Consider the following 60,637-nt stretch of genomic DNA (forward strand, 5'->3'; position numbering starts at 1 on the left):
TCCTGTAGGTACTTTTGAAATCCTTTTTTTGTCCTCTCATGGTAGTCCACTTGGTCAAATTTAAAGCACCTATCTACGGAAACCCAGTAATCAAGTGAATCTGCTAGTAAACAGAACTACAACTTACCTACGTGAAAAATAAAAAGGAAACAGATGAGAAGAAATGATTCGAATAGAACGTTACTAGCGACTAGCCGCAGATAGACAAAGTTTTTATTAAGATTCGACAAACCCTCCGGGGACTCCATCCTGTTGTCCAGATCCCATGCTGGCCTTTTAGTTATCAACTCGCTGGCAATGATAGCAAAGCTGTAAAGCAACATTGAATTGAACAAATAAGTAAGAACATAAACATATCCTATCTCTGAGCTCAGGTAGAGAATAGAAGCAACATCTAACAAAGAAGTTATCGACAGATTCATTCAAATAACACAGATTGTCTGATTCAAGGACAGTAAAAAAACTAAAGCTACGATTCGGACGCCCTTCACATAAAGGTTTCCTTTCGAGAAAAATCAACCTGCGTAGACATGCAGAGTTGTGGATATTTCTTCGATATATTTTTTTCCAAAACTTCTTAGTGGAATACACAAATAACTGACACTAACTTACCTGTACACATCCCCTTCTTTTGTTCCCAAATCATCAGCATCCCCGCGCAAGATTTCTGGAGCAGTCCATAACTTCTCTAGAAAAAAATCTAGAAAAATACTAAAAAACATGAACTTATTTTTGTGGACGCATTTTTCAGCAGTTCGGTTCTGAGAAGTAGTTTGCCAGATAAGTTCACATCAGACGAAGGTGAGCAGTTTGGTGACTGACTTTATGAAGAGCTAACAAATTGCACTTCAGCGATTTGTCTGGAAGCCCTTTCTGTCCACAAGGTACGAATCTCTTCATGTACACTGATAGCGTATTAAGGTAGCGGCAGTTGAGAACCAGATGACGTGAATGAAAGATCCATAAGTAGTGTCGTCAGCTCTTTCATTAGCAATCAAGGCAGTGATTGTAAGGAGACTATCCTACCTGTACACTACCAGAATCGTAACGGTGGCAGAATCCCATCGCTGACATCTTCCTGCTGCGATATGGAGGAGACGTCAAAGCTAGCAAACATGGTACACCATTTAGAGACCGACTCGACAACCCAGCATGAGCTTGTGTTACCACATGGTCGTTCTGATCTACATGTACTATTTGTATATGGTGTGCAGATATAGTCTGTATTATTATTAATGCCTTTCACAATAATCCTTTTATAACGTGCGTGTGCGTGCGCATAATGAGCTGAGATCGAAGATCTCAGCAGAATCCGGTAGAAAGGTGTCCTGCTTGCGATCCGGTGGAAGGGTGTCCTGCTTGCGTATGACTTCAGTCGTTGCGACGGGACCCTACCGCACGCGCCCTTTCTGTTGTAACTCCAACGCGGCCCACCGGTATATAAAGCCTCGCGCTCTTTACTAAGAGCTCTTGATTCCATGTTTCTGTACTACTTCCGACTTTTGCACCCTCAAATGTCTAGGTTCGAAAAGATAAAAGGTTAAAGTCGCTGGCTTATCAGTTCACGGGATGCGCCAGCGCGTTTAAAGGCAGCATACCGCGAATTTGACGTGGTGATATAATCCACGGCAAAAGCTAGAGATGGAGTTGTAGTAGATTGCGGGATCAGAGGTTGTTCCGCTCACCTCTCTCTAAAAAAGTGGCGTGAGAACAGCTTTAGTTACTACGAGGAACGAATGATCCGCTATGTATACGTTCTGATCCTCTAAGCAACCTATTCATTGGTTTCATTTGAATAAAAAATCGAGAAGAACTCACTGGCTTCCGATCGCTGCGCAGCTGGATGCGACGCGTGTAGAAGTGTGGAACGTTGCAACTGAAATCGTGAAAAACGGAGTCTTTCACGCCGTTTTTCACCACTAAGGTTAGGGAAAGATGGGGAGAACCACCCGTGGTCCTGCAATCTACGATCCCGAATAGAGTTTGTTTATCGGAAATCCATACCACGTCAGATTCCAGGGGTGATGCCTTTAAGGACACTTCACTTTCTATGTTTAGGTCCTAATTTGCTACTTTCTCGTGTGAATTTCAAAATATTTGAATCCTTCTGAAACCCTGGTAGGCCGCGCACATCCAGAACGGTACCCGGCATATCACCAACCGCTTTGAGGCGCATTCTTCAGCTGGAGACCATCAACCATTTTAGCCATACAAAATATACTCCTCCATATTTACAACATAGGATTACGCTTACACCTAGACACACAGTTTTAAAGTCGGTTAGCTACTAATCATCTAAATGCCGGTTAGGAAAGTTTGTTTGGTCGATTACCGTTATAGTCGGATCTGTGCTCTTTTCCATAATCTGCTGCTGGTTAATATAAAATCAGCGCACCTTCTGCAGTTTTCTGCTCAACCGATTTTATACACGACATGCCATAGTAGGACAGTTTCACTTGCCATCGATCATCAACGGAACAGTTCTTAAAAGACAACGATGACGATTATTGAGAACCTCTCTACATGAAATAGCAAAGTAAGTAAAACAGACAAGAGTTCACACTTTCAGGTTTGACTATTTCATCAAGAAATGATACGGGGAATTTTTGGTACCTGCGACGTAAGCCGTCCGTGTACTGCCATGGGAGATTCATGAATATACTTCAGTCCCTAGAAAAGATGGAATTTGAGGCTACCTTGGCGGCCTTTCTCTCACTTTTTTTTTCGCTTTTTTTCCGACCGAAAACATTTCAACGTTTAGATTGGTCAGTAAACGAAATCTTACCGTTACTATGTCGCTCATCAGGGACTGCATAAAAACGTTGTCTATTGGTAGAGATCCTTTAGTTATCACCTCCTAAACAAGGAATACAGCGTCACATCTACTAGCACATTCCCATTCAATGAAATATGTAGCATCCGATCCTGTGCCAACTATTATGCAGTGATAAAAAGTCTGATGACACCATTAGGGTAGCACAATAATGAGAAGCGTGATAGGAATACGTTTGAATTAAAGTATGAGATTAGCCCACAAGAAGGAAATATTTGTTAGGGAAGGTTTGCGAAGCATTTTGGATTCCCTACAGGAATCCATCCATGAATAAGAAAAATGAGTGCCTATCAAATGAGATGACTATTGACTTTATGGAGCTCGTAACACTCTGTGAGCCATAAAATTGTTCCATATGCGACCTTGACACTATTCAGGCACCAGTACTTAAGGATACTGCATAGTGTGTAGATTTCATTCGCCTTGGATAACAATCCGTAAGAACGCGGTGATTTTCCAGCTCCGTTAGTTGGTGAAAGTCGGTCTGCTTGTTATCTTGTTTGAAGTTCCTGTGTGGTGTACTTAAAACTATGTAGAGGCTTCGCAAGGAAAGAGAATTTTGGTGGGATATGCGTAGCATCAAAAACGATCCATTTCCAGCCCCTAAACACGAGGTTGTCGGATCATCAGGATGCTATTAAAGTTTCATCAAAATCTCGTTGGCACAAGAAATCATGAATTTTATTCTCCAGTTACTCTCCAGCGATGAGTGCGAGTTTAATAGTACAGGAAGCACTGTGGGGGTTCAACTGCAAGTTTTACTTTTCTAGAGGATTAGGTATGCAAAGACAGTAGTTCGGACGGTGGCTCATACTCATACAAGAATTCTCTTTCGCAAAATGCCAATAGCAAAGCTTTGCCATTGTCACAAGATATCCCTACCTGCAATGTTCCCCGTGCACAAAATCGCCAGAGCGAATAGACAAGGCCAGCATTGAGAGAGATGCCAACGAAACGATTGAGGTTGTCGTGTTCGATTCGGCGCATCTGCAGAGCCTTGCTTAATCCTATGCACCACAAAGTCTTAAGAATATCATCAGAGACAAACTTGTCTAAATTCTGCATTCGTAGCTTCATCAAATCGAATCAACACAGAGTGTTTGTAAGCGGTCAAAGCATCCAATCCATAATAGAAATAACAAATCTTATCGGTTTCCTTCTTTGTGTTGAGTACTTTCGAATTTGTCGCTGACAAGCCCGAAACGAACGAACATGTTGTGTCCTAAAGATTTCTCCGAAAAAAAACCCATTTAGAATTACAATTCTGATCAGTTTACTTTTTCCGTAGATTTTGTAAGCTCGTAATAGGGAATCTTCCAAAGGGCATCGAGTCTTTCTCGTTCCTTTTGTTTTGCTCTGAAAAGGCGGTCATTAACGGTTCTGGTCAGAACTAAATATCTAGCGAAAGCACCTTATTGCAATTACAATCAGGATGATAACAGCGGCAATAAATAACATAGCCACACAAGCAGCCAAAATCACGTAAGTCTGATATTGTTGGATGAAAGAAGGTGGACAATTTGCTCCTGAAAAACACTTTCATAAGTTCTGCAAAGGTAGCTGACATTCATTCAGACATTCAGATAGGACAGTCCTTAACTGTGATTCGAAAACTTCTCTAAAGAACTGAAATAAAAAACTGAAGAAAAAACTCGAAAACTACAAACATTCATCAGTTCACAGACCAAGCTAATTCAGGTGTGTAAACATGTTTAAATAAGGTGCTGGAGAATTTCTTGAAAATAACAGATCAGATTCTTCTTTGAAATGTTCCAAAAAAAAGCCTCCTTTGTGAAAAGGGATTTGTAAAAGGTATCAGTACAGCTTATAGCACGCATGTATTTTGAGCAAGGGCATATTTAATTTGATGACATTTTCTCAAATTCAGGAAAGGGTCAAATTCAGAGAAGAACGAAACTAATCAGACAAAACAATCTATTACTGGGCATCTTCCACAGCGTTCATCTGAATTGGGCCTGAACTCCTGAAAAAACCGTCAGCTACTACGGGATCATTTCATTGACGTGCGCAAAGTTGAGGCATTAGGCGACCTTCTAAACTTTTCTAACTCTTGATTTGTTCCTAACAAAACCTTTTAATTCAACGCTGTATCGGAAATGGACCAATCTTTTCCTATTGTTAGAGCTGACCACAGCAACATCCTGAAATATTTTATTCAGTAAATTCGAATTTTCACATTAGTTTGGCACAGGACAGCGCCTATAATCATCGTTTCAACAAAATTCAAATGCTTTGTAGTAAACGTTGTACCTGTAAATCCACAATCAGGTACAGCTTTTGGACGAGCCCGTCCCTTCCAGACCATGTTCTGTTCTTCTTCTGGACGATAAAAGAGACTCAGTGTCTGGAAGTGGTGATTAGAGGAACACTTTTATGATGCGATGAGGACTGACGCTAAACATGTGCAGTCATTTATCAAAATACAATGACTCACTGCGTCTTTTCCTCTTCTATCCATTTCAATCAGAATCAGCTTCTCCGGTTCATTGTCAGTTCCCACCCCATAGAAAACGAATCTAGGCACCCTTGAACCATCGAAAGCAATAGTAACATTACTGAGCGCACCTTGAGAGAAAAGAATCCCCTTTACTACTGATTTAAGGGGGAGTTCTAAAGACTTGCCTTTGTACACTCCAGCAGTACTGTTTAACATCCATCTTCCATCTCTCACGCTTTTGTTTAACGTGAGCGACTCGTTCAACACGTGAGCATAGACGAGAAAAGCATCGTGCAGTTGAGCAGCATACTGCGCCATCTTCGAAAATACATCAGCAAGTCAAAGGCATGACTCCAAGAATCTGAGGTGGCACGGATTTCAGGTGGAGTATTTTCACACGGGATAGTAGATTATGGAGAGGGGTGGTTCCGTCCATTTCTTCCTAATTACCGTAAAAAATGGTTCAGAAGATGCAGCGCGTACACAGGGCTGGCGCACTCCAATCGAACTCGTTGTAGAAAACAGCGCGCCGTATCGCTCGGGCCGTTTTTTACGGCAATTAGGAAGAAATGGACGGAATCACTTCTCTCCATAATCTACGATCTGGTATACGAATACTCTACCTGAAATCCGTACCACCTCAGATTCGTGAGGTGACGCCTTTAAACTGAAAACGAGTCATGAAGAAGAGAAAAATTTTCAAAAAAGGTATTTGAAGCTTTGTTCATGCAGCCAAGATTTTTATACCGAGTGAATATTTTGCGTGCATTGCGCAGCAATTCACAGTTGACCAATACCGTAAGTTGAAAGTCCTATGGAGAATCACCTCTCTATGATCAGTTTATCTCAAGACTGTTTTATTTGTGTTATTGTTAATGTTAAATATGTAAAAAGGTTCAATTGCCCGAGTTCAAGTTTGAGGTGTGGTCGGCCCCGAGTGGCAAAAAAAGGTTCTCAGACGGAAAGACCCGCGTGGCAATAGTTGTTGGTACACATTATACCACTGGACCATCTTTCGACCTAAGTCCCTAGATATCAAAGATTTTGAAGAATATTGTAGCTGGTACCGTTCAAATGAGTTCAGAGTTCGAGAGTTCAAATGTCTATAATGTGGCACCGAACATAACGTTGTGGCTAACTGCCTACTAACTAACTGCCCTGAGATGCAGATGGATTTAGGGGAGGACTTCTTGTTTCTGCTGTGGTAGGACGGACTCATCACACCCTTGTATCTCGCACGTCAGAAGAACGCCTGTTACCGCCAGCAAGGGTGAGATTACAAGAGTTCCACACGTATTCTGCGACCATTTTCTGCAGTTACTATACTGTAGTAGTGTAGAGAAGTTTTTTTTCGAAGAAATTTCGACTCATCTCTCTCTCTTGTCCTCCTGAGTTAGCTTTCCATTGTTTTTCACATCGCTTACCTCCCATCCTTTAGACATGTTGCAATTCGTACAACTTATAGGAGGTTGTGCCATTCTTTGGGAAACTTCCAAGGTAAAGTTGTATAGAGCTGATGTCTTGTCGTTATCTTGGTCCAACTGCAAAATGAGTTTGGTGAAGTTCGGTTACGACATATGAGCCAAGAAACGCTGAAATGTTAACACAAATGAAGTAACACGGTAAGGGATTAGAGCCACAATCATGGATCAACACATTCCGTAAGCAGAAGTCTTCGAAAACGTTACAAAAAACTAAGGATTCACCTTGTTTTGTTTGACCTTAGTCGTCTCTTTTAGGATCTCTCAAACACCACAGCCAAAGAAATTAAAAACACTAATATTTTCTTCGATCTAACCTCTACATGTGAAGACCTTTCCATCCTAACTGTCCAGTTCTTATGTGCGCATACGCATTTGCCCGTTTATGATTCATTACAGCACTCACACTTTGCGTACTCCCGTCGCTGATCATAAACGTCCTCTTAAATGCTTGAAGAGCTTCTTGATCGCGTCCGTCAGGCACTTCTTTCCTATCTTCCCAGACGTATGCCGTATTATTTTCCGTCCTCCCAAGTGCTGAATATTGTTGTATTTAAGATAAACTAAATCCTGTTTTAAATAATTGAAAAGAAGGTTGTTTTGCGAGCAAAGATGATAATTATTAGGTTGAGGGATAGGTCATAAGAGTTTTTTTTGGGAGAAAATGAGTTTTTTTACTCAGAATATTCCTGAAAATGAAAAAAAAAATATCTTTAATGCTTTACTCTCGTTTCTTCAAAGCTGTTCACTACCTCATAGTGGCATGGAAGTGACTCTAGGTCCCGAACTCCCGAACTCTCGAACTCCTAAGCTGAGAAAGAGTTCGACATCATTCCGACATCGGAAGCATAGGCAAGCGAAAAACGACGCTAAAATTCACCACTGCCTTGGCAAGATGTCCTACTGTCGCAATTTCATCCATATAGGTTGCTTACGACCTGTGCTAAAAGCTCGCCATAGGAAGTTTGGAGAGAGGTCTACTTGCAGCTTCGGTATATGCACTACCTCAGTACTGTGCATATTGCGCCCTGGCCTTTCTCAAAGCCACAGAGCGTGTCAAATCTCATGTGATTGATCTGCAAGAGATAGAAAGCAGAACGAGCGACGTGTGAAATGAATGACGATACACTAGTCATTCGCGGAGAAAAGGTTCCGTCGTAAAATGTAGGCTGTGCATTTTGTGAACCCATTTGTCGTCCATCTTATCGATTTGCGCAAGATCTTTCCACCTCGTCTAAGCATTCCTGTTCTCCGCCCCCTGCACCAATAATCGAATATGCATCATCAACAGCACCTCACCAGCCAGCAGCGTGAACCGGAATTGGACGCGTTCTATGAGGAACGTAGGGAGGCGAGGCGTAACAAGAAGTTCTTTTACAAGTTTGTTGTCGTAAACCTCAACGCAAAACTGGAAAAGGTCATAGAAGAGGATCGTGGGATAGGAAAATTTGGATTAGCGAACTTTAATGGAAACTGCATCCGTCTTGACGTTTTTCTTGAGACGTCTCGAAACCACATACTCTCTTGCCGGAGGTCTGAAAGGAAGCCGTATGCGGAGACTGCATATTTGAAGACAACTGGCCCTAATACTCCCGACTGCACACCAAAGGGACCCAAGCATGGACTGTAAGACGTGCTCCCCAGAGGGAGTGTGAACCTGTGCTGAGCGTGCTTCGATGCCGCCCACAATAAATTTGGATACGATTTCGGAAAAATTTCGTAAATAAGAAAGAATTTGAGGACTGGTTCGAATGCGTCACACATTGAGCGGTTGGAGACAAATACAAGCACCAAAACAGGATGCGTGCACAGTGCATAAATAGAGAGAGAAGAAAATTCTAAAGACGGACAAGTCTGAAGAAGTGTTCCAGAGACCCCAGTGATGTAATATTCCGCCAACAGTCTTCTTTAACGAAAACGGGATTTGTGCCTTCTCTTGTTCGCCGTGAATTGGAAATGATTACAAAGAGGTTCTGCTCGAGCCTTCTCCTGTCAACTCCCGTGTTAAGCCTGATCATTCCCGCTAGTAAAAGTTCACATCGAATACCTTGCTCCAAAGTCCTGGTAAAAAGAAAATAAATTAAGAAAATAAGACCAGGCGCAACCCTCTGATTTGAATTCGTATCTGCAAACATTCTTTGGGCTAGTGGTCATCTGCTTCATATAATTCTAGCAGCGCATATGACGTCCTGTTTTCAGGCAGAGAGGATCCCAGACCAGTGGAGGACATCGTAAACTGCGCTTACTCCTGAAAAAACTAGAGAACTTCCAAAAATATTGTCTACTGCAAGGACGGAGTAGAACTTGAAATCTCCCAAGTCCTGGGAATGTGGTCATACGTACACGCACGTACGTCATACGTATACCTAGGACATTCTATGAGTATGGAGAATGACTTAAAGCAGAATTGAATGGAAGGATGAGAAGCAGCGTGGGCAGTATTCACACCCATAAAGGAAGCTAACGTCGACTACCCCCTCGTCCTTTTCTTCTTGCACTCTTCATTTATTCTCCTCTTCTGAGAGCACTCACGACCCCACTCTTATCGGAATATGCTTTTGATATACCTAATAGCTGAGTCTCAGCTATTAGGTATATCGAAAGCAAAGCATAGATGATTCGATCATATTACGACAAGAATCGGCGATAGATGGACTAGAAGAACTCTTGAATGGATCAAGAGATGCTAAACACCCTCAAAGGAGGCCACTACCGATACAGGGTGATGTGTCCCCACGGGTGGAGCAGCTGAGTCTCAGCTATTAGGTTGGTGCAAAAATAATGCGCGTTTTTCGTTGCTCTATCTTCGCAACAATTTTTCCGATTGCAATCATTTTTAATATTAGAAACTGTGTATCATTTTGGTGTGCATCTTGTTAGGACTACGACGGCTGGAGCGATTTTGAACGAGAACAGATTTTGTTCAGCACTAAGACCGGGAAGATAATATGTCCAAGATCCAAGAGGCAAGATTTTCAAAAAAAAATTTAAAAGAAAGATACTCCCAAAAATTGGTCTCAAAAATTTCGTTGTGGCGATATGAGACCTCGAAGATAAAGAAGGTCGCGCCTGTCCTTCTAAAGTTGACCGCCTGCTGAAGGCAACCATCAAAGCTGACCATTCAACAGTCATCCGCCATTTGGAAAAAATTGGAAAGGTGAGAAAGTTGGACAAGTGGGTGCCGCATGAACTGAGCGAGTCCCAGAGAAGCCGTTATCGACATTTCTGTTACGCAGCACAGCGATCCACTTCTCGATCGTATTGTTATGTGCGATAAGATATGTGCAGGATATGTGGATCCTTTATGACAAAACGATGCGTCCTGGTCAATGGGTGGACGAGGTTGAAGCTCTCAAGCACTTCTCGGAGCCAGAAATACACTCGAAGAAGACCATGTTGACTATGTGATGATGTGCTACGTGTAATCAAATACATTTTCATGAAACCTGGTGAGACCATCAGCAGTACTGCAAAGAACTAGAAGAATTCCACAGAAAACTCCAACTTCTTCGTTCGGCGTCAGTAAACAGAAAGAGCCCGATTCTCCTACTCTACAATGCCCGGACATACGGTTCAAAGGTCTGAAGTTGAACGAGTTAGACTTCGAGACTCTGCCTCAACCACCATATTCGCCAAACCTTTCGCCAAACAACTATCTCTTTTTTTAAAAAAAAATTTGTACAGCTGCCTAAGAAGTAAGCTCTTCTCAAATTTAGATGACGCTGAAAACGGTTTTCGGAAGTTAGTGGACTCCAAAACCTCGGACTTTTATGCGCCAGGTATAAGTAAACTTGTGTCTTGTTGCGATGATAAGATGCGTGGACTGTAATGGTTTTTATTTCAATTGATAAAGTTGATTTTGGGGAAGTTATAGCATTCCGAAGTGAATGTTTGAAAATCTGCATTATTACTGCTCCAACCTTTGCCCGTTTCTAGTGCTACTACATAGGGCTAGAAACGTGTAAAAGTCGCTCACGGAACCTAAGAACATTTTGGATGACGGTGGAGAGGGAAAGATGTTGGGGCATACAATGGATTCATGTAAGTAAGTATACACTGTTCAAAAGGGAATTTCTCACTTTAATATAATTTTTTTCTTACTATTCTATTGGTTTTTCTTTTAGACTGTTGAGGTGGTGTGCCAGTGGACAATGCCGGTTGAGCATTTTCAACGCCCGATCTGATCGAGACGATAAGACCGCCGAAGCTGGAACTGGTGATGTGTACGAAGAAGAAACAATCCCTTAGGATTTCTCTTGTGCAATTTCTCTTCTGCAAACCGGAGAAAATTGGAAATTTTGACCCCGAAAACAAATTGCACCCGATTAATCTAGATGTTTCGAAATGAAGAAAAAAAGTCGTTTGAACACTCTGCATGTTGGAAAACAAGGAGTTAACTGATTCTAGAGTAGCCTCTAGAATCAACGGTATTTCCATTGGGTAACTTGAATGGGGGAAAGTCGTATTACATTTAACAGCTTATTTATGCGACGTGTTGTAAGGTGCTGCGTAAGTTTTTCTGATTGACATAAACCTACTTAAGAAATTGGAGCTCCTGCGCGGAAACTATTTCACTTTTCAACTATTTTTCTCAGAGTTTCGGGATATAAGATGGATATAATCTTCAAGACAAAATTCGAATCTGAGCAGGTGGTAAGAGTACCAGCGATATTTTTTGATCCCATATTGATTGATAGGTCCCAAAGAACGGGAGATGGGACACGATCATGAAAGTCAATGAAAACCAATGAAAGTCTTCGAAAGTTAAAAAAAAAAAACACTCACTGTATCCTGGGTCAAGTAGGTCAGCGAAAATATAGACGTATTCGTCGTTGATCATGTTTTGATCTTTCGCGGTAAGCATAAATAGCCGCTTATTTCCCGAGCTGTTGAGACAAACAATGATTACTGAAAATGGGTGAAAATGGGAATAAATCGTTTACGATCCACTAGGGATCCACTCATTAAGAAATTAGTGCAGTTACAAAGCCACACTATGGATTTAATACTAACTTCTTGCTTGAGCACTGGTGCCACGTAATGCCGACGTGATGTCTGTGGTAGTGACGTTTCTCATTTCGACCACAGTTGAAATAGTGAAAGAAGGATTTTGGAAAACTGCTTTCTAGAGCAATATCATTACATTTGGAAAACTTGAAAGCGCAGAATTTCGACTTACTTGGATGTCCGTTAGAAAAATGGGACATTTCTGGTTATCTTCACTACCGGAGTAAACAAATGCGAACTGATCCCATTCGAAATGTTTCATTATAGATAGTAAGGCAAGACTTAGGCTGAAACGAAGAAGTTGTTTTTCCTACAAATCGGAGTTCCTAAAAGCAGCAGGATTGAAGCAAAAGCACACGTTCAACTTACGTGAAATAGTTCGGTGTCATGATGGTAACCGTTGGAAAACGAGATGCTTCAGCGAGTTCGTTTGCTGTTGTGAACCCCCACACATATTGTGGCAGATTGTAATAGGCTGTCATCACCCCAACGGCTATTGCCGCTGAATAAAATCTCCTAATTTCCTTCCATAGTGTAGCAAAGAATTGCTTAACGCTATTCATTAAGAACACCCACGAATGGAGCACGTTGGTCCAATGATTACATCAACGTCCAGGTCACGAATCAGTTCCACAGCGTGTCCCACTGCTTCTCTTTCAATGCAATCATCGTATCGGACAATGATGCTGAATCGGAACAAGGAAATTACATAGTCAAGTTTCCCGTTTTGGAGCATTTCTTTTTTGTTAAAAAAAAAGGTGATGAAGGAGAACGCATCCGAACTTGAAATCGATGTTGTCGAGTAGGTGTTGCTCGCGAACTTGATCAATGGCGAGGTAAAGAGCTCCTATAGCTCTACTGTAGCCAACGTACCGAGTATACCTGTAATCGGTGAGCCTTTTACATCAAATACTTAGCGCTTATGGTAGAGAACATCTACAGACAATATGTGTGCATTGAAGAAACGTATTTTTTCGGAACATACGTATTATTCTCATTCACAAATAAGCCACCGATTTTGATTGTTCTCCTTGTTGAAGTGACTGTGGAAGGCGCCGACTGAGCTCTTACTTCCTAAAATCCGAGTGTTATTTCATCGACTTTAAGTATCTCGATAACAGGCTGTATGGGTAGTCTTGTACCAAAAATTCTGAAAATTTGTTGTCTTCAGAGGAAAAGAGTGGCGGTATCTACTGGGAACTTCTAGAAGCTTCTCTACTTTATTTGTCTTGAAGGCATAAAAGAGCGGTTACATCATCAATTGACAATCAAGTGGCTTCTGTCGCCAACTACGAGCTACCATCCATTAGAAGTGGCGATGGGCGCGACATGGGCGCGACAGCCTACATCATCTGCGACCGACTTGAGAACGCCATCGTATACCAGTAGGTTTTTAATTGATATCGGAACGACGAGCTTTAGCGACAAAGAGCGAAACAACAAATTTCAGAAGTTGTCCGATTCTTTTTGATCTCAGAAGTTGCTCTGTCTCACTTACAGTGATGAACAACTTCTGAAGTTGGCCAACACAATATGGGAAAAAATGCCTGTCGTTCATCCGTTCACCGCCCCCACGATGCCACCAGAGTTCACATGATTTAAATAAGGATTAATAAATTTATTAGAAGTAGTGTAACTCTGCTGGCAATGGCCTACCATGCCGGCAAATCATCCGATCTCGCGCCGTGTGGTTATTAGATTTTCCTTTCCCTAAAGCATATCGCGCAAGAGAATCCCATGTAAGCGATAAATTACTACCCTAATTTTTTCTTCCGAACGAAGAGCATTGGAAATCCGTCTGTGAGGCGATGGTGATAATGACTACATAAGCGATAAGTGATGATCATTAATAAAATTACCAATAAAATAAAATGCGAGAACACCTGCTCATTCTGATATTTCAGGTAAATATGTAGTCTTAGGAGCGTTGTAGCGCAGTCGATAAGAGGTTCCTCCGCGATTACATGGTCGGTGGATAGTTTAAGTCCGTCCTTATCCAACGAATAATCCAACGAAGCTCCTTCGCCGTCTTTAAATTGGTACCAGACTTGCCTGGGAGGGTAAGAAAAACATAGACTTGACATGTCGACTAGCCCTGCCAATAATTGTGAGGCATGCGTTCATAAACCTCTAACGAATTCTAAGTTGAAGTTGATTACGTCCGCGGAACCCCGTAGGTATTGTACAGTTTATCTTTGTCGTTTATATAGTCCAAAGCTCGAAAATCTTGACGGAGTAGGAGGTGACAGATCGTCCGAGTGCTCGACAAATGTCGACCCATAGGTGGCGTAACCAACGATGAAACAATGGTGCACAGAACCAAATATACTTTTTGTGGTTTCACTAACGGTCCCAAACTTGGATGAGGGCAAACCCCTGTAATGGTCGTCGTGAAGGAATGTTGCTGAAATTTTCAAAACTCCATTTTCTAGATGGCCGGATAGCACTGCCGTTTCCAGAGTAAGTAAAAAACGCTTAGCAAATTAACGATGTAAAAACGGACTTGAATTTAACATGGAATTCTTATCGAATCCGCCTAATGTAACGTCCGAATCCCAAGTGTTTTCAATGAGTTTCACAAGACACGTAGATCGGAGGCTTTCAAGCATTTGTCTTTTTTATTTTTATGAGCGGAAATATTTGTTAGGTTATCCTCGCAAAACTCGTTTTGATTGGTAATATTGAACTCTTGCTCTGAAAGTGTAAATAATACCTCAAAGGAGTACAGCAAAGCAATGAGGAAAGTTAGCATTACGGTGCGAAGATGCGTCGTGAACTGTTCGTATATTGTTTTATTATCTCCATTCACATAATAAGCATAGCTTTATTGAATCCGCAGGTTTCGCAGGAACCAATTATCGTCGAAGCCTTCTACATCCATGAAGCGGGAATGTTGTGTGAACGTTAGGATGAAAACATAAAAGGAATGTTGATGAAAGAACTTTCACAAAAACAGGGGATCTTGGTAGGAAAAACTTTTCAGTAGAGTTCCAACAATTAAATTTGGAGAAGTTTTTGGATCGGATGATGTTCTGCGTGGGGGAACGGTGCCTGAAAAAAGTGGAGGTTATTGTGGCAAACAACAGTTTATCGGCTTGGAGGATATCAAACCTCTCGTGCATTCTAACTTGTGTGTTGCTTTCTTCCCACTGAAATAGAGTCCTGAGAAAATATCTATTCTTTATTTATTTGTTACAGCACAACTCCGGTACACCACACCAAAAATTGAGTAGTTGAGAAAAATTGAGTAGTTGGTTGCTTACCATTTTGTAAGAAGAAAAATATAAAGAATTTGGGACCGTTGATAAAGAGGAATATGTATGCAGAGGGCTGTCTTGAATTTAAAAATTTAGAGTCCTCCACAATTGCCGAAAGAGAAATATTCTTTGTTACTGCTGTTGGATTCGCAGATCACAGACAATAATTACAATCTCAGAGACATTCACAATTCAGAAGTCGCCTCTGTTCCGATCCACCACTACCAACTGCCTTAGACTCTCGTTTTTCAAACACTAAAACGGTAACTAGATCAATGATCAGTCAGTGAAGAGAACATTTGGAAAAGAAATAAGAATAATTATTGGTGAATTAATTGAACAGCATCTAAAGTCTCGATTTCCTCTTACCACTTCCATATTTTCTTTGAAGTGGTCCTCCTTCTTATTAACACACAGAAGTCACATTTTAACTGAAAAAAGAGGAAGCTGAAGGACAGCGATCGATTACAACTTTGATATTAAAGTCATCACCCCACGAATCTAAGGTGGTGCAGATTTCAGGTGGAGTATTTGTATACAGTATGGGAGACTACGGAGAGGGGGGTGATTCCGTCCATTTCTTCCTAACTGCCGTAAAAAAACGGCCCGGAAGATACGGCTTCATTCGTTTCGGCGCACCATTTTGTACAAGAGGTTCGATTGGACCGCGCCAGTCTTGTGCGGCGCCCCATCTTCCGGGGCGTTTTCTACGGTAATTTGCAAGAAATGGACGGAATCACCTCCCTCTCCGTAGTCTCCCGTCCCGTATACGAATACTCCACCTGAAATCTGCACCACCTCAGATTCGTGGGGTGATGCCTTTAAATGTTTATTGTCACGTGTTTTCTGCTTAAAAAAAATATATCTAAAACTCTAAAACTAAAATGGTGTCCTTAAACATGCAATTATGTATCGTTTCGCAAACATTTCCATTGTGTCCGTAGCATAATTCAGAGAAGCATGCAAGCAGCATAGAAGCGAGTGTAGCGCAGAGGTTGGTAGGAGGTTTGATTGCGGCTGCACGATTTACGATTCGAGACCACTCAAGAGCCACCCAATCATTCCATATGCAGTGGATAAATTGGTACCAGGCTTGTCGGAAAATGATGAAATTACTCCGAAAAACAAAAACAAAGAAAAACAGACGTGCTACTTTGGCTGACCCTTACAAGTCATTCAGTGAGTTACACATACGTTCATAAACTTCAGTTAATCCTGACAACCGAAGATTTTATCCTTTGTCTCAGATGTTGAAACAATTACTGCCATAAAAAAAAACTTCTAACAATGCTGTTCCATTTCCACGACTGAGAGATAAATTAACAATCCTTTTATACAAAATATTCTCGAATATAACAGTATAAATGTAGAAGAAATGCGTTCCCAACCATTTTATTTCAGGATAACAAATCCATCCACTTAACGGAAGCAATGATACTTGAAGGTTTTCTTGTGTTCCTCCTTTTCTCTGTTTTCATTTCTGTGCAGGCTAGCAAGCAGACGATTCACTCCCTTTCCGAAATAAGTACGTATGTTCACCTCTGTGACTTTTTAACAACTATTCTTACTTACAAAAACTTATTAAAGCGTATGTCCGAACATATTTAAGATCAACAGTGCAAAATTTATAGTTACTGTCTTTTTACAAGAGAATTACTCCAGATAAATTGCAAATTTCCAATTATTCCACGACAATTTAGCCAAAGAATGAAAACAAACTCCCTTTTAATTAAGTTAGGAAAATTGAGCTGAAAGTGAAGTGAAGAAAATAACACATCCTTGGCGCACAAGTCTTTCCGACTTTCTTCGGAAAGCAGGAACTCTTACCACGGTAGTCAGAAACACGCATTGTTTATAAAATTACATTGTTGAGTCTTATCATGCTAAACATGCTATAATAACGCGTTTTGTCCGTGTGTGTGTGTGTGTTTGTCTGTGTGTCACGAAAATACTCCATAATGATGCAAAACTCTACACCCGTGAGGTGCCGAACCATCGACATGCACCTGATAGGCGAGCGCTCTACCTCTTCACAATTATCCAAAGATATGCAAGCGTGTATGTTGGCTTTGATGCGGCTTAATCTTTCATTTATGCTTAAATTCTCGGGTAAAAAAACGAAGAAAGCGTTGATAGAAAAAAACAATTCTAATTTTACAAAAAAAATGTCGTTACTGTTATTTCGTAGAGATCGTGAAGGCGAGCGAAGCGAACACCAAAAACAAAAAGTCTGAAGTCCAGCTTCAGCCGGACGTTCAGGCTGGTCTTATATAAATGTTGTATGCTATAGGTTTTATCGATTTGTCGTGATAAATATACTTTGAATCTAAATTGTAAGTAATTTGAAAAGACAATTTTTTGTTACGACCCACACCTATAATCGTGTAAACTCATGTGTATTTTATGAACCTTCAGATTCATCTTCCTTATTCTACATTAACATAATGTTGAGATCATTCCCTTCAAGTAAATCTCTTCTCAGGAGGAGCAGCACCGGTGGATCGTGCTGTAGGAAGACATAAAAGTAATTTTTATCAGAAACATCAAATAGTTTTGTTAAGGACACATAGATTCTCTACCGTTGAAGAATACGAGTAAGGATTCAATGTCATTGTATAAATACCCAGAGCTACAGAGTCTGTTTCTTATGTAGGCATTTTAAATTGATCTCTAAAACTATTTGTAGTAATAAAAATATTCTTAGCGGTTCTAAATACTGACTGATTGCCGAGGAAACCACAACCCACCGTCTACAGTATCTACGCATGCATATACATAAACCTCCCCATATTTATATTTTGTGAGATGCACTCAATAAAAGTTTTGCTTTGCCTTTTTTGTTCATGCTATCTAAGTTATGACAAGAGGTTCCGTCTTCATTAGCGACTTCTTTTTTGATAATAAGTAGTACACACCTTACTTTACTGCACCTTACTTTACAGTATGTGCGAAAGATTCTTCAGGAGCACTTGGTAGTGTCCCAACGACTTCCCCTCAGAAGAAGTTGTCAGACCTTTATTATATTTTTTATAGTGCTGAAAAAGCAAACTTGATTTTAATCGGTTGCACACAAAGAATATTGTTGAACACGAGAAGTGGAGGTGTTTTTGCACTCGTTGTCTTTTCACTATCTTCCTATAGTGCATGAAACAGTACACATTTGACAAAAGTAAATTTGGTTTGGAAGCGACATATGTTTTCTGTTTGGAGTATTCAAAAATTAATTTGGCTCATTTCTCCAAATTCCGACGGTCGTCAGCGGAATAACCCGCCGTGAACTTGTGATTCGTGATTTTGTGACAAAGTTAGGACCGATGTTTTATAGGTCTTGTTTGCAATACACAACATATATTGGAGTCAAGAGCTCAGAGGACTGTAAAAAAAAACTCGCTAATTTATGCATTTTTAAGCAGGACTACCGAATTCCCAGATGATTGAAGGGGATTTTGGAAAAGTAGCAAAATTCGACACTAAATTTGAAGTTAGCATTAAAGCAGTCACGCTCAACAGTTAGAAGATAAATTACTTAAGTTGCAGGAGTCCGTCCTAGAAACTAACTGCTTAGGAGCGTAAGTTCCTCACGGTTTTTTTTGTTGGTTGCATTTTCAAGTCTCCGGCATCTTGGATTGCCAATGGTTCACTTTGTTCCTTGAGGGAACCGAGGACGCTTCTGTGATCATACTGTATAGAAGGGGACATACAGCGAATAAATATTTTTTGACGTTTTAGTTGTTACAAAATAGTTTAGTCAAAGTTTCTTAGCAATGATGTAATTGTTTACGTAAATGGGGAGGGTGGGAACCGATCTGGGTCTATGTCAATCCTACAGAGACTGTAGATATCACTCCGTAGGACGTCAGGAGAAATCTGACTGAATTTCGCAAATATAGGTGTGACGTTTTAGTTCAGGATTTTTCCAACACGTACATTCAATAAGTGTGACTATTTTCCCGGAGAGATAACATTCCTGAAATTCTTAAAATATTTACTTTTCTATCTTTTACTACCTTTTTCTCGGCCTACTTAAAATCGACGAAACATTGTTGCGGGTACGACTCCAGTAAGACATTCCTCAAGCGTCCTTAAGGGAAGCATGCCCGAATCTGACGTGGTGTGAATTTCCCATGGAAAGTTTCTATACTAAGTCGTAGACTGCGGAGAACTAGGTGGCTCCGCTCATCTCTCCGTAGTCGCTGTAAGAAAAAAACCACCTCGTAAGGGCTAAGGCGATCCCCATCCCGTTTCTTACGAGAGTCGCAGAGAGATGAGCGGAACAACGTGGTTTCCGCAATCTGCAACTCCGTATGGAACCTCTCCTTGAGAAATCCATACCGCGTCAAACGCATGGTATGCTGCCTTAAAGCAGAAAACTCACAGCGATTTTCTTCTGCTGCTGACACTCTCACGTAAGTAGAGTGGCTGCTGAATCTCCCTGTTTTGTCTTGCCACTGACACTTTTCCAACTGAACTTTTGTTGTGTGTTGGTGTAGCACAAATATGTGCCATTTTCTCATTCTCTTGGCATCAGTTTGGTACGTTCAAAAAACTGCAAGAAATTTTCAAATCTGGACTCATATAATTGATTACATCCACAGTTCCCCTTCTTAGTTAAAGGGTATTTACTGCACTATTAGTATCTAAAACTGGTTTCCACCTAATTTATTGTAGATTTGTTACTCAAAAAGAGAAGTAATAGATGAAAGCCAAAGAACGTTCACTTAATAGCACGTCATAAACGGAACTGTTGTTACGATTCCACTCATGGACGGATTGTAACATCGATGTTTCAGAAGTTGTTCGGTGAGTTGGTCCATTCGCGGAATATCGCGTTATCATCTCAAAGATGTCATGAGGTTTATGAGTTGGGCGAAATTAGCGAAATTCGTCATGGTACTCTTGAGCAGAGGTGAAAGAGAACGTTGTTGCTACCAATCATACGTAAGATAAGCAGTATCGTATTCAAAACTTCCATCTCTGGACATTTCGTTCAACTTTATTAGTTAAAAAATAATGGATTACATATATAAAAGAAGGGGGTGTTAGACGAGCAAAATTGCAGTGGTGTTCTAGAGGAAGAGGGAAAAGGGGGTTAGCTAATGTCAAGCACAATTGCTCTGAGTCGGAACAAAAAAAGGCAAGATTTTCACAAAATAGGAAACCCAATTTATTGCCGGTAGAACCTGAAGTGATCCTTTTCGTACCACATAACCCGCCAGACATATCGTTCTCCTACTACAAGAAGTGAATGATCATCTCATGATATTTGTTCTTCCAATCCAGAACGCTAACTGTTGATCATTTTGATACCACGGCCTGGACGACCAAATTAGCGCAGAGATGAAAGAGAACGTTGAGGCTGTGGGCGCATCTGACGGGGAACTTCAAGCAGGAGGGTTCGCCAACGTTCGTGGTCCTTAAACGTCTAACCACCGCAATCTATACAGACGGAATTCGAGACCGAACCACTTAGAACATAAGGAAATAAGTCAGAGGAGGTTACTAAAAGAAAGATTTATTGAAAAAAAAGATATAACTGAAAGGTATGAGTATCCTTGTTAGTGAGTGTTAGTTCAGTGGGTTTCAGGGTTATGTCGATGGACGGTCGCCACTACTAAAGCATAAGATGGAACGAGTCCAAATCCGTATCAGTCATACTTATCGACAACTAATAATTGTAACAGTCGCGAGTGACTAAAATGTCATTTCGCTGGGAATCTTTCAGCAAAGGCGACGTTACACCGAAAGATTCACAATCTTCCGTAATTCCGTTTCCTTGTCTTGTATTTCGCTTCCCGCCTCAATATTAGGAACTGTTACCTTTTCTGCTCAATCTTTTCCTTTCAACACTGCTAGTCTCAACGAAAGACAGCCGAAGAAAATCTGTGGTTTTAGAAAAACTGTGCGTTCCTGCGTCACTCTGTTTTTTTATTACCGCTATACCCTTTTACGACAATCGCAACAATACCATTAATACCGGGATTAATGGAAAACAAACAGAATGGTTAATAGAGATGCTCTGTTTGTCACGTTTGCATGTGCCCGTTTGAATGCCAGTGTTCTTTTAGCTATTCATTATTTTGACTTCCGGAAGTGTAAACAATAGGACAAGCAGGAAGCTGCCTCATAATCACCGCTGATTTGGTGTAGGGTCATGGAGAGCTATAGGTGAAAACTGAAAAAAAACCCAGCTCATATCAGCACCATAAAGGGTTGAAGGAAGAAGAAAAATATGACAAACAAGAGGATCAACGAAATTACCGGAGATCCGTAACAGCAGAGCTCAATTCCATCGCGACATAACCAATGAGGTGAATGGCATTTGGAGGTATTATGAATCATTATTAAATGAATCAGAAATGTCCCAATGTCGAAATGAAACATGTGTGGAGGATGAAAAATCAATTGAAATCCATTGTTGTTTAAAATGACACCAATGATGAGTAACTGGAATTATGTACTTATCTGTAGTGGAGGTGCGCAGATTAAAACGGAAGTGTTAAAATTCCAATGCGTTGTTTCAAAATCTCGTAGAAAAAACCTTCTCTCCGCTACAATTTATGAACTTCTTCATGCCTATGATGTTCAACTGTTGTCGCTGGAAATACTTTTTGTGTACAGTACCTTTGAATTCCACAGAAAACTGAACTTTTGTCATGCAAATGCGATACTGATCAGAGCTTATTTTTGGAGATGTCACGTTTCCAACTGCAACTATAAAACAGCGTCGAGTGTGCATTTGACGTCTAACAATCTTCTTCATTTCAAACTGTTAGGGTTTTAATCATAACGCACTTGCTTGCTCCTTGCTTCAAGAAAAGATTTGCTCTTTTCTAACTTCCTCGGTAGGAAACTGTTTGCTGCATCCAGCGAGAATCCGAACATGTTACTATTTTTTTCCGGACGTTTGCGATGCTTTCCTTCTTCGCTTAATTTTAGATGATATCAGTATAATTATTCTGAACTTTTCATCCTTCAGGAATGAGGCAACAATACCAAAAGTTAAGAAAGATGAGGAATTACGATGAGTCATGCGCAGAATAGTTTAATTGCTCAAGCGCTTTGACGAATTATTTATGACTAATTTTCTTTTTCTCTTTCTTTTTTTCTTGGATGAGGGTATAAATATTAGGAGAACTGAGAGTAGGTAGTATCACATTTTCCTATTCAAATACAACAAATCATATCAATTCAGCAGAACTAATGAATCGTGGAATTCTCCTTGCGTTCCTCCTAATTAGTTCTCTGGTTACTGTGGAGGGTGGTCTGGGCAGAAGCTTGAAGAAGCGTCTGAAGAGCATTGGTAGACCATTTGGTGAGTCCACCAACTTATTTTGGCTGCAGTCGCTCCAGATTATACCTGCACGTTTTGAACTAAAGATGTTTGGCTTCAAACCTTCCCGAACATGCCAGCAAATCTAACGTTGAAGTGATATCTGATTGCCGTTTCTCAGCATTTAACTGCATGCATAAGCAAAATCGCGAGCAAGAAAAAACTCTAAGTAGTTTTTGTTCCAGAGAGGGGCGCAAAGCAAGCTGCTGAAATTGCTGCTGCAGGCGCTGTTGGTAAGTATGTATTATTCGTCGCTTGAAAAAAACTACAAGATATAAGTTTAAAGTTTCCTAAAGTTTTTTAAAAGTTTTTTTAAAAGTTTGATGCCATAAAAAATACAACCCAAACTCTACTAAGGATTAGCCCATGAGGACAAGGATAGAACAGCGCCACAGCACACTACGACCCTAGGCACCGCTCGCGAGCGATTTTAACTTGTTCAGGTCCCGGCCGCTGGCATATTCTCACGCAAGAGATCCCATTCGTAGATCGTGGTCTCTTAGGCTTGACCTCAAGCTTAGGTAGTTGAGAGAATTCAAATTTCACTATGGATAAACACTCTGATGCTAATGATCCCAATACGTTGAGTGTCTCGGCGCTGACTTTAAGCCAACTGATAAATAATGAAACTTCTGAATTCATAATCGTCTTCTAATCTCTAGTTTTTCTTGTATTTTTTTTAGCAAAAGTAGCAGCAGGAGCGTTATCGGGAAGGCGTAAAAGTAAGTTCTAATAGAAATTCCTCTGCCTTCTTTGAAAAGTGACTGTTTAACCAATCCTCTGTTAAGGGTCTGAAGACGAGGGAGCGTATGGGAACGTGGAAGAAAACTCGTTGAAAGGATTGATGCAGTGGTCATTATCATTCTTTTTTTCACTTATTTGTGATGAAACGTAGGAGAATGACTTTTTCGTAGTATCGAATATATTTTTAGGGACGGCGAAAAGTAAACGAAAGTCAAGGACGAGGCAGTGGTCGTCTTCCATTGCCCATCCCCATTATTCTCTCTTATATTATACATAATACGTGTTCAATAAACAGATCGTACCCATGCTTATTGTACTCATGGAATGGAGGCGAGGGAAAGTTTTCATTCGTTGGTAGTGGTAATTCTTTCAATTAACCAGAACCAATGCGAAATCTGGTGACAACCACGACTTGATTGGAAGACTGTTGCCCTCGTTTCAAATTAAACCCTCATCTTTGACCAAAGTCTGAGTAGGTTTTATTCGAAAAAAAATCTTCAGAGACGAAATATTTGTTCATTATGGTTAAACTGACAGGAATACTCCTTTATTGTTTCTGTAAAAAGACCTATGAATACACTAGAACTCCACACAAAGTATTTCACCGAAATATGGCTCCGTGCATCATTTTTTCGCCTCCTTTTCTCGTAAACCGTATTTGCGACTATTACTAGTTATCATTCGAAATGCTGCTTTTTTATGCTCCGTTCCATGCTCAGAGAGTTGATATTTGACATTAACGAAATAAACAAAAACTATCTTAGGGCAATGCTAACCAATTCTTAAGTGATCTCAAACAAAAGTTTATCATTTTTACCAATCTAAGAAAATTATCTACTTCCTAAGGTCGAGCAGATCACAAGCTTAAGAAAGAGCTAGACTATGTAGGCGGTTGGCCTTTAAGCTGAACCAAGCACCCTATTTTCATCCACACCTGTTCCCTCACATGACTGGATACCACAAATGAGAAATTTGGGAAATGCTGGTAATGGTCCACCACAGCTGCATCTTCTACACCTAATTTTGCTGATTAGGCTCTCTCCAGGTCAACAAAATGTAGTTTCAAGTGGACAAAAAGCAGCGTGGCACCCTTGACAAAACTTCTTCTTTATTGTTCCCAACGAGCTGCAGAAGAAAGCAAGATTTAGAAAGCGTGAAAACATGAGAAGAAAAACAAAAAAAGACAAAGGACAGCATTTAGGTCCTATCACGATCTTTATAACAACGCCTTTATCCACTTTTTAGCTCCTTTCATTCCTTCTAGTATAGCCACTTACGGGACGGGTTTTAGCGTAGTGGTTAGAGCTCCGCCTCCTCCACGTCCGATCGGATCCGAACCAGTGCTCACCCAGCCATCTCTCGGGGGTTGATAAATTGGTAACAGATTTGTCTGAGAGGATAGTAACAATGACTTGACACATCGGCTAGCCACCGCAAGTCATTGTATAGGCCAGTTACACGTTCGTAAACCTCAAACGATTCTGAATTGAAGTGAACGTGGGGGCGCACCCCCGCGGATTGATTAACGCCAGACAGTTTTTCCTTTATCCTTTATAGCCACTCATACTGCAATTAGAGATTAAATATTATAAACAACGTTGCTAATGGCGTTACCCGTAACTGCAATCTGCAACATTTTGCTGCATGAAGTACACCTCTAATAATTTCAAGAAATTTAAAAAATTGGGTGAAAATAAAATCCATTTAATATAATGAACAATGAATTAAACAAATGCAAATAAATAAAAGTAATTTTGCATCATTCACATGCGATTGAACACTGACTCTAATTAGGAATGACTGCAAGAATTGTAGATTTTGGTGGGTTGAAATGAACATTTTGCAGAAGTTAATGCGTTACTCGTAACTAAACTCTGCAACATTTCGCTGTATGGAATTTCCTGTGAACATCCAATCTGGAATCTCTCTACGAGGCCTTCTCCAATCAGAAGGGACGCTAATGGGGTTAGCAAAAGGGTCTGGTTCTCATCATCTCAACTATTCCACCCAGGGTTCTGCGCAAAATCGGTTGTAATTTACATCAACTTCGAGAAAGTCCTCTCTAGAAAGCAAAATCAGATCAGACTGAGACTTTCTGGCAGCGGCTTATAGCATTTTCGCCTATTCTCTTCCCTATATCCTCCCCTCCCAACCTTCTTCAAGCAACAAAAATCTAATGGCGTAAATAGACATTAGAACTAGATGAACTGTGCGTCTTGTCCCGTATCTTCTGAGAAAAAAAAAACTCGGCAATGAGCTTTCCTCTGACGATTTTTCAAAGATGAAGGCTGCAGACCTATTATAACGTGGATAAGAGATCCTGACAATAGAATCGTTTAGTCCTTTATTATCGCGTTAGTGCAGCTGCTCAATTTTTTTTTAACAACACACTTCCCGGCAACTTATGACAGTTCATGTTTAACCGATTCTTTCGATGTCACTGCATTGTGCACGAACTTTCCCAACAAATTCGCTACGTAGGATAATTTTCGAGCTTTTAACCGAACATCACATTCTTTTTTTCACAATTTTCTTTAATCATCTCGAAAATCAAGAGAGTGTCTCTAATGCTCTAAGTGGTACAGGAATCATTTGGCAGAAGTTAGGAGAGTCGCTCGCTAGGCCGAGCTGCTGTCATTAGTGCCATCAGATCTTTAGAAGACACCAGTTGTTTATTTCCGATGTATTGACGACTATTTTCCTCTTTGCTCCATTCAATCGGAGATGAACAACGGCTTTAATATACCGAATAAAGTGTCGTAGCGCACTCAAATCACATAGAAAAAGCTCAAAGGGAAATCTTCCACCTTTCCCAGCGTCTTGTCTCTCAAGCAGAATGATGACAAAAATGCTGAGACCAAATCAATGTCAGGAAAATAATTAACTATCTCTCTTCTAATCCCACAAAAATGAAGGTGGAGAAAGTACGAAGTATTTTTTCCCTTCGCACTGGAAGAGAAGAAAGGCAGGTATCAGTTGAACTTGAGCAAAAGAATGCACGAACGAATATGTAAACCACTATGTGATCGAGCGTAAGAACATCTTGATTCCAAAGGGAAATTACGGGATTACCTTTTAGCAATAGATTAATATTCTGGTCCTTACATTTCTCGTCACAATTACTACTGTCGTAACATGGTACTAGAACTATCGTGAACTGCAGAGGAGTACACGGTGACCACAAATTATCCATCGAAATTTGACTTCTTACAGCTTCAAATGTGTAATGCCAACCCATTTTTACTAATGACCAATAGAAAGAGCAGACCTTAAAGTTTGATTTATGATGCTGCAAGTTTCGCTTTGACACACGAAGTGGCAGTGTGATAACTATTTGCAAATTGAATCTTTCGGAGACGAATCAACCGAAAGCTGTTTTGTCTTAAATTATGAAAAGACGGAATCCGCCATCACCGTGCAGCTTGCATTCCGGAGACAGTACAACACACTGCCGCCAACCAACCAAAGCATTCGGCTTTGGCATCGACAGTTTAAGGAGAAAAACAGCTCCTGGCGATGACCTGTCTCAGATGGCAATCCTAAGGTGGCCCCAAAGTCTCCCGACCTTACAGTTTGGGTTTTTTCTCTGGGAATACGTGAAAGATGAAAGATGTGTCCATACCACCTTTTCCCACAACACTGACCGAACATCAGGATCGCATCATCACTGCTGCACCGGTGAACATTGACAGGAACATGCATGAACGTTTTATGAACTGAACTTGGCCACCGCTTACTGTCGTGAAACACAAGGGGAGCACATTGAACTTTTGAGATGATGCTTAAGACGCTTGAAAATGTGCTCTTTCATACAATACATCATTCACAATTTTTTGCAACATTTCATATTTTATAATAAATGTAATATTTTGATCACCTTAATCACCTTGACTCCCGTTGATCTTTGAACTGTTCGAGCGGGCGCAAGTAATTCTTCCATTTGTCCCGGTCGCGTGCCAGAGTAGCCCAGTGGTTCCTCCTTTCGCGTGGGACACGAAGAGCATCATACTTTTCTTTGAAGGACTTCGTGAAGAAATCTGACCATCGGGTTGGCGGTCTTCCTGTAGTGGGCTTAATATCGCGGGGAACCCAGTCGCTCACGGTTCTGGTCCAACGGTTGCCGTTAAAGCGCATCACGTGTCCGGCCCACCTTATTTTACTTTCCTTGGCAAACGCGGCGGCCTCTCTAATTTGACGCTGACGTAGGAGAGAACTTCAAATCCCGTCCCTCACTTGTGTGAAACGGGATACTTTTAGCATCGCTCTCTCAATTGCGCGTTCAATGACGCTCACCGTTCTCTTCCTGCTTGCGAAATGCCCAGGTTTCCGAAGCATAGGTCAAAGCAGGAAGCACCGTGGTGTTGAAGAGGTGAGCACGGAGCAGGGTGCTCCTGGTCTTCTTCACTACATCCTCGATACTCTTGTATGCTCCCCAAGCCGCTCGTCTCCTCCTGCCCAGCTTGGGAGTCAGGCCGTTCATCATGTTCAATTCCCGACCTAGATAAACGTAGCTGATGCATTCGGATATGTTCGTTCCGTTGAGCGTGAATGGGGCATCCGAGACCCATCCGTTCCGCATGAACATCGTCTTGTCTAGATTCAGCTGAAGACCGATGCATCCACATGTCTCGTCGAATTCGGTCAGCATTCGTTCCGCTTGGCTGATGCTAGGTGTTATCAGTACGATGTCATCAGCAAAGCGCAAATGGTGTAGCTGCCGACCGTCGACCTTCACTCCCATGTCGTCCCATTCCAACTTTCGCATTGCGTTCTCGAGGGTGGCTGTGAATATTCTGGGTGAGATTGTATCACCCTATCGGACTCCCTTCTTCACGTCAATGATGGTATTCTTGTAGAATGGCGAAATTCCGGTCGTGAAGTTACTGTACAACTCTCGAAGTACCTTTATGTACTGAGTAGGGACGCCTTGGTTGTCCAAGGCTTCCACGACCGCTTCCGTCTCAACTCAGTCGAATGCCTTCTTTAAGTCGATGAAGTTGAGACAGAGCGGCATCTTGTACTCTCGTGATACATCGATGAGTTCCGAAATAGTGTGAATGTGGTCAATCTTGCTGAATCCTTTTCGAAACCCTGCTTGCTGGCATGGCTGTCCTTCATCCAAGACTTTTTCAATTCTATTAAGGATCACTCTTGTAAAGAACTTGTAGATGACGGACAGTAGGCAGATTGGGCGATAGTTGCCGATGTCATGTAGATCTCCCTTTTTATACAGCAACACGGTCTTGCTGGTCTTCCATTGTTTAGGAACCTTGCATTCCGACAGGTAACGTGTAAAGAGCCTCGCCAGGGTGTTGATGAGTACTGGCGGAAGGTTCTTCAGTTGTTCTGGTCTTATTCTGTAGGGACCGGGTGCCGTACGATTTTTTAGCGACATGATTGCATGTCGTATTTCGGACGGGAGAACCTCTGGAATGACATGTCCATCTCCCCTCAGATGGTGAGGAGGCAAGTGGACATGGCTGTCGAAGTGGTCGGAGTAGAAATCGTAGATGATTTTCTCTATCCCCCTTCTCGATGATTGCGGTGATTGTTCCCTTCGGGTTCCGGAGAGCAGTCATCCTTGTATTGCGACTGGCGAAGTCTCGATGGGCATAGCGGATGCCTTCCTTTATCGCCTCTCTGCAAAGCCTTGCGAGCTCGGACGTGAGTTCTTGATTCCCTGCGGCTCGTGCTGCTCCGCGCTGGCGTATCAGCTCAAGAGTTTCAAGAGACAGGCGCCTCTTGGTGGTTTTAAAACTCTCAGCCTTCTTCGCGCAGTCGTGAAGGTGTTCAACGAGCCGATCATATTCCTCGTCGATATTGTCCATTGCAGAATCTTCCCAAAAGCCGGCTACCGTAGCGAAGAGATCCCAGTTGATGATAGTACAGGGATTTCTCTTTCTGAACATGGCGGCTTTCTCTGCTCTCCTTGTGAAGGAAAATCTTCCTCGGAAGAGGCGATGGTCTGATCCCGTATAGAGCTTTGGTACAACAGCGACGTCCGTCAGGTAGAACCTTTTTTTGACGATGATGTGGTCTATTTCATTATATTTATATTTATATTCTATTTCATTCCTCCACAACGGTTTACCGCCTCATAGTGGCGTGGAGGTGACACTGAGCGTCGAACTGCGATGCACAGCGGAGGTTCGTCCTCCGGCAGGGTCTCCCAAGCTGAGAAGGAGTTCGACACATCCGACATTCCGACTTTTCGGAATCGAAAGCCTAGCTAAGAGTAAACCACTGCTAAGATTCATCACCGTCTTGGCAAACTGTCGCAAAATGGTTCCCTGATCCATATAGGTTGGGCGACGACCTGTGGTGAAAGCTAAGCTCGCCATGGCATGGCTGCTTAGTTTGGGGAAAAGTCTCTTTGCCACTCCAGCATATTCACTGCCTCGGTACCCTGCGCACTGAGCCCTGCCGTCTCAGACGTCGGACGGTATGGCGACCGGTGAGAGGCGATCAAATCTCAGGTTGCTCAGGACGTCATTGATTCTGGACCAAGGCGACACACGCACGACTCGTCATGGAGACTGTCTCAGACTGTGTACTTACAACGCGAGAACAGTGTCCACATACGCTGACCTGCATGCCCTTCTCGGAGCTGCAGAGCGTATCAAATTTCACGTGATTGCTCCGCAGGAGACCAAGTGCAGAAGGAGCGACGTACGACAGATGAATGACTGTACACTCTTCATTCGTGGAGAGAAGGTTCCGTCGCGAAAAGTAGGCGGTGTTGATTTTGTTGTGCACCCGTCTGTCGTCCATCTCGTCGATTCTCACGAGATCCTGTCAAGTCGTCTGGCCATTCTTCGCCCCCGCCCTCTGCACCAAAAATCCATCAGTATCATCAACTGCTACTCACCAACATCGGCAGCTGATGAACCCGAATTGGACGCATTTTACGAGGAGCTGCAGGAAGTAATCCGCAACGAGAAGTACTTCTACAAATTCGTTGTCGGAGACTTTAACGCAAAACTAGGAAAAGCCACAGAAGAGAAATACAGGATTGGAAGATTTGGACTAGGGGACCGAAATGAAAATGGCAATCGTCTCGCCGGGCTGTTATCCGCCGCTCGCCTCTCTCGTGGAAACTCTCTTTTCATGAAAAAAAAATCATCGTCGGTGGAAATGCGAATCGCCCAATGGTGAGACTCGTGCGGGGATCAACCACATACTCAAAAACTGGAGTGTCCCACTTGACGTCTCAGTAGTACCATCCTTTTGTAGTGGTTCTGATCACCGTCTCCTTCGTGCGAAAATACTACTTAGCCACATGATGGAAAAGAACATCTGCTATCGGCAACGAAGAAGAAAAGAAGTCATCTACGACGATTGCGTACTCGAGGACTCCTTGTTCCAAGGTGACTGGCACATCGAGGAGGACCCAAACGTGGACTACGAGATGCTGCTCAGAGGATTACGAGCCTGCGCTGAGCGTGCCTCGAGGCCGCGCACGACAAACTTGGATCGAATTGCGAAGACCACCAAGGAATTGTTGGAAAGAAGAAGGGCTTTGAGGCTTGATCCGAATGCATCGCACATTGAGCTTTTAGTAGCAAACACTAGCTGCAGAAAATCGTTGCAGGAGGATCTTTTGAATTACAGACAGAAGAAGATTCTTGAAGCAGCACAAAGAAGAACGAGTCTAAAGAAGTGCCGCATTGATCTCCGCAAATATAATATTCCGCTAGCATTCTTGCTGAGCGAAGACGGGACTCGCACGTCTTCTCCTCATGAGATCGAAATCATTGCGGAGAGGTTCTACTCGAACCTTTTCCGTTCATCAACCCCTGTGTCAAGCCCGGTCACCCCACTGGTGAAGCTCCACCACGGATTCTCCTTTCGGAAGTACGAGTCGCTATCAAGAGCATGAAACCTGGCACAGCCCCCGGACCTGATTTTATATCAGCAGACTTTCTTTGGGCTGGTGGCCATCCGCTTCACGTAATCTTAGCAGCGCACATGACATCCTACCTTCAGAAAGAAAGGATCCCAGACCAGTGGAAGACCTCGCGAACCGTTCTTATCCATAAGAAAGGTGACCGAAAGGACCTTCGGAACTACCGTCCGATATGCTTGCTGAGCGTGTTATACAAAGTATTCACCAAGATCATCCTCACGCGCATATCCAGGACGCTGGATGTAGCGCAGCCTTAAGAACAAGCTGGATTCCGTCAGGGGTTCAGCTGCTTGGATCACATCCAGACCGTGTTGAGGGTCATAGAGATTTGCCGTGAATACCGCCTGCTCCTTGTTCTAACTTTTGTCATCTATGAGAAGCCTTTGACAGTGTAGAAACGAATGCAATACTGTTAGCGCTGGTCGATCAAGGTGAGGACGCGCCGTATGTGAGGACATTAGCCCATTGCTACGATCGATGCACGACTAGGATACAGCTTTTCCACCGCCCTCTCACCATACCCATTGGAGAGGGGGTACGACAAGGCAATACTATATCCCCGAAGCTGTTCGCGGCTGCATTGCAATGGATAATGAAATCACTATCCTGGGAAGAAAGGGGCATACGTGTTGATGGAAGATTTCTTTCGAACCTTCGTTTCGCGGACGACATCGTTCTCTTTTCGAGCAGTACCAATGAAGCAGAAACGATGCTCAACGAATTGAGCGAAGCAGGGAAGAGAATAGGACTACGAATAAACAGAAAGAAGACACAGTTCACAAAGAACGCCCACTGCGAGGACGGAGGAGTACAACTTGATGGGTCCCAAAACGTGGAAACTCCGTCATATATATACCTCGGACGTTCTATGAACATGGAAAACGATTTGAAGGAAGAACAGAATAGAAGAATGAGAGCAGCATGGGCAGCATTTGCAGCCGTCAGGGAAGCTACGGACCAACTGACGAACCAAGATCTTCGTGCCCATCTTTTCGACTCGACAGTCCTTCCAGCGCTCTGTTACGCAGCGGAGACGTGGGCAGACACCGCGGCCACGTCTAGGAAGCTACTTACCACCCACAGAGCCCTTGAGAGATGTCTCCTGAAGTTTAACCGGCGCACACAACACCTTGCCGGTCTTTGTAGCTCCGACTTAAGAAGAATGTCCCGTCTTCGCGACCCAGCAGAATATGTGTCGAAAGCAGAACATAGATGGGCCGGTCACATCATGAGAAGAATCGACGATAGATGGACTAAAAGAACGCTAGAGTGGATCCCAGGGGACGCTAAACGCCCCCGAGGGAGACCGCCAACAAGATGGGGTGACGTGTTCGCTGCACGGATGGACCAGCTGAGAGCTCAGCTGGATACGGCTCAAGGACCTCGTCAACGTCACTCACGAAGCTTGAGAACATCTTGGATGACAATGGCGAGGGAACGAAACGAGTGGAAGAGATGCGGGGGGCCGCACGTCCAGTGAAGACGGGCCATCTAAGTATCTAAGTAAGTAAGTAAGTATGTGTTTTCCTACTAGACCCATGTTATACCTTTTCTACATTACTTTCCATTCTCTCAAAAACATTTAGAAAAGTCGTAGTTATACTGAACAAAATGCTATAAAAATAATAGTTTAACTATTTATAGCGCAATTTATTTTTTCTTCTGTAGAACGCACAGTTACTTGATTCTCTTCATTACTCTTGCGCCATTTTACAAATGTTTATTTCAGCCCAACAAAATACGCACAATTTCTACACTCACTCCAGTTTAGGATCAGTGTTCACAGGTGAAATTTCCTCCAAATCGCGTGCAAATGCTGCAAATTTAGTTTTATGAATCAGCATTTGTTCTAGTCCTTGTTCATTATATTATCTGATTTTTATTTTTATCCATTTATTAATTTTTCAAAAATTATTGCTCTGAAATGTTGATTATAGCATTTAATCTTTAATTGCCATAGCGACTATACTAGAGGGAATGAAAGGAGGAAGAAGGTGGATAGAGTTGTTGTTAGGAGGATCGTGTCCCGACTACACGCTTGGCCTTGGTTCTTCCTCCCATTGATTCCTATGATCCTCCTATCGTTAGTAGGAGTACGTCTTTCGCTCTCTAGTATTTTGACTTCTTCTGTAATTTCTTGCCACTTCATGTCTTTTTTTTTTGAGTTTCCATGCTACTTCAATACTTTCTTTACATGTGAAAAAACGGCAAAAACAGCTTCTACTGCCTTGTTGGCAACAATAAAAAAGAAATGATGTCGAAAGTGCTATGCTGCTTTTGTCCACTTGACACTCCATTTTGTTGTCTTGAAAAGACCAGAGAAAACAAAACTAGGAGTTGAAGATGCAGCTGTTGTGGACCAATTCAGGGAAGCAGATAAATGAATTTAAGCACTTCACTCTGTAGAAGTTCGCTGACAGGCAAATGGAGTCAATTTCTTAAGATCACGTAAACAAATTAGCTGTTTAATTCTGACACTGTCTCTATTTCGCCGTTCGCTTATCTCTCTTAATTATTTCTATGGGACCTGTTGTTTCTTTTTGCTTTGCATTATCAGCATTTCCCGACTTTTCCAGGTATGGTATCCGACCATATGAGTTTGTCCAAAGCGTGACCTAATAAAGCAAATAGTAAGAATGGTAAAAATGATAAGTTTTTGCTTAAGTTCACTCAAGAATTTGTTAGCAATGGGCTAAGATGGTTTTTTGATCATTTCATAAGTGCCCAGTATCAGCTCTCTGACCTTGAAATGGGGCATGAAAAAGCAGCCTTTCGAATGATAGGAGAGCGAAAAAAAATGGAATGACGCAAGAACGCACAATTTCTCACCAGTAGCTCAGATACTTTCAGCTGCCTTTCGCTGATACTGGTAGATTGCAGATTTGAAGGAATAAACAGAAAAGGCAACAGTTTGCAATATACATGACTCCTGCAACCCCGTCCTACCTGGCGCTACCGTACCAGGCTTTCCTACGGAATCAGGAGACTCTTTTCTATTTCTGTGTTTTGCATAAAACTTTTAAAACCCATGGGCAGGTTGCAAGCCTCTAGTCCCATGAGTTTCTGGGAGAAATTCCGTTCTCCCGGAGCGGACATGTGGAGCTGATTTGTTGGAGGCGACCCCAAACCGCCTCCATTGCACCTCCCAGTCACTTGATTGCAGGCTTTTCGTCGGACCGACGTGCGGGATGCAAGTATGTCATGAGTCAGTCCTGGCTCAACAGAAACACAGAGTCCATCTCCTGAATCCACCTGAGTTTCTGGGCAAGCACAAGGTCGCTTTTGGTCCGCGATTAGCCCCCTATCCACCACCCGGGGACGCGCCACGTAACCTCGCGACTAACCGGCTGAGATCCCTCTAGTGAGGGAGATCCATGGGTAATATTAATATAGTAATATTTTATATTTTATAATATAAATTCATTTAAAACTCGATGAATCATTTGTAATCACCCTGCGGATGAGCCAAGGTGGCTCTTCCCTTAGAACCCACACTGCTTTTCTTTTTTCTTCCCTTTCCTTTTTTTTAATTTCCCTTTCTCGTTCTTTTTGATCGCTTTATATTGCAAAGTGTTGCCTTTTCTGTTTATTCCTTCAAATCTGCAATCTACCAGTATGAGCGAAAGGCAGCTGAAACTTTCTGAGCGACTGGTGAGAAATTGTGCGTTCTTGCGTCATTCCATTTTTTTTCGCTCTCTACACACGTCCATAACAGTCGCATCAGTACCTCTAATATTGGGATTTATGAAGCACAAGCAGAATGGCTGATGAAGATGCGGTGTTTATCACGTCTGCATGCACACGAAGCCAGTGTCCTTTCAGCCATTTATTAGTTTGGTTTTGCGGAAGTGTTGACAATAGATAAACCATAAAGTCGTCACATAACCATTGCTGAGAAGATGTGAGGTCGTGCAGTGCTTTGACTGAATGGCTTGAAGAAAACGAGCTCACATCAATACCTAAAGGGTCAGAGGAAGAAGAATGGTATGACTATAAGGAGGACCAATGAAATTATCGCAGATCTTCTACCAGAGCTCAGTTCTGGGCGGGATACTGTTCTGTTACCTCTTTCGAACGGAACACAGCTTGCACAAGCAAATGTATTCCACTTCGCGACACCACTAATGATGTGACCACCGTTGCGGAAATAAAATCTAATGATGACTAACTGGAACTGTGTACACATCTGTAGCTGGATTCACCAGACTAAAACGAAACTGTTGAAATTCAAATGCATGATTTCGAAATGTCGTAGAAAAACTCTTATGTCTACTACAATTATAAACGTCAACATACCTGCGATGTTCAACTGCTCTCGCTCCAAATTCTTTTTGTGAACGGTACTTTTGAATTTCACAGGGAACTCGACTTATATCATTAAGCGTGATTGTGATCAAAGTTTACTGGAGATATCGCGCTTCTAACAGAACCTACAAAACTAAGTCTATGCGTGCGTTCCGGTACGGTACGTGCCTCTCCTCGGCTAAGTACGAGCATCCTCGTTCCTTACACTCTAACTGTAATCATGATCCATCGTTTATACCCATGAGTCAACCAAAAATTTTCTCTTCTTCAAGTTGTTGTGGCCCCAATAATAATGCACTTGGTTTCCACTTTCAAGAACGAAATTTCTCATTTTTTTCTCCTCGAAATGAAATTTTTTGCTGCATTCAGAGAATTTCTGAGTTCTTCCCTATTTTTTCAAGGCGCTTGTGACGCTTTCCTTTTTCGCTTCATTTTGGATGATATCAGTGCTATCATCCTGCACTTTTCATCCTTCAAAAATACGAAAGCAATACCAAAAGATAAGAAAGATAAGGAATTACGATGAGTCATGCGCAGAATAGTTTAATTGCTCAAGCGCTTTAACGAATCATTTGTGACTAATGTTTTCTTAGATGAGGGTATAAATATTAGGAGAACTGAGAGTAGGTAGTATCACATTTTCCTATTCAAGTACAACAAATTATATCAATTCAGCAGAACTAATGAATCGTGGAATTCTCATTGCGTTCCTCCTAATTAGTTCTCTGGTTACTGTAGAGAGTGGTCTCGGCAGAAGCTTGAAGAAGCGTCTGAAGAGCATTGGTAGACCATTTGGTGAGTCCACCAACTTATTTTGGCTAAAGTCGCTCCTTACCATAGCTGAATGTATCATGCTAACGTTCTCTTTTAAGAGAGGGCCGGAAAGCAAGCTGCTGAAATTGTTGCTGCAGGCGCTATTGGTAAGTTTTTATTATTCGTCGCAAAAAAACTACTCGAGATATGCGCCCAAAAACAGTTCGTCGTTTTTTACATTTCGTGCAAATAACAGCACAGAAGAATTTTGCAAAACCTGATTAATTCTGAATAAATGATAAAAAGAGGAAACAATCCACTTTATCCTTCATGTTCTCGGAGACCTCTAATTCCTCCTCAAAATAATCATCTTCTCTAATCTTTTTTGTAATTTTTCAGCAAAAGCTGCAGTGGCGGTGGTGGGAAGGCGTAAAAGTAAGTTTTAACCGAAATTTTGTGCTCCTTCTTTAAAACGTTGCTGTTTCGACCAATCCTTTGTTTAGGGTCTGCAGACGAGGAAATCTATGGGAACCTGAAAGAAAGTTCCTTGACAGGATGGAAACCGTGGTCTTTCATTTGCTCGCTTTTTTCTTCACTTATTTTTGATTGAACATGGGCGAGTGAGTCATTGGCAGTACCCAGTACATTTTTAGGAACGAAAAATACTAACTGACGGTCGAAGACATCGCAGTAGCCGTCTTCTGGTGTCCACAGTTAATCTTTTCTCTTATATTGTGCGTGTTCAACGAACAGATCATATGGTTATTGTACTCGTTGGATTGCAGTCAACATAAAGCTTTCATTTGCTGGTAGTGGTTATTCTTTCAATTAACCAGAACCAAATGGGAAATCTGGTGAGGACCACGACTTGATTGGAAGACTGTTTGCCCTCGCTTCCAATAAAACTCTCATCTTGAACTGAAGGGTGTTTAGGTTTTCTAAAAAAATTTCTTCAGAGTCGAAATATTTGTTCATTATGAGTAAACTGACAGGATCAACATTCTTTTTTGAAAAGACCAGCGGATACATCAGAAATGGAATCGAAATGTTTTACCGAAATATGGCTCTCTCTCTAACTTTTTTCACTTCTCGCTTGCGTAATTTTTATTTGCGACCAGGTCTGGCAATCCTTCGAAAGGCTGCCCTTTCATTTCAAGGTCAGAGAGCTGACACTGGGCACTGATAAAATAATCTAGAACTATCTTAGCCCAATGCTAACAAATTCTTGAGTGAACTTAAGCAAAAACTTATCATTTTTACCATTCTTACTATTTGCTTTATTAGCTCACGCTTTGGACAAACTCATATGGCCGGATACCATCCCTGGAAAAGTAGGGAAATGCTGGCAATGCAAAGCAAACAGAAAAAACAAATCCCGTAGAAATAATTAAGAGAGATAAGCAAACGTCGAGATAGAGACAGTGTCAGAATTAAAAAGCTAATTAGCTTACGTGATCTCAAGAAATTGACTCCATCTGCCTGTCAGCGAACCTCTACAGAATGACTTACTTAAATTCATTTATCTGCTTTCCTGAATCGGTCACAACAGCTTCATCTTCAACTCCTAGTTTTGTCTTCTCTGGTCTTTTCAAGACAACAAAATGGAGGGTCAAGTGGACAAACGGAGCATAGCACTTTCGACATCACTTCTTCTTTATTGCTGCCGACAAGCCCGTAGAAGCTGTACCATTTTTCACATGTAAGGAAAGTATTGAAGTAGCATGGAAACTTGAAAAAAACATAAAGTGGGATTTTAGAAGAAAAATTATGGAAGAAGTTGAAATAATAGAGAGCGAAAGACGTACTAAACGATAGGAGGATCATGGGGATAGACGGGTGGAAGAACCGAGGTCAAGTGTGTAGTCGGGACACGATCCTCCTAATAACAATCCTATCCACTTTTTTCCTCTTTTCATTCCCTCTAGTATAGTCGCTCAAATAGCGGTTGAAGAATAAATGCTATAAACAACATTTCAGAGCAATAATTTTTGGAAAATTAATAAATGGATAAAAATAAAAATCATATAATATAATGAACAAAGACTAGAACAAATGCAGATAAACGAAAATAAATTAGCAGCATTTACGCGCGATTTGGAGTAGATTTTATCCCTGAACACTGACCCTAAATTGAAGTGAGTATAGAAAAATACGCCCAATAGAAATTGTGCGTATTTTGTTGGGCTGAAATAAAAATTAGCAACATGGCGCAAGCGTAATGAAGAAAATCAAGTAACTGTGCGTTCTGCAAAGGAAAAAATAAATTGCGCTATAAATAGTTAAACTACTATTTTTAAAGTATTTTGTTTAGTATAACTACGCGTACCCGAGTCTGATTGCTACCTGCACGTGGTGGCCCTGCTTTAACTAAACGCAATCAGGCGTTTGAGTGTACGCATTGGGAACGTTCGAGCTATATAACCTGCACTGTTATATGGCGAAAGATTACCATACGTTGCAAAAAGGTGCTGCCGTCCAGCACATCGCCAAAGCCCATAACCTGAAAGGTCAACTGCCTGAAGGGGGCATGGAATCTTTGGCAACAACCATTCGTTTCGTCACGCTGAACTGCCGAACACTATCGAGTGAACTCCAACAAGCCGCCCGGTCTAGGCTTCTGCGATATCTCTGTGTGCCTTTTGCTGCGCTGCAGAAAACACGCATGAGGGATCGGCCCGTCTTCAGCATCGAAAATTACACCATATACTGCGGCGATGCTGATGAGAACAAAGCAGGTGGCGGCGCGACAGCTGTGAGGAACGATTACAAGAACCTGGTGGAGGAATTTGGCTGAACTTCGTCTAGATGCGCCTTTCTACGACGACAGGATCGCAGAGGACGTAAACTCTGAATCATAAGTGCTCACGCACCTACGGAAACCGCTGACAGTAAGGACGCCTTCTATGATAAACTCAATGAGTTGATGTCTAAAATACCAAGCCAGCAGGTGGTCATTGTCGGAATCAACGCAAATGCGAAGATGGGACTCCAACAGTAATTTGATGTGCTAGGAAAATGGTATTATCCAGCGGAGCGCTCGTCGGACAACGGTGACCGTCTGGTCGACTTGTGCGAACAGACGGGCCTCATCATCGCTTCTAAGTTTAGGAGGAATCATCGACGCCATCAGCTCACGTATCAGGGGTCGACCCTTTTAACGCCTGAAGAGCTGCACAAGCGGAAGATGAGGACTCTCAAGCTCCAGCTCGACTGCGTTCCGCCAAGGAACACTACTCAGTCAGATATCCGAAAATATAGAGCTGTTTGGGGCGTTGCTTTCGACTCTGACCACCGTTCAGAGTCAGATATCCGAAAATATAGAGCTGTTTGGGGCGTTGCTTTCGACTCTGACCACCGTCCAGTTCTTCTCAGCTTCAAGATACGGTTCCACAAGAGAAACAGAGAGTCGACGTGGCAGGTCAGAAAGACGATGAATGGAGAACAAAATCCTGCAACGTGTGTCTATTCATGTTGGAATACGGACCAGAAAGAAGCTTAGCGATGCGGATTCCTTCACAAAGTGCATCAAGGACGCTGCAAGGGAAACATCCCGGTTCTATAGCCGCGGAAGAAGTTTGCCTTTGCATCTGCGGAAACAAAATTCACGTACAATTCTGTATGTGCCGCGCGCAGTGCTGGTGACTTCAACCAGGAAAAGCGTCTTAGAAGGAAGTTGCGTCGTCAACTGCAGCAAGACCGCGATAACGAGTGGATGTCAAGAGCGATGGAGTTTGGGAAGGCGTGGGAGGACAGGAACCCGCGGAAAACCTATGCTCTACTAAAACAGTATAGCGGTCAAATGAAAAGATGTTCTCCAGTCCTCAACACTGCCAATGGAGTAGCTGTCGGTGAAACAACCCTTCCAATTTGGAGGAAACACCTCAAGGCCTTGCTGAACCGGCTAGAACCGTCAGCTCCTGAACTTGAGCACATTCATAGACCGACATATGCGGTTAACGAGGAACCATCGACCGAGTCGGGGGTTCTAGTCTGTACTCAAAAATTGAATAATGGAAAATCTGGTGGAGACGATGGGATTAGCGCAGAAATGCTAAAATATCTTCCTCCGTCTGGGATTCGTGAAATGATAAATATCATCCGTTCAATATGGATAGACGAAGGGATAACTGACTCGTGGAGACACACTATCATAATTCCCGTTCACAAGAAGTTATCCGTCACGGACCCTAGGGATTATCGAGGAATCTCTTTGCTGTGTGTTATGTACAAGGAATTGGAGCGCATTATCCTGAATCGACTTATCAAATATCGCGAAGAAGCAACGCGCGACGAGCAAGCTGGCTTTCGCCCTGGCCGACAGGGCCAACAGAACTCATCGATGAGTTCTGTTACCTGGACTGTTCGCTAAAGAACAACGGCAGCTACGAGAGAGATGTTCAGCATCTGAGCTAAGCTAAGGCCACTTCTGCATTTAACTCCTTAACGAAATGCCATCAACGGTTATGGAGAGGCTTGATTGCACGGAACGAAAGCTGCGTAGACTGCTACTTGGCTATTTTTGGCCTAGGGTATGCCACTATGAAGATCTTTACGCAGAAATTGATGTGGTATACCAGCGCAAATACACGTGGAAGATACCAGTATCTTGCAAAGTGGATAAAGTAAATCGTCTTCGCTTCTTTTGTCATATATTAAGGGGTCCGGCAGATCGCCTTGTTCAACGAGTTCTGAGGAGTTTGCCTGGTTCGAGCTGGAAGAAGCCACTGGCTGAAAACGAAAGTTCTGGATGGAGGTGGTGAAACAAGACCTAAGGACACTCGGTGTGGAAAGACAGTTCAGGCGAGCCGTAAGGTTTCGCTGAATGTGGAATAGCGACGAATGGATTGATTCTGTGCAAGCTTTCGCAGAAGGTCGAGAAGGTTGGGCAAAGCTGTGTTCAAGGACGGCACACCTCGCAAAGATGCGGGTAATCGCGTCAGGCGATGACATCAGCCCGCCAATCAAGTCAAGTCAAGTCATAACTACGACTTTTCTAAGGAGAAAGGAAAGTAATGTAGAAAAGGTATAACAAGGGACTTGTAGGAAAACTTCTCACATATAATATAGTTGAAATGGTGTAAGTTTTTGTAAAGGATGAGCTCGTTTATGAGTGGGTGTGGAGCAGTGGGTTAGAGGCTTCGCTGTGACTGCAACATCGATCGATAGTTCGATACCACCCCAGCGCCAACCTAGCCTTTCTTCCCCTTAAAGTCGATAAGAAGGTACTATAACCAAGGTGGGAACATGGCGAACTGCAGAGACGGGTGACTGTAGCGAGGATCCCTATGCAATCCCAACCGCTACACTCTAGCTGTCCGTGCTTCATGTCGTGCTGTTCCAGCTATATGTTTTCTTGCTGTGCCAACGAAGTTTTGGTGGAATTTTTTTTATTGGAGTGACGTTTCGACAACTTGTGATATGATGGGATATGCCCAACATGGAAGACAAACTATTTCCAGTCCTCTGATAAAGGCGAAGTCTTCAAAACTTTGGGCCATTACGAATTTTCACCAAAACCAAGGAACGCGGATAAAAAGAAAGCATAAGAGCAAATCGCAATGCGGAGGTTTCAAGAAGAGATGACTTGGAGATTGTTAACTGACCCGAAACATCGGGTATCCGCTCAAGTCAATTTGTAGACTAGAAACGCGATCGATAGGGACAGTGGCTGCCATCATCGCCTTCCTATCTTGAAAAGACAACCTTTGTTTTACTCCGAATAGATTGACGACCGTTTGTTTGTTTGCACCACTCAAACAGATGTATAGTATGGTCAAAACGACATGAAGCAGATAAGCGATTGCGTACGCGGCCTTTCTTGAGGCGCTTCGGTGGAGAGTAGTGGATGGGGGAGTGGTGAAATCCTTGCTAGCACCACCCATCGCTGCAGTTTGCGACGGTCCCACTGCTGCCTCCACCGCGCTGTTTCGAACGCGTACGCAAATGCACCGCAACTACACTCATGATTCATGTCGTTTTGACCCGACTATAGACAACTGTTTTAATATACCAAATAAAACTGTTAACTGAAATTACGCAGAAAAATTCCTAAGGGAAGTCGTTGGCTTTGTCAATGTCTTAGAGCATTATCTCAAACAGAATGATGCAACAAAACCAATAACAGGAACATCACAATTAACTATATCCCTGTTCATCCCACAGAAGTGGCGGGAGTACGAAATATTTTCTTCTTTGCACTGAAAGAGAAGAAAGGCAGGCATCAGTTGAACTTGAACAACAAGTTGAATCAAAGGAGTGTACGAACGAATACATAGACCCTTGCACACCCGATCGTGGGAACATCTGAATTGCAAAGGGAAATCACGCAAGTCCACGGGATTAGCCTATTCCCATATATTCCAGTAGCGTAAGTATTCTAATCCTTACAGTTTTCGTCGCAAATATTACTGCCGTAACGTGGTAGAACGCCACTCCGGATGACAATACTTTAGCAAAGGCGACTCTTCTCTTTCAAATCGACAAGCCTCCGTAATTTTTTTCTTTACTTGTCTCTCGTTTCAATACCGCAAACATTTACCTTTTGATTCCCCAGGCTCTAGAGAAGGCGATGACGCCGAAACGTTAGCCAGGATAATGTTCTGTTTAAAAAAAGTCGTTTACGGTTACCTTTTCTGTTCACATTTTTCCTCCCAATAATTCTGAACGACTGGTGAGAAATTGTGCGTTCTTGCGTCATTCCATTTTTTCATTCTTCACACACGTTCATAACAGTCGCATCAGTACCTCTAATATTTGGATTTATGAAGCACAAACAGAATTGCTGATGGAGATGCGCCGCTTGTCACGTCTGCATGCACACGAAGCCAGTGTCCTTTCAGCCATTTATTAGTGTGGTTTTGCGGAAGTGTTGACAATAGATAAACCATAAAGTCGTCACATAACCATTGCTGAGAAGATATGAGGTCGTGCAGTGCTTTGGGTGATTGGCTTAAAGAAAACGACCTCACATCAACAGCTAAAGGGTCAGAGGAAGAAGAATGGTATGACTATAAGGAGAATGAAATTATCGCAGATCTTCTACCAGAGCTCAATTCTGGGCGGGATACTGTTCTGTCGCCTGTTTCGAACGGAACACAGCTTGCACAAGCAAATGTTTTCCACTTCGCGACATGGCTAATGATGTGACCACCATAACGAAAATAAAATAAATCATTAATTGATGAATAAGAAATATCCCAGTGTTGAAATCAAACATATGTAGAAGATGGAAAAAGCAGCCGAATTTCAGTGTCGTTGCAGAAAGTAATTCTAATGATGCCGAGCTGGAACTATGTACACATCTGTAGCTGGATTCGCCAGATTAAAACGATCAAATGCCTGATTTCGAAATGTCGTAGAAAAACCCTTCTGTTCGCTACAATTTATAAACGTCATCTTGCTTGCGATTTTCAACTGTCGTCACTGTAAATATTTTTTGTGTGCACTACTTTCCAATCTCATGGAAAACTGAACTTTTGTTAAATGTGATCAAGGCATATTGTAGACGATGTCACGTTTCCAACGTTTTCGAAACTATAAAACAGTGTCACGCGTGCATTCCGGCACTCGACGTGCCCTTCCTCGATTAGGAACTAACAGCATTTTTGTTGCATAAACTTTTTACTGTAGCAATGATCCATCGTCTACAGGCATGAATCAACCAAAAATTTTCTGCTCTTCAAATTTTTAGGGCTCTAATCATAATGCACTTTGTTGCAACTTTCAGGAACGGAATATCTTCTTCTTTTTCTCCTTGAATAGAAATTATTTGCTGCCTCCAGTAAATAGTTTTTATTCGAGGAGAAAAATTTCTATTCAAGGAGAAAACGAGATATTCTGGCGGGCGTAGTGTAGCGGTTAGAGGTTTTGAACGATTCTGAATTGAAGTGAACGTGGGGCCGCATCCCAAGCGGATTGAATAACGCCAGAAACTTTATCCTTTATCCTTTATCCAGCGAAAATTTGAATCCTTTCCCATTTTTTATTCTATTGAAATGCTTTCATTCTAAAATCATTAGAATAATTCTTACTATTCTCATCTTTTGATACATCAAAAGTGAGAGAATAGATAAAAAAAAAGGAAAAAAATAAGGAGAACAAGGAATGGCGATGAGTCATGCGCAGGCTGGTTTAATGGCTCAAACGTTCGTAACTCATTTCATTTATGACTAATGTTTTCGTGGACGAGTGTATAAATATTAGGAGAATTGAGAGTACGTATTCCATTTTCCTATTCAAATACAACAAATCATATCAATTCAGCAGAACTAATGAATCGTGGAATTCTCCTTGTGTTCCTCCTAATAATTGCTGCAGTTTCCGTAGAGGGTGGTTTGGGGAGCAAGTTGAAGGACCATGTGAAGAGCATTGGTAAACCATTTGGTGAGTTCATCATGTAACTTATTTCGTCTGCATTCGCTTCAGATCAAACCTGGACTTTTTAAACTGAAGATGTTTTGGTTTTGAACATTCCCGTAGATTTCCAGATTTACATTAATGTTTAGCAAGATCTGAATACTTCTTTCATGTGCTTAGCTGTGTGAGAAAGCAAAGTTGTGATCGGAAGTAGTCTTCTAAATTGTTTTGTTCCAGAGAAGGGCGCTAAGCAAGGTGCTGAAGTTGCTGCTGCAGCTGCTGTTGGTAAGTTTGTATTATTCGTCGCATAAAAAAGTTATACGAGATAAGTACCCAAACCTACTGCATCTTTTTTAGATTTGTGCAAAAAAAGAAAACAAGAGTTTTCCAAGACTTGCTTCACTTTGAATGAATGTTCAAAAAAAAAAAAGAAAATAAGAGTTCGCTTATTATTTCCGTCATGTTTTCGAAGACCTCGTCATGTTTTTGAAGCCAAAATATTTTCGTGTAAAGTGAAATGCCAGTAAAAATACAACCCAAACTCTACTAAAGATTAACCCATGAGGATAAGGATAGAACAGCGCCACAGCACACTACGACCCTAGGCACCGCTCGCGAGCGATTTTAACGTGTTCAGGACGCGGCCGCTGGCATATGCTCACGCAAGATATCTCATTCGTAGAGCGTGCTTCTCATAGGCTTGACCTCAAGCTTAGGTAGTTGAGAGAATCCAGATTTCACTATGGATAAGCACTCTAACGCTAATGATCCTAATACGTTGAGTGTCTCGGCGCTGACTTTGAGCCAACTGATAAGTAATGGAACCTCTCAATTCATAATCATCTTCTAATCTCTGATCTTTCTTGTAATTTTTCAGCAAAAGCAGTAGCGGCGGTGATGGGAAGGCGTAAAAGTAAGTTCTAACAGAAATTTGGTGCTCCTTCTTTGGAAAGTTGCTGCTTTAAGCAATCCTTTGTTAAGGGTCTGAAGACGAGCGATCATATAAGAACCTGGAAGAAAGTTCCTTGACAGAATGGAAACAGTGGTCTTTCATTTACTCACTTTTTTTTTACTTGTTACTGATTGAACATGGACGAGTGAGTCATTGGCAGTACCCAGTACGTTTTTAGGGACGACAAATACTAACTGGCAGTCGGAGACATCTCAGTGGCCGTCTTCTGGTGTCCACAGTTATTCTTTTCCCTTATATTGTGCTTGACGTGTCCAATGAACAGAACATACTCATGTTTATTCTTTTCGCGGATTGTAGTCGAGCGAATATAAAGCTTTCTTTCCTTGCTAGCATTAATTGTTTCGACTAACCAAAACTAAACGAATAATCTATTGAGGTACACGATTGATTGAAAGTTTTTGTCCTCATTTTCTACAAACTCTCTTTTGGAACGGAAGCGCGCACAGATTTTACGAGAAGCTGCTCTTGTGTATATCTTCTATGGAAAACTTGCGTCAGAGTGAAAATCTTTGAAACGCGAACAAACATCTTGAAAATTCGCTGCCTAATAACAGTTGCTTGAATCCAATAGCCTTAAGATTTGTGTGTTCTTCAGAATGCTACACCAAAAATGGTAACGGAATATTGTACCAAATTGTGGTTCTATGCATGTTATTGTCACCATCGACAATATTGCTCACCGTCTGAGTTGACTTTATTTGCGACCCGGTCTGATTATCATTCGGAAGGCTGTTCCTTCATGGTCCATTTCATGCACAGAGGGCTGATACTTGACATTGACGAAATAAACTAAAACTATCTTAGGCCAATGCTAACGAATTCTTGAATGAACTTAAGCAAAAGTTCACCGTTCATACCATTCTCTCTTATTCCTTTGACAACATCGGTGGACATTTGTGTAGAGCGAAGTGACATCGAAGGATTCAATGACACAATCTCCATCAAGGCGCGCCTTGCGGAGGTGCTCTATAAACATTTTTGTGTTTGAGAGATGAGCTCCAACGTATTGGGGTGGCTGAGAATAGTGTTAAGGAACTAGGATATTAAGATGATTTATGATTGATTTATGTATATTTAGATAGGCAACTTCTCACTCATTCTACGTAATAGTGATGTTTCGCGAGATTTCTGCTACGCAAGGTAAGCAAAGACTGTGTTGGCACGAAAAACATGAAGAAAGATGCAGACATAAATACATACATGACATAAACCATTTTAAAGATTTGGTTCTTCTCCAGAACAAAACGCAGCAAAAACCTTATTGAAGAATAAAGTGCAGATCATTGGGAGCGATTGAACGAACAAGCATGATTAAGCGTTTAATCAGGTCACGTTCCTCCTGAATGCGACGCACTCTTTCTTTAATCTTTTTCCCTTCAGTTTGGCCGCTCACAAAGCAGTATAGTGAAGAAAATTTGAAAAAGAAAAACAGACAAATGAAAAAAATCAAGTAATAAGTCAAAATAAGAATAAAATAACGAACGGTAAATAAAATGAATACAGATGAATAAAAATAAATCTATAGCATTTGCATGCGACTTCCAGGACATTTCGGCGGTGAACACCAACTATAATTTAAAATGAGCGCAGCACTAAGGTGGACTTTGGTTGCTTAAAATGAGCATCTGTAACTTGAGCAAAGCTAAAAAACTGTAACTAAAACGAGCCAGGAAAGCTAAATGAGTGTGAGTTTTACAGAAGAAGATATGCGCTGTAAAAAAGTCAAACTAACATTTTGTAGGATTTTTTGCAGATTTTTTCATATTTTATATTTTTTTATAGGAAAATCACGAAAAAAAATTTAAAAAAATCGAAATCACACACATTTTGAATCGCAACTAAAATTCCAAAACTCACGCGGCCAGCTGTCACCAAAGTTAGCTTAATACGTTAATGAATAGACGAATCTTCAACGTATTGAAATGGCCGTATTAGAGAAGAGTGGAAGCTATGGTAAGCTACGAACGAAATCAAATTTGGTATTCCCTTAGAACTGAGCGTTGGTTACTTCCATTTCCCTTACGTAAAATGATTACCCAAAAACTGTAATACTTGGATTTGATGGTGAGATTATTAGAGTGCGTCAATTTTTTGGCATGAACTAAATTTCTGGGTAGTCACGTGTATTCTAGGCAAATTATTTTCCGCTGCTTTATCTTCACAGCTTCACCACTTCGCATATAATGTATCACATTTATTCAAGTATTTGTCCTCATATTGACAGCTGGCTGTGAATATCAGATGACAAATCCAATGCCATTAAGCATTGTTTAGAACAGCAAGAATATACCAACTTGCCCATCATCAAGACTGGATAAAGGAGCACACTAGTTCTATTAGTGGAGGTATAAGGAACAAGCCACAAATCTTTCTCAAAAGAGTGAACAGAGTCAGTTAGTTCCGACGCTACGTGCAGCGTACCCAGCTGCCTGAGCGGGCGCTAATCGCGAACCAAAAACGACCTTGTGCCTACCTTAAACGTAAGTGGATTGAGAGGATGGACTTTCTGCTTCTGCTCTGCCAGGATTGGCTCATAATCTTTTTTTATCCTGCACATCGACCGGACCAAAAGTTTACAGGTGACTGAGAAGTGCAAGAAAGGCTGTTTGGAGTCGCCTTCAACAAATGCGCTTCACTTGTCCACTACGGGGGAATTTGACCACGCCATTTAGCATCAGATTTATAGCATTTTTTCAATTCTTTTTATTCCCGTGTAGATTTTAAGTTTGACAAAACTCACTCTCTAATCCTCTGGATCTGTTATGAGTATGAGGGAAAAAATCACAACAAAAAGGTTTTGACTTCTATCCACATGCACGTAAGTTCCAAATGCGGATGTTCGTTTTACGCAGCTTGCTCCATCCTTGGCAAAACTGAGCCAGTTTTATTATTTGTTCTCTTGAGCAGTGGAGATAAGCAGTGAATGGAGTTATCGTAATCTTTTATTCTTGGATACAGTTGTGAGTTCATTTGCGACCTCTTCGGAATCTCAAAAAGTGAAATTGAAAACGATCGTACCTCTTACCCGCTCAACGAAGAAAACTCCAAGTGTAGTTTTGCGGGTTGTAGACTACGGAATCCTGGATGGTCACTCTATCTACTCGCCGTTTAAAAAAAAGCATGAGAACCGCTCCTGTTTTTAAGAGGTACGGTAGTAGGCGCCTCTATGTACACGTTGCCTGGTCCCTTCAGCAGCTTTTACTTGAATAGACTGATTAGAAGACCTGATCAGTCCCCGACATATCACAAGCAGATTCTGCGCCTTTGCAAGCGTGGGGCGTTGCAGCTGAAATCATCATGAAGACGGTTTCTTACGCCGTTTCTTACGACAAATAGTAAGAGAAAAGCGGAACCACCCCGAATCCCAAGATCTACAACCCCATCTCCAGCTTTTCCTGCGAATTCTCTCATTATGTCAGATTCGTGGTGTACTATGTTTGAATAAGTCGCGAGTTCTCGCTTAGAATGTAGAAATTCCTCTCTGTAGTACGCCTTGTTTTTTGGCATCCTGGCATAGTTCCAAAACGTTTCAGTGATTTCTGCCTCGCAGCACGAAGTTCACCCACGACGATCGTGTTCTTGATATCGAAGTTGTTCTTTTGTGACACACCTGCCTGTGACTATCTATTATCGTGGAGTCACTTGATTTCCTTTTGCCATCCAGGTGTTTATTCACTGAAACAGATACTGTCTATCCTATGTACTCGAGGCCTTCTTTATAGAAAATAAAATGAGCAAAAGCTTATGAAATCGCCTTCCTTGTTGCCCGAACAAACTCTGCACCCCGACATAAAGCAAACATACAATGTACAAAATAGATCAATAATAATAGATGACAGTGAATAGATGTGTTTCAAAGCTGTCTATTTTGATCTCAGCTGAGAGATCAGGACACCGCTACCGTAGAACGGCATCTTCGCACTAACCTTCGCGTTTCCGCTCTACGAGGCCCCTACTATACAAAAGATACGAAATACAGACACGACAGGGGTATTAAAGAGGTCTAGTTCTCTTCATCTCAAGTATTCTCCCCACAATTCTGTGCAAAACCAATTGCAATTTAGAACAAATTCGAGAAAGTCTCTGTTACAAAATAAGATCAAGCTGAGATTTCTTAGCAGCGGTTTAGAGCAGTTCCGCCTCTTCCCTCCCCCATATCATCACCCCCCTTCCCCACTCTTCTTAAAGCAACAAAAATCTAGCGGCGTAACGAACATTAAAACCGAGTTATTTGTGGGTCCTATCCCGTATCTTCTAACAAAGGTTCCTAGCAGTGAGCTTTCTTTTGACGATCCTTCAAAGTGCAAAGCTAGACCTATTACAAGCTGCATAAGGGGTCGTACCAACAAGATCGCCTACTTTTTAACTACCGCATTAATCCAACTGCTCGAATTTTTTCGACAACTTCGTTGACATACATTCCCACAATTCATGTTTAACCAAGTCTTTCGATGTCAGTGCGCTGTACACGAGCCTTTCGAACGAATTCGCTAAGCAGGATATTTTTTCGAGCTTTTAACCGAACATCAGGGCTCACGTTCTGAAGGATTGTCTCTTCTAACGCTCCCTTTGTAGGCGTATTTTGCGAAATTATAAGCAATAGGTAGAGCATGATGTTGCCATGTTAGTGTCGCTGAAGAGAAAGCAAAAATTTGGCTCAAGTTAAGAGGCACGATCGCTACAGCGGCTGTCCTAAATGCCTGCCGGTCTTGGAAAGGCACCCTTTGCTTTATTTCCTGTTTATATACTGACCACTACTTTGCTCAACTCAAGAAGACATCAGCTGCTGTTTTGACACACTAAATGAGCTGTTGGGGCACACTAAAATCAGATAGGAAGAGCCAAAAACAGAATCGGAAGCCTTGCTCAACCATAATGCATGTCGCAAATCCATATCACGTTAGATTTGCGATATGCTACCTTCAAGCGGCTACAGCCTACAGCTATGTATTACTATTAAACTTTTCGTCAAAGTATTAGGGTGTTCGGAAAGCACCTGGCGAAATACGTCAAAATTTCAAAACAACACAACTTTTTAACAACATTTTATTATTCGACGAAATAATCTCTATCAACATCGACAACCTTCTGCCAGCGTCTCATAAGATCACGGATTCCTTTGACTTAGAACTCCGGCGAAACTTGGAAAGAAAGCCCGAAGGTCATTTTCGAGGTGGTCACGATCATCGTAGCGCTTCTCTTCCAGGTGATGCTGTGCGGTGGGTGCGGTAGAACTTCCATCCGAGCTCCAGAATTTCCTGGTAAGCCTTCTTAGCGATGTGATAGCGGGCGTTATCGCGCAGCACGCGAACGTTGTCGAACTTCGAGTGCTCCTTAGGGATCTTGTCGGCCAGTCTTTGCAATTGAGCGCAGTAGACCTCGGCAGTAACTGTCGCGTTGTCCGGCAGCAGTTCGAAACTGTAGATTCCCCACCAGACGCTCAGTGTGACCTTCTACTCATGGATTTCACCTTTCACGAAAGGATCCGACATTTCATCGCTAGCGCTCCATGCACTTCTGTAGGTGCGCTGGACGTAGAGGATCCATTTTTCATTCAAGTGACAATGGTGTCCAACCAGTCGAATCTGAAGCTTCTGGAGAGCAGCTGAGTGTAGAAGTCTAGGCGTCTTTGGCGGTTGCCGTCGCTCAATGCATTTGGGAGCCACCGACCGAGCTTTTTCACCATTCCGAGAGATCGCAGTCTATTGCTCACGGTAGACAGCGAACAGCCAAGACTGGCAGCAAAATACCGCACACCTTCATACGGATGTTGCTCCGCCAGATTCTTCAGTTCGTCGAACGATGTTGCAGTCGGTCGACCAGAACGAGTCTCATCTTCGAGTTCCTTGTTTCCGGCTTTGAAGCCCTGAATCCAGGCGCGCACAGACCGCTCAGAAGGAGCTGTAGTGCCGAATACTTGACTTTATGTTTCGATGAGCTTCAGCAGCGGGGTAGCTAGATTCCAACTCGTGAAGAAGTTCGTGTCGAATATGGGTGGAATGTTCGGCCATTATAGGATGAAATAGGCAAGGAAGATATGTTACGTGGCCAGATATGTTATGTGTGTACAAGCAGTAGTGTCTTTACATAATGTATTTAAAACGGCAACTTCCAGAACATCTCAAAAAATCTGCGCTACTGCGAAATCTTCGGCAGATACTTTCCAAACACCCTATACAATTATTGTTATCGTAACTAACGTGACGTAACACTGCAAGACAACACAATTGCATCAGGGCAACAAATCTCGGGAAAAGCAGGCAGAATGATTAGTGGAGATTCGCTGTTTGTCATTTTTGCATGTGCAGTATGTTGGTGCCCTTTTGGCTATTTGTTAGTATAGTTTTAAATATAAAATATAAACAAAAACGAAAATATAAACAATAGGTGGAGCATGATGTTGCCATGTAAGCTTCGCTGAAAAGATATAACCTTTTGCAGTGTTCTAGGTGAAAAGCTGATGAAGAACACGCTATCATGAATACCTTAAACGGACGGAGAAAGAAAAATAATATGATTATTAGGAAAACAAAAGAAATTATCACAGATCTTCAACCAGAGCTAAGTACTTAGCAGATGCAATTTCTGTTTCAAATGTAACTTCTGCAGAAGATGAAAAATGATGATTAAAATTCAGTGTTGTTTTACAAAATTATTCGGGTAATGAGTAACTAGAATTAATGAATTATATACCTATCTGCAACTGGATTACCATGATGAAAACGAAGGAGTTAAATTTCAAGCGCATGATTTCGAAATGTCGTAGAAACACCCTTTTGTCCAGCGATTCATAGACGACATACTGCTTGCCCTGATCGACTGTCGCCGCTGCAAACTTTTGTTAAACAAATGTGATAAAGATCAAAGCTTATTGTTGGAGAAGTCACGTTTCCAGCAGGACCTATAAATCCAAGTGAAGCGGACTTTCTGACACTCGACATGCTCTTCCTCAACAGAGCGAACAACATTTCCCTTGTATAGACCTTTACGGTAGCGATGATCCTAAAATTGTTCAATTTTTCAAATTGTTATGGTTTTTCTTCAGAATATGTTTGTTTGCTAGAATAGAACAGCTTGTTTGAAGGAAAGTAGAATAGCTTTTTATTTATATGCTCGTGGATAAATTACTTATCGGATCCAGCGAAAATCTTTCTTCCTATGTTTTTCCAGGATTTTCCCAAACATCTTTTTCCATCCTCCAAAAAAGCTAAGGAAAATAACAACGAAGAGTCGTGCGCAGACTAGTTTAACGGTTCAGACATTTTAACAATGACAAGTGTTATTGTGGATGAGAATACATCAGGGGAACTGAAAGTACGTATTCTACAGTTTCCTAATCGAGTCCAGTAAATCTTATCTATTTGGCAGAGATCATGAATGGTGGAACTCTTTTTGCGTTACTACTAATTATTGATGTAGTTTCCGTTCAGGGCGGCTTTGGAAGAAGCTTGAAGAAACGTCTGAAGAGCATTGGTAGACCATTCGGTAAGTTCATCATATAACTTGTTTCAGCTGCAGTCGCTCTATATTATACATCACGTTTTAAAGTGAAGATGTTTTGGCTTCAAACCCTCCCGTGCACACTTCCAGATTTAACGTTGACGCGAGATCTGAGTGCTGCTTATATGCACTTAACCTTATCTAAAAGCAAAATAGCGACCTCAAAGCAGTTTCTGTTTCAGAGAGGGGCGCAAAGAAGGCTGCTGAAATCTCTGCTGCTAGCGTGGCTGGTAAATATATACTATCTGGGACAGAAAAAGATCACTACGAGATACCAGGTCAAACAAACTTAATCATTTCTTTAAAATTCACGCAAAATATAGGAAACAAAAACTTTGCACCGATGTGATTCCGCTTGAATGTTCAACGAAAAGGAAATCATAGCTTTCCTTTTTATTTCCGACATGTTTTTGTAGACTACTCGTTTCTCAAAATAATTTGCAGTTTGAGCTTTTGGAATGCCCCAAAAAATTCTCGTTGTCATTGCTTTGAAATGAAGGGCTGAAAAGAACATTTTCTAAATTTTCTAAATTTTCCATACTAAATAGCACACATCAACACACACCGACCCATAATATCTCCCTCGATCAACAAAACAACGACTTTGAATCTCGATTGGATATATAGGCAGGTCAAAACGAAATGAAGCACGGTGCATTTGCGTACGCGCTCGAAACGGCGGGGTGGAGGCAGCAATTGGAACCGAGGTGGGACCATCGCAAGCTGCAGCAATGATGGTGCTAGCCAGGATTCCAGTATGCTCCTATCCGCTGCGCTCCACTGCACCACATCGACAGAAGCCGCGTGGGTAATTACGCCGTGCTTTATGTCGTTTTGACCCTGCTATACTTTGCGTTTTAGACATGAGCTCAAGCTTATGTAGACACGACTTAAAAATTCTAAGTTCCACTAAAAGTAAGCACTCGTTGGCATCGCTTAGGATCCCAGCACACTGAGGTTCGTTGCATTGAATTTGAGCAAATCCACAGCTGATGAAACTCTTGGCTTCCATTTCTTATTCTACAGAGCGATGCTTTGGAAAGTATTTCTTCGGCCTAGATAAGATCGCAATTTTTCAGCAAAGGCTATTATGGCGGCGGCCAGCTCTATTGGACGACGTATAAGTAAGTACTAACAGAAATTTGGTGCTCCTTCTTTGAAAAGTTGCTGTTTTAACCAATCCTTTGTTAAGGGTCTGCAGACGAGGGAACGTATAAGAATTTGGAAGAACGTTCCTTGACAGGATGGAAACAGGGGTCTTTCATTTGCTCACTTTTTTTTACTTACTACTGATTGAGCTTAGGCGGATGAGTTGTTTACAGCACCTAGTACATTTTTAGGAGCGAAAAATACTAACTGACAGTCGAAGAAACCGCAATAGCCGTCTTCTGGTGTCCACAGTTATTCTTTTCTTTTATAATATGCATTTACGTGTTCAGTGAGCAAAACACGCGAATTCTTATTCTAAATATTTACACTCGACCAAATATAAAGCTTTCTTTCCTTGTTAGTGCTAATAGTTTTAATTAACCAAAGTCAAAAATCTATTGAGGTGCTCATCTTTGGATTGAAGGTGAAAGTGTGTGTCCTCATTTTCTATATACTCTCTTTTCAACCGAAGTGCATACGGAAAAATACGAAGAATTATTTTTATGTGTATCTTCTACGGCAAACTTGTGTTACAGTGAAAATTACTTTATTTGAATTCGATAACCTTAAGATTTTATCGTTTCGTGAGTGCCGATATGTGCATTTCTCGAACTGTGTCATGAATAAATGAGTACCTATTACTAGGTTACCTAATCATTCATTCGAACAAATCAAGGGCACATCAAAAGTAGAGACGAAATTTTCTACAAATGGTGGTTCCATTTATCGGCACTCGTTTGAACTGGCTCTATTTGGGGCCACCTGTGGCTATACTTTGAAAATTTGCCCTTTCACGGTTCATTTTATGATCGAGAAGCTTACTTTACATCGACAAATTGAACTAAAACTATTCTTGCTCACTGTGAACGAATCTCCAAAGTATGTTGATAACATTTTTCATTTCATTTCATCATTTCTACCGTTCATACAAAATTATGTGTTTCCTAATAGCAAGCAGCTCAGAAATCTGTGAAAAGTGCTAAACTGAAAGCGTGGAAAAAGCACCTAAATTAAACCACTTATTTTCTCTATGCGTACTCTCTGATTCTTTGAGAAACCCCCTGTTTGTTTCTTCTGCAACGCGTTTAGTGAGTCGGTTCAAGAAAATCCGCTCCAAAACCTTTACACATCACGCAGAAATGATGTTCCTCGATGGTTCCCAGTATGCTTGACGAAAAACGTTTTGTGGAGGAGAGTTTCTATGGAGTTTCGATGGCGTGTTTCCATGCTTCAGGAATTTTTTGTCGACCCTCATTGAACGCATGATCTTCGTCATCCTAGGAGTCCCGGAAGTAGAAACAGATTCCAGCATTTCTACGCTAATTCCATTTTCTCCTCTAGATTTTCCATTTTTTTCTTTTGGATACATGCCACAACCATCGACACTGTCGGTAGATTCTCGTTAACCGCATATGTCGGTCCTTCTTTAAGCTTTTTTTTAATAAGCTTCTTTTTGGTCCCTATTTCGAGGTGAATAGACACATTGGCGGGATTTCGTTCTGCATTCTTCGTCTTTCAGACTGACACGTCAATTTTCAATTCTCTGTTTCACTTGTGGAATCGTATCTTGAAGCTGAGAAGAACCGGACAATGATCAGTGTCGAATGCGAAGTCTAAGGTTTTCGGATTTCAGAATCAGGAATGTTCCTCGTCGAAATGTAGTCTAGCAGAAGTCTGAAAATTGTTATCTTCTACTTGCGCTGTTCTTCGCAGCACGTAAGGTTGTTCAACTTAAGTCTTTGCATTCGCGTCTACTCCGAAATGGTCACCTTCTGGCTGGTTATTTACGACATCAGCGCAATGAGTTCATCATAGAAAGCGTCCTTATTGTTGTTCTCATTTTCGTTAGTGCACGGGCACTTATGATCCAGGATTTACCTGCCGTGATCCTGCAGTCGTTCAAAACCGCAATTAGAAATATTGACCCATGCTCCACTGCGAAGTTGTTATCGTTCCTCACAGGTATCGCGCACACTTTAATCTTCTTTCCATCAGTATCGCCGCAGTAGATAGTGTAGTCCACAGTAGAACTACTGCAGATCGTATTTCCACACAGAACCACAGCCACATCTTGAAACTGCAACTTAGATCATTTCGCTTTATATTAAGGATTGAGGTTATGATCATGGTGGAACGTGGTTCATAGAGTAGGACATTACCAAAATTGTTCTACGACCTAAATAATTACGAGTCATTTACTTTAGCTCTCAGTTATTCTAAAACAAGACCTTTACAATAAAATGAATACAATGAAATTAGACAGAATGTTGTTCAGTCATAAATTTGCTGCCATATCATGTGTTGTCAACAGATTCGGCATTTTTCCTCGCCTTTACTGGTAAGGCACGCGCCCCAAAGACAGGTTTTTGCAGCGCACATTCCGCTTTTATTTTTCAGATTTTCCTTCACGATTTTGTTTGGTATTTTAAACAGCAGCGTCCGTTTAAGCAAAATGGCAGCGGCTATCAACTGGCACATTTAATTAAGAATATGTCTTCGTTACCCATAGTTGTCAGCCAGCAGCAACCTTCTCAGTGATTAACGTTGTTTACCACGTCAAAAGCTCATGTGTTCATGAGTAATTGGTTGAATGTGCTTGTGGTTGCGGTTTTACTTTGATTAAAGTCGAAAACAATTAGCATGGAGCGTTTTTTTTCTTTTCTCGGATACAAAAGGATCAGAGATCTTTTTCTGGACGGAAAACTGTATGACACTTTCTTAGAAAAAGCTCTCAGAAGGATTCGCTTGCAGCGGAGTTGGAGGGGCCGCAGCAGATAAGGTTGTTGAACATGTTCGAGGTCTAATTAACGGAGTCAGAACAGCAGCATTCTGTTTTGTTTTTTCAATAAATCTGAATTGTTTGGCAGATCAACGTAATTGGAAATTAATCCAGGCATCTGCCATATTCATAAAGGTGTAGCAGAATGAAGATTTATTGCGACACTGAATTTGACTAAAAATTAAAAGAGCGAGGTGTTGGAACAATTCAAGGAAATAAAATCGTTAAAGAATCTGTGGCAAAGGAAACTTCCGTCGATCACATTCCATAACCGTTTTCTCAGGTGCGATGATGGAGACAGTATAATTCTCATAAAACAGTCTCTGGATGCACATTCTTTTACGCGAATACGCTGATGTGATTCGGAGAATCCCTCGAATGTGATTCGGAGAATCTCCCATCCTCTGAATCTCGGACATCTAAATGCTTTCCTGAGCTACCCCCGCGTATAAACAACGTCGTGCCAATTCACACTTCACAGTCCTCAACAATGAAGGGAATAAATCAAGGAAAATCATCCTTTGCACTGTTATTTTGGGAAAAAATCAAAAACAATCCCGAAGTGAGTAATTAACAATTCTTCACCAAAGACTCCGTCAATCAAATCCTATCCGTGAATTGAGATTTCTTTGTATCATTCGTTAAATTCTTAAGATATCTGCCTATGCAATATGTAGAGGTACTGCAACAGAGATAAAAGTCGTAAATAAAGCATCTGTTATTTATGTTGTTTTGAAAAGCAGTGACATTCGGTTTACCAGGGGTTTCTCGAATAGAAATGTAGTAGAGCTATAAAGTTATCCAGGTAAGCCACTCGCTTCTATTCTCTGAATGAGTTATTCTTGCGCATTTCGCTGAGCAATTATTTTCAAAAAGCTTCCAATGTGAACGATATATCAATCGCGTCACCAATAACATCATTATTAATAACTGTACCTTAACTTTCTGCAGAGCCAACATGGACAAGAAAGCAGAAATTTAGCATCCAGATTATGCTTATGATGATGCTGGAGCATTTACGAATATTAAATCGTAAATAGAATTTCACCATCGTTTTCGTGTCTGTACTTTTTTGCCCTCGTCGTTATTGTTCTACATATTTTCAGTATTCTGCAGTTATTTTGAAAGTCCACTTCCGCACTGCAAAAGACCCAGAAGACCTTAACAAAAAATTACTGTATTAACGTTGCTTGTGGTTGAGCACAAAATCCTGATTGAAATTCTGAGCCAGTAAAAAATTATTTTAAAAAAAACTATAAAGCCAGCAAAAAATTTCGTTCAAAATTTCAATGTTATTAAATGCAAGACATAGTTTAAAAATCCTCATATGCATTTTATTCTATTCTTTTTTAGGTACAAGAACATTTTATTTGTAGTAAGGTTATCAAGGGAGCGTTATATCTGCAGGACCAGGTCATCCAGAAAATCGTCTATCAGGAAAGGTCTTTGCTCTAAATCTCCAACAAAGCACTTAATAACGTGCAACGTCTGCGGGTGCATACACACGCGCTGCCTCTGACAGGGACACTGCTGGCAGATCGTTGATTACGCGATCCTCAAAGCTATGACTATCCAGCCTCCTGGGAGAATTCTGTGCAACATGGGCGTTTCCCACGCTGTTTCTGAGTGTAATTGCTCTCATACTTTTGAAGTAACCCTTTTTCATGTATAGATTTCAATACCCTCAACTTCGCTGTGTGCAGCCTTCAAAGGGGAGTGACCGCCAACTCCGATTTTTCCATTCTATCCATCCGCCTTCTATCTCAAGGAGCAATGTCCCACACTACGGACATACCGAAGTTTTGCTGTCTATCCGTTAGCATCTGTGACTGCTAAAAGTGTTTGTATGCATCATGCTCAATTTTTCACTTTTAAAACTCGTGTTAAATTTTTGACAATTTAAGGATGACCCGTTCACTGTCTTCCTATTGAAATGTTCAAATTCCAAATGCAACAATCAGAAGAGATGTTTCCAAAAGACTCGATAGGGACACGTTTCTGCGTAATTGAACGAAAACAGTGACAGCCTTAAAATATCCCTTTAATAGATGGAGTTCAATCACAGTTGTGCATTCTAGCCTCCATCCACGCATACTTGAAATATGCGTCCTGCAATAGACTCATCTAGGAGTATTTCTCGAAACAGCTACCTTTCTAGAGATGTACTGGATTCAACTGCTAAGGTTTGCACGTGTTTCCTAGAACATTTCAGCCTTGTTTTGCTCATTTCACCTCCACTTTTTGTGCGTTACGTTATGTACTGTAGGGGAAAAAACGGAAGCAAGCAAAATTATAGAATACATTCAATTAGCCAAAAAAAAGTTTGAAGCTCAAGTTCCTCTTTATTTTCGCACCACTAGACAACATAACACTTCAGAATCCCTCACCAACCCAATTTTGAGCTTGAATAAGTGCTAAATCTGAATGATAATGAACTCTCACCTTTTTTTTCTTGCAAAATACTGAGCACATTAGACTGTACTGAGCAAAATTCCAAACATTCCATTCCATTTATTAACATTCCAAAAAAGAATCGGTTTTTTGAAGTCTCTTTTTTCTTCCCCTCCTTCCATTCATACAGAATTTCTTGTTAGACAAGAAATGCGCTACTTACTCTTTCAGCTATCTTCGCTCACTGTTGTGTCGCAGCCGTCGCACTGAAAGGGTACATATAATCCTCGTCGTTCTAATACTCATTTTGAAGGTGCGCGGAAAACTTGCGTTCAGATTTTTTTCGAATCCTCAGCTGAAAACGATGTTTCGAGGGCTAATTACGCTCGTAACATTTTCTTCAGGAATTTTGTTAGTGAACTCCTCGACACTCCTGGGTTCTTTTGTTCGAGTGGTCGGCTTTTCCTGCTTCGCTTCCCTGAATATGAACAGCTTCCCTTAAACTGAACTTTGAAGCTTTACAAAAAACTTCCCAGTTCAGTTTAAGGAAAGCTTCTTGTAAAGTTTAAAAAGTACTGCATTTTTGTATGTTGGTGAATATTCGCACAACATTTCCTAAAGCAAGATACGAATTTTGTCTTGTTTCAGTCATTGCAGAAAAAAAAAACATAAGGATGCACAAGCGTTTTCTGAAGTCCGCCCTCTTTTAGGTCATTTTTTCGATCTACATATATGTATGCGCGATGTTATTCTAATATTTGTGTTTCATGGACATCCTTATGTGAAATTGTTATTTCCCGCTTCCTTTCTCCAAATTACAAATTTTTTCTTCCAATAAAATGTACGCGCATCCAGCTATAATTTTTGTTCCGATAAATTACAGCAGTCTTCCAGCTGAATAATTACTTTTCATTGCTTTTTGTTTTTCCGGATGGTCGCTTCCTGCGCTCTGCGGAAACCGTCTATCAGCATATGCCCGAACAACATGCTGTATGAAGACGTTGAATTCTCATCGCTAGCAAACAGCCGCATTATGGCTTATTTCAGAATCCAGAGATTTTTTTACGACCTTGATCTCTCTGTTTATATTTTGGAAAGGATGATCGCAATATTATAGGAAATCTCAATTTTCAGAAATGGAACGCCTACTCGCCTTGTTTCTGCTCGCTATTGCAGTAGCATTGTGCATTGCCTTCCCAATGGAGGCACTAGGAGGTTATGGTGAGTTTTCAGGCGATTTAGACAAGATTTGAAGGTTTATGCATTTTTTGTCTATTTCAATCTTAAAAAAAACTCTTTAAAAGCAATACGCAGTTTCTCACAAAAGTTCACCTAGACAATCAGAAAAACGTGAGATTTGCAACATAGAGATTTCCATTGGAGTGAATATTACAGAAGGAAAATAAAAGTAGATTA

The 60,637-nt window shown here is 41.5% G+C and overlaps 14 protein-coding genes across 20 annotated transcripts in view; 10 read left to right on the top strand and 4 right to left on the bottom strand.

Annotated features, from left to right (window-relative positions):
- RB195_015064 (uncharacterized protein) overlaps nt 1-13,863 on the bottom strand; it is a gene marked incomplete at both ends in the record, with an annotated part of 17,723 nt that extends 3,860 nt beyond the window's left edge. The window contains 20 exons of one of the 3 annotated variants that reach the window (XM_064205591.1): nt 233-309; nt 613-688; nt 2,396-2,483; nt 2,786-2,857; nt 3,716-3,820; nt 3,882-4,055; nt 4,111-4,189; nt 4,245-4,359; nt 5,105-5,198; nt 5,289-5,609; nt 6,716-6,832; nt 7,179-7,309; nt 11,558-11,680; nt 11,786-11,897; nt 11,952-12,066; nt 12,149-12,281; nt 12,356-12,465; nt 12,563-12,661; nt 12,765-12,853; nt 13,663-13,863. In XM_064205591.1, coding sequence (XP_064061472.1) covers nt 233-309; nt 613-688; nt 2,396-2,483; nt 2,786-2,857; nt 3,716-3,820; nt 3,882-4,055; nt 4,111-4,189; nt 4,245-4,359; nt 5,105-5,198; nt 5,289-5,609; nt 6,716-6,832; nt 7,179-7,309; nt 11,558-11,680; nt 11,786-11,897; nt 11,952-12,066; nt 12,149-12,281; nt 12,356-12,465; nt 12,563-12,661; nt 12,765-12,853; nt 13,663-13,863 — 2,431 coding nt within the window. Of the gene's footprint in view, nt 1-232; nt 310-612; nt 689-2,395; nt 2,484-2,613; nt 2,671-2,785; nt 2,858-3,715; nt 3,821-3,881; nt 4,056-4,110; nt 4,190-4,244; nt 4,360-5,104; nt 5,199-5,288; nt 5,610-6,658; nt 6,833-7,178; nt 7,310-11,557; nt 11,681-11,785; nt 11,898-11,951; nt 12,067-12,148; nt 12,282-12,355; nt 12,466-12,562; nt 12,662-12,764; nt 12,854-13,277; nt 13,338-13,662 lie in introns of those variants that run through there. The other 2 variants (XM_064205592.1, XM_064205593.1) reach the window with 2 other exon arrangements.
- An 8,373-nt stretch (nt 13,864-22,236) lies between these two features.
- Nucleotides 22,237-23,314, top strand: RB195_015065 (uncharacterized protein; the record flags this gene model as incomplete). The annotated part of the gene is made up of 5 exons (XM_013449568.2): nt 22,237-22,348; nt 22,552-22,599; nt 23,050-23,088; nt 23,155-23,218; nt 23,299-23,314. The coding sequence occupies 5 exons, from the start codon at nt 22,237-22,239 to the stop codon at nt 23,312-23,314; spliced, it is 279 nt and encodes a 92-aa protein (XP_013305022.2).
- A 3,678-nt stretch (nt 23,315-26,992) lies between these two features.
- On the bottom strand, nt 26,993-27,875 carry RB195_015066 (uncharacterized protein; the record flags this gene model as incomplete). 2 transcript variants are annotated; one of them, XM_064205595.1, is made up of 2 exons in its annotated part: nt 26,993-27,171; nt 27,404-27,875. In XM_064205595.1, the coding sequence occupies 2 exons, from the start codon at nt 27,873-27,875 to the stop codon at nt 26,993-26,995; spliced, it is 651 nt and encodes a 216-aa protein (XP_064061475.1). The 2 variants fall into 2 exon arrangements, with proteins under 2 accessions (XP_064061475.1, XP_064061476.1); XM_064205594.1 differs by lacking the exon at nt 26,993-27,171 and having other exon boundaries at nt 27,390-27,875.
- Nucleotides 27,876-28,076: 201 nt separating this feature from the next.
- RB195_015067 (uncharacterized protein) lies at nt 28,077-28,505 on the bottom strand (the record flags this gene model as incomplete). Its single annotated transcript, XM_064205596.1, has 1 exon — nt 28,077-28,505. The coding sequence occupies one exon, from the start codon at nt 28,503-28,505 to the stop codon at nt 28,077-28,079; it is 429 nt and encodes a 142-aa protein (XP_064061477.1).
- Nucleotides 28,506-28,620: 115 nt separating this feature from the next.
- RB195_015068 (uncharacterized protein) lies at nt 28,621-29,079 on the top strand (the record flags this gene model as incomplete). The annotated part of the gene is made up of 1 exon (XM_064205597.1): nt 28,621-29,079. One exon carries the CDS (start codon nt 28,621-28,623, stop codon nt 29,077-29,079), a length of 459 nt encoding a protein of 152 aa, XP_064061478.1.
- Nucleotides 29,080-29,554: 475 nt separating this feature from the next.
- RB195_015069 (uncharacterized protein) lies at nt 29,555-30,265 on the top strand (the record flags this gene model as incomplete). Its single annotated transcript, XM_064205598.1, has 1 exon — nt 29,555-30,265. One exon carries the CDS (start codon nt 29,555-29,557, stop codon nt 30,263-30,265), a length of 711 nt encoding a protein of 236 aa, XP_064061479.1.
- Nucleotides 30,266-30,389: 124 nt separating this feature from the next.
- RB195_015070 (uncharacterized protein) lies at nt 30,390-30,989 on the top strand (the record flags this gene model as incomplete). The annotated part of the gene is made up of 1 exon (XM_064205599.1): nt 30,390-30,989. The coding sequence occupies one exon, from the start codon at nt 30,390-30,392 to the stop codon at nt 30,987-30,989; it is 600 nt and encodes a 199-aa protein (XP_064061480.1).
- Nucleotides 30,990-31,608: 619 nt separating this feature from the next.
- RB195_015071 (uncharacterized protein) lies at nt 31,609-32,496 on the top strand (the record flags this gene model as incomplete). Of its 2 annotated transcripts, none has more annotated exons than XM_064205600.1 (1): nt 31,609-32,496. In XM_064205600.1, the coding sequence occupies one exon, from the start codon at nt 31,609-31,611 to the stop codon at nt 32,494-32,496; it is 888 nt and encodes a 295-aa protein (XP_064061481.1). The 2 variants fall into 2 exon arrangements, with proteins under 2 accessions (XP_064061481.1, XP_064061482.1); XM_064205601.1 differs by having other exon boundaries at nt 31,726-32,496.
- A 3,508-nt stretch (nt 32,497-36,004) lies between these two features.
- On the top strand, nt 36,005-36,743 carry RB195_015072 (uncharacterized protein; the record flags this gene model as incomplete). The annotated part of the gene is made up of 5 exons (XM_064205602.1): nt 36,005-36,116; nt 36,194-36,241; nt 36,474-36,509; nt 36,578-36,641; nt 36,728-36,743. 5 exons carry the CDS (start codon nt 36,005-36,007, stop codon nt 36,741-36,743), a joined length of 276 nt encoding a protein of 91 aa, XP_064061483.1.
- A 1,765-nt stretch (nt 36,744-38,508) lies between these two features.
- RB195_015073 (uncharacterized protein) lies at nt 38,509-38,868 on the top strand (the record flags this gene model as incomplete). The annotated part of the gene is made up of 1 exon (XM_064205603.1): nt 38,509-38,868. One exon carries the CDS (start codon nt 38,509-38,511, stop codon nt 38,866-38,868), a length of 360 nt encoding a protein of 119 aa, XP_064061484.1.
- Nucleotides 38,869-39,089: 221 nt separating this feature from the next.
- RB195_015074 (uncharacterized protein) lies at nt 39,090-40,443 on the top strand (the record flags this gene model as incomplete). 2 transcript variants are annotated; one of them, XM_064205605.1, is made up of 3 exons in its annotated part: nt 39,090-39,124; nt 39,183-39,492; nt 39,637-40,443. In XM_064205605.1, 3 exons carry the CDS (start codon nt 39,090-39,092, stop codon nt 40,441-40,443), a joined length of 1,152 nt encoding a protein of 383 aa, XP_064061485.1. The 2 variants fall into 2 exon arrangements, with proteins under 2 accessions (XP_064061485.1, XP_064061486.1); XM_064205604.1 differs by lacking the exons at nt 39,090-39,124; nt 39,183-39,492 and having other exon boundaries at nt 39,787-40,443.
- A 2,549-nt stretch (nt 40,444-42,992) lies between these two features.
- Nucleotides 42,993-43,220, top strand: RB195_015075 (uncharacterized protein; the record flags this gene model as incomplete). Its single annotated transcript, XM_064205606.1, has 1 exon — nt 42,993-43,220. The coding sequence occupies one exon, from the start codon at nt 42,993-42,995 to the stop codon at nt 43,218-43,220; it is 228 nt and encodes a 75-aa protein (XP_064061487.1).
- Nucleotides 43,221-44,238: 1,018 nt separating this feature from the next.
- On the top strand, nt 44,239-45,575 carry RB195_015076 (uncharacterized protein; the record flags this gene model as incomplete). 2 transcript variants are annotated; one of them, XM_064205607.1, is made up of 6 exons in its annotated part: nt 44,239-44,287; nt 44,337-44,456; nt 44,667-44,714; nt 45,307-45,342; nt 45,411-45,474; nt 45,560-45,575. In XM_064205607.1, 6 exons carry the CDS (start codon nt 44,239-44,241, stop codon nt 45,573-45,575), a joined length of 333 nt encoding a protein of 110 aa, XP_064061488.1. The 2 variants fall into 2 exon arrangements, with proteins under 2 accessions (XP_064061488.1, XP_013305024.2); XM_013449570.2 differs by lacking the exon at nt 44,239-44,287 and having other exon boundaries at nt 44,345-44,456.
- Nucleotides 45,576-50,585: 5,010 nt separating this feature from the next.
- Nucleotides 50,586-52,370, bottom strand: RB195_015077 (uncharacterized protein; the record flags this gene model as incomplete). The annotated part of the gene is made up of 4 exons (XM_064205608.1): nt 50,586-50,820; nt 50,979-51,268; nt 52,115-52,230; nt 52,304-52,370. The coding sequence occupies 4 exons, from the start codon at nt 52,368-52,370 to the stop codon at nt 50,586-50,588; spliced, it is 708 nt and encodes a 235-aa protein (XP_064061489.1).
- Nucleotides 52,371-60,637: the final 8,267 nt, after the last annotated feature.

The sequence above is a fragment of the Necator americanus genome, chromosome V (assembly GCF_031761385.1).
Source record: "Necator americanus strain Aroian chromosome V, whole genome shotgun sequence".
Classification (NCBI taxonomy): Eukaryota; Metazoa; Nematoda; class Chromadorea; order Rhabditida; family Ancylostomatidae; genus Necator; species Necator americanus.